The sequence below is a fragment of the Silurus meridionalis genome, chromosome 12, assembly GCF_014805685.1.
Source record: "Silurus meridionalis isolate SWU-2019-XX chromosome 12, ASM1480568v1, whole genome shotgun sequence".
Taxonomy (NCBI): domain Eukaryota; kingdom Metazoa; phylum Chordata; class Actinopteri; order Siluriformes; family Siluridae; genus Silurus; species Silurus meridionalis.
This window is the reverse complement of record NC_060895.1, coordinates 22,211,295-22,283,383: the sequence shown is the minus strand read 5'-3', so window position 1 is coordinate 22,283,383 and position 72,089 is coordinate 22,211,295. Positions and strand designations below refer to the sequence as shown.

Genomic DNA, 72,089 nt, shown 5'->3' with positions numbered 1-72,089 from the left:
CCCCCCTATTATTTATATCAACAGGTCTTTAAATCCCTAACCATCACGTTCATCCATCTATCACACCAGGTTCAACCATGAAGTTAATTCACAATATAGTCTGAATTTAGGAGAACGACTCCATTAAGAGACTATTACCAAGTCTGATCCTTGCGCTTAAATCATTCATCCATATTAAAATTCCAGTCAATATTCAAACAACGATGCCTTTTTATGTGGCTTCAAGCCTCCAGCCTGACCGGTTCCATCTGAGTTCAGATGGAATTTTTATGATCCTAGACGTCCACAAGCAAAACCGTTTTCCAAAGACTAGTCATCCTCTGAGAAGCTTAAAAAACAAAAACAAAAAAAGCAGCTGAATATTAACTTTGGAGCAGGAGTCATTTCCTATTTCAACACAACCTCCTACAACCATTTGTGTTCGGCTCAAAGTTATTTCACTCAACAGCGTGTGGAATCACTCGTAATGATGCATGGAAAACGCTGGACTGATGAATTTCACTGCTACACAAAACATTTTTTTTACTTCTAATGGGATTAATAAACACCCATATTCCTCAAAGCCTTATAGCTGAATAATCTGATCATGGACCAATGGAGAATACACACTAGTCCAGAAAACTTGTTTGACCAGAAGATTAGTAGTTTGACAACATCCAGGAGTGTCGGACAACCAACCATGCGAACTTAGAACAGGGCTGTTTTAAAAGAAAAAAAGCAACTATTAAATAACCAGAACTGTTTATTCATTTGTTAGAACAAAAAACAGAGGAGAGAGAGAACTGACTATTAAAAAAATTAAACTTAGTACAGGGCTGCCAGAGGACCAGTCATAAGAACGTGGAACAAGGCTACCAGAGGACAGACCATTATGTCATTAGAACAAGTCTGTCTAAAAACCTTCATCAGAGAACAGCTGAAAACATCAACACAATAGATGATATAATCTCCTGGTTATGCAATTGCACTTTTTGACTATAGTACACAATTATACAAATAAATTAATTATAAAGGCAATTAACTGGTGTCTAGATGAGGACAGGCTGTCAATCAATTAGAGTAATATCATACTGACTACTGGATGTTCTAATCAAGTTTATTTGTAAGTAAGTAGCAGTAATGCAGTAATGTTTAACATGGCACCTCATGAAGAAGACTCTCTGAGGATTTCAGAATTAGAATTGTTGCTCAGAGGTTTTCCAACACGAGTTCCACTCGGAACAGACCTCGCAAGGGTCGATCAAAGACGACTAAGACTAGGATGAACTTGTTTGGCTCAGATGGTGTTCAGCATATGTGGCGACACCCTGGTGAGAAGTACCAAGAAAATTGTGTCTTGCCTACAGTCAAGCATGGTGGTGGTAGCATAATGGTCTGGGGCTGCATGAGTGCTGCTGGTACTGCGGAGCTGCATGTCATTAAGGGAAACATGGATTCCAACATGTACTGTGACATTAGACTTGATTGTTAATTAGGTAATAAATCGTCCAGTCAATGACACAACCAGCAGCACCCGTTCAAGTGTGAGATTAACATTTCAAGAAATTTCCGACCATCTTGATTATGAAGCTTGGGGCCTGAAGAGCATACAAAACATCTCAAACACTAATAAAAGGAGCATCTGAGGTTAGCAAAACTAGCAATCAGTGGTTTAGCAAAAAAAACTAAGTGTGTGTTCAACAGAACAGACAATGGACCCTCAGCTGAGTATAGAAATAGATTCAGGATTGTGTAACGGGTCAGTCTCGTTCCTGTTGTCGGCGTTAAAGTAGTGTGCGTGATGTTTCTGGGACTGTAAAAGCCCCATGTGGTTTCCTCTGCCCCTCTACCCCGCCCTTCCTGAAACCCCCCACGGCTCTGCGTCCATCTCACCTTTCAGCTCTCTGACCCCAAGTGTTTCCAGATGTCCTCCGACTGTTACCCCCAGCCTTAAACCCCGAGCTCCAACTCAGCAAGGCACAGGATGGACAGATCCATGGATGACAAGCAAGCGCCTCAAACCCATCAGGATGCACATCTGGAACACATTAAGGAGGAAAGGGACAGAAAGAAAATGACAGAGACAGAGCAAAAGAGAAAAAGAAAGACTGAAAAAAGGCAAAAGGCTAAAATTTCTTTGTTATCTGGTCTAAAGCCAAATGATCACTCTCAGTTATTAAAAGCATTTCTCATTATTGCTCTTTCACTGAACTTGTTTGTTTTTAATTTTCCTGACTTTGTTCCTGTTCCACATGTGCTTTACAAACTCAAAACAATGACTCACAACATTATAATCGACACAGCGTACAATGTACGATACGTTGGAAGCCCATCTGGGATGAGCGTATCTCTCCCCCTGTGAGATGCCCCACTTTTGCTAGCAGTCGATGGAGTAAAGTTGTCTCAGTGTGTATTTATTTCTTTTTTACACGGTTTCAAACAGCAATTTAAGTGATAAAAGTATGTCTTCCAAGCACCCATGTATGTCTCCTGCTTGTAGTAAATAAAAAGAAGAGGAAAGCCATCAGTTTAGAGCAGAAAATAAAAATGATAAATCAGCATGAAGCAGGAAAGACTGTCACTGTCATAGTACCATCTTCAATTTACGATATTTTTGACTAACATTGGGGTCGTCGTAACGTTTTTCCACATATCTGGGGTCGTCGTAACGTAACTAGAGGACTACCTGTATTTCAAAGGAATCAAAATCATTACATTTACATTTGCGGCATTTAGCAGACGCCCTTATCCAGAACGACGTACAAAAGTGCTTTGAGTCTCTAGCAATGAATAAATCTACACTGGTACGCAAGATTACAAACTTGATATAAATATAACTCTTGAATTCTACAAAGCAAACTCTGAAAGTGCTAATTTAAGTGTTTCAGGAAGAGGTAAGTCTTCAATCGCCGCTTGAAGATAGTCAGGGACTCCACTGTACGGACATCATTACTAGCATCATTCTGGGAACTAGCGTTATAGTTATCATGCTACACCATGAATTAGCATTAACCACAAATAGCTATTAAAGTTAACTGGATAACTACAAACTACCAATACAGACCAATACAGTACACCCTCTAACTAAAAAGTACCATGAGAGGAAACACACTAACCATAAACACCCATTGCAGAAAACATGCTAATCATAAAATACTGTCACAGAAAACATGCTAATCACAACATACCATCACAGAAAACATGCTAATCACAACATACCCTCTTAGAAAACATGCTAATCAAGAACTACTGTGACACAAAACATGCTCATTATGATATATTGTAACAGAAAACACAGTTATTATGAACGGTCACAGAAAACACACTAATTATGAACTATTGTTTTAGAAAACATACTAATTATGAACAGCTGTTACAGAAACATGCTAGGTATGAAGTACTGTGACAGAAAACAAGTTAAACATGAACCACTTTTACAGAAAGCACAATAATTATGAACCACTGTCACAAAACCATGGTAATTATGATCTATTGTTACTGAAAACACACTAATCATGAACAACAATGACAGAAAACATGCAAATTATAAACTACCGTTACAGAAAACATGCAAATCCTGAACTACTCTCACAGAAACCACATTACTTATGAACAACCCTCAAAGTAAATGTAAGGCACAATAAGTACGCTAATTACAAACTACTGTTACAGAAAGTCGGCTAATTATAAACTACTGTTACAGAAAACATGCTAATTATAAACTACTGTTACAGAAAGTCCGCTAATTATAAACTACTGTTACAGAAAGCATGCTAATTATAAACTACTGTTACAGAAAACATGCTAATTACAAACTACTGTTACAGAAAGTCCGCTAATTATAAACTACTGTTACAGAAAGCATGCTAATTATAAACTACTGTTACAGAAAACACGAAAATCCTGAACTACTCTCACAGAAACCACGCTAATCATGAACAACCATCAACATAAATGTAACTCACAATAAGCACGCCAATTATAAACTACTGTTACAGAAAACATGCAAATTATAAACTACCGTTACAGAAAACACGCAAATCCTGAACTACTCTCACAGAAACCACGCTAATCATTAACAACCATCAAAGTAAATGTAAGTCACAATAAGCACGCCAATTATAAACTACTGTTACAGAAAACATGCTAATTATAAACTACTGTTACAGAAAGCCCACAAATTCTAAACTACTATTACAGAAAACATGCTAAACATAAACTAATGTCACAGAAACCACACTAATCCTGAACAACCATGAAAGTAAATGTAACATGCCCTCTCATGTACAGCTCATAGAGAGCGCTTAAAACTTCACCAACACTTACACATCACACACATTCAGTAACAAACTGAATGCTAAACCTCCTAACACACTTCCTTGGCTCTTTTCCCTGCCTAAACTCTAAAGGAAACAGCTCCACACGAAAGCACCAGGAGAAGGAAAACATGGCCCGAGCAGGAACAGGGCCATGAGAGAGTTTTCCTAACAAAGCAACCATGCTATAAATCCGTAGCACGGTTCTATGGAAAAAAGTTGCGATATTAATGCTCCGGTCCCTGATGTGCAGCACACCCTTCTTTCACTGCTGACTGAAAGTTTACTCATCCAGAGCGAGGGGCCAGGGGGTGTCAGACGTCTTGATTTTATAAAAACAAGGCTATTTTTAATATGTTATTAGAACTTATAGCGAAAGTGCTAGTCACATGTGTAACCTGACGCGATGAGCGGAACATAGCTTACGATGATCACATGACCAGGTTTTTCTTTGCATGTTGTTGTGCTGTTATAAAAAACATAGTTAGAGATACTGTTAGCACCTCCAAGTGTTTTATTTCTCTTACACTTACAAGAACAGAAGAAATGTATATTTGATCCATTTAGAGTTTATGTTGTGGAACATCCATGATACAAATTTGATCATTTTCTCACTCATACTATATGGACAAAAGTTTGTGGACACCTGACCATTTTTATTATCCTATTGCATTTCCATTATATTTATGGCACTTATCCATACAACTGAGCAACTATTTGGTCAAGGGCCTTGCTCAGGGGCCCTAGAGTGGTAGTTTGGTGTGGCTTGGATTTGAACTCACGACCGTTGAATCCAAAGTCCAATGACTTAATATGAGGTGGTATCAAAACTAGCTCTGTTTACAAGAAATTACATTATTTATCCCCTTTAAAATAGTCCCCTTGCACAACAATACAGCTCTCAAGCGTTCCTGCCACTTCTGGAATATGCTCTGGAAGTCTTCTTTTCAAAGCGTGTCAAGCACCTTCTGCGATTCACGCTGGATCTCTGCAGTGGTGTCAAAACAGCGACCTTTGAGCCAGATCTTCATCTTCAGGGAGAGAGCAAAGTCAGCAGGAGCCAAATCTGGCGAGTAGGATGGGTGCAGAAGGGAGATCCTATGGATTGTTCTCCGACGATCATCGTGCACAAGTTGACAAATGGTTAAGACATTTCCAGGGGTTGAGCTCGTTGAGGGTCTTCCTGATCTCTCATCGTCTATCAGTGATGTTCTTCCGCACTTGAAGCACACGTCACTCAAAACACCTCAAACGACTTGTTCTAGCATCGCCATATGTCAAATATATTCCATGTGAAACGTCTCTGTGGAAGATTTGCCATTTGAAGTTTCAGGCAGAATTTCACATTTGCTCTTTGTTCTAACTTGCTGTTCATGATAAAATCACAGACATGGTAATGAAGGTGGTCAGAACAGCTGTCAAGTTTACTTTGTAGAATCCAAGAGTTATATTTATTTTAAGTTTGTAATCTGGCGTACCAGTGTAGATTTTTTCATTGCTAGAGACTCAAAGCATAAGGATAAGGGCTCTGCTAAATGCCGCAAATGTAAATGTAAATGTCTCGAAACTTTTTGATACCACCTTGTTTTACAACAGCAAATTCCACATTTGTTGTTATAATAACCTCCACTCTTCTGAGATGTTCCACTAGATTTTGCTTGTGGAGATTCATTCAGCTACAAGTGCACTAGTAAAGTCAGGTACCAGTGTAGGTGAGCTGAAGAGGCCTGGAGTGCAGTCGGTGTTCTAATTCATCCCAAAGGTGTTCAATAGGGTTGAGGACAGAGCTCTAAGGCAACTAAAAGATCTTAACTCCAGCCCATCTTCATGAACAGGTTTCGGTCTCCTAGTTCAAGAGGGGAAAACATAATGCATACTATACATTCGTGTGCCTCCAACTTTGTCGTAACAGTTCAGGGAAGAACCACATATGGCTGGAAAAGTTTTTTTTCCACAAATGCACTCCAGAAGTCTACACATAAAGGATGCTTTACGATTACCTTCTGAGCAGATTACAGCTGAGAAAAAGTACTGACCTGTCAAACACACATCAGGACATTAAAGACGCTTTTAACGTTCGTCTTAATTCGTTCGGTAAATGGGTTCCACAGATATGAATGTGATTAGCGTGTCTGTCTCGCACCACATCTGCCTTCAATTTCCCACTTTAACAGCCTGCCCTGCATGCGGAAACGCACTCGGCCTGCAGTTTACTTTATCAATTAGCCATTAAGACGCAGAGGAGATCTTTTCACTGATAGCCGGCTCTAACGCATTCTGCACTCAAACTCGAACCAGCGATTCATCATCTGCTGGTTTTGGCACGGTTTCCCAGACCAAGGGATTGGCAAAGAAGAAACGTGACAATCTAATTTGTTCTCATAATTGTTATTAATGCTTTGACTAATCCGGGACGTTGAACCTGTTATAGATTAGATACTTTTCAGGAGCTGTTATTACGATTAGTTGTACAGATCGGGCCTTCGGGGAATAAAAACATTTTACACACTCTGTAGTCGGCAGTCTTTTCAGATTCCTTATGGCTTCAATAAACATCACTGTAACTCCGTTCATTGAAACGAGCAAAGTGAAAACAATTTCTGGGTGTGTACAAGAGAAAACCGAGCCACACACAGGCATGTCACGGTGTTATAGGGGAAATAATCAACAGCAGAGCCACTGTTAGCTCCCTGAAGTGTTTTATTGCTTTTGCTTCACCCCAATTTTCCAATAATTCAATTATTTTACTTATTACTTACTAACCCTAAACTTCACTGTTACATTTAATGTGGCAAAAAAAATCATTTGGCATTTCTATTACAGCAACCATAAACGCTCCCTTTACCGTCTTTCATTTCTCAAGTCAGGAAAACAAAAACGTAACAAAATGTAAAGCTACAGTATTACTTTTAATCTATTATATTTAGCTGGAACTATAAACTATAGTTTGTTGTAAGCAGTAGCTTAGTGGTTAAGGCTTTGGCTTACTTATTGTAAGGTTAGGGGTTCAAGCCCCAGTATCACCAAGTTGCCACTTTTGGGGCCCTTGAGCGAGGACCTTAACCCTCTATCCTCTAGGGCAGTAGTCCCCAACCTTTTTTGCACCACGAACCGGTTTAATGTCTGACAATATTTTTACGGTCCGGCCTTTAAGGTGTGGAGGATAAATACAACAAAATAAAATGATACGACCCGCATAAAAGCCGGTATTTTCTAAATATAATAATAAATGTGAATTTTGCTCCCTTGGGGGTTTGAATTTAGCGGTAATGTATTATGTGTTAGCGGCCGGAGCAGCTCCTTTAAGAAGGTAGAGGATGGAGGTAAGACATGTGACTGAGGCATCATAACATTCATCAAGAGTGAGTCATAGACAGATGTGGTGGAGAGAATCCGGTAATTTTCCAAAATAAAACACCGTTCAGAATCAGATAATAAATAAAACGGAAATAATGTATGTTATGTATTCTTGCTGTGCGGCCCGGTACCAATTGACCCACGGACCGGTGCCGGTCTGCAGCCCAGGGGTTGGGGACCACTGCTCTAGGGTCTCTGCATCATGGCTGACCATGCACTCTGACCCCAGCTTCCTAACATTGCTTGAATATTCAAAGAAAGAATTTCACGGTTCAAATAAATAAAAGAACTTACACAAGTTATACAAATGAAATGATGGTCCAAAAACCTCCAACACAAACTGTGATTAAATGTTTGGGGTTAGTGGATACAAATCTACACCGAGTCACAGAAGGTTGTGAGTTCAAATCCCACACCACCACACAGACCAGACTCCTATCTACACGTGAGTTTAGACGCATTAAAAGTGTCACTGATTCTCATAAGGATAAATTTACACACCGTGTCTCTGATGAGAAATGAGGATTGAGTTCAGAAGGGGAAGAAAGCGTCCTATTAACATGCACATAATTCTTATTTCTAGATCTGAAATACAAATATTACACGCAGAGGCACAAAGTCTGAATAAATGCTGTAATTTTGTTGATCCGGGCTCAGGAGTAAAGTCCCAGGACAAAAGAGAAACATATTTTGAAACATCTGCTTTAAATCTGCATCAGATCTGCTGGCCGGTGTATTGGATAGTATTGTAATGACTCACTCTCTCTCTTTCTCTCTCTCTCTTTCCCTCTCAATCTGGTTCTGATTAAGCCTGATTAAAGGACCTGCCAGCTCACTTCACAAACGCACTGCCAAGTCCTCGGACTGGATTCCCAAGTGCATGTGTGCTTTATTTACGTGCTTTACTGATTTACAAGATTCCCTAATTCGTACCTCAGTCCACCCTAATTAGGGCTAAACCTTTACGCTCTCCAAGCACCGGGAAATCAGAGTCATACTCGCCATGTTGGAGAAAAAAAGGGTTATGAAATATATTCTCGGTGACAGACTGGAGTTCTAAGAGGGAGGTGTACGAACACACACTTACACACGGCTTGGGATGGTTATTAAATCTTCAAATGACTTCTACCTGCAAACCTCCTAAAATAGTGAAGTTATGGAGTCTCTCTTTAATGACAACATTCTAAATTCTGTCAACCACATCAATCAAACAAAAAGACTAAAACCTCAAGTATGAAGCAATAAACTTAAAAAAAAAACACTAAATAACAACACTGTACAATCTGTTCTCTCTCTATAGATCTTTATTGATCACAGATGCCTTAACTTTCTTTCCTATGAAGGTCCAAAAATACATTTACAGCATTTGGCAGATGCCCTTATCCAGAGCAACTTACAATTCTCTCATTCATTTCATACAACTTAACAGTTGTGTGTTAAGGGCCTTGCTCAAGGGCCCTGAACAACGTCTTATCAGGAAGAACATCCTTACCCGCTGAGATTCTTTTTCCCAAATTTGATGTCGGAAAGGGTATTTGAACCCACACATCCATTAGGGCAGTGGTCCTCAACCTTTGGGCCGCAGACCTGCACAGGTCTGTGGATCAATTGGTACCGGACCGCACAGAAAGAATACAAAACGTAACATTATTTCCATTTTATTTATTATCTGATTCTGAATGGTTTTATTTTGGAAAATTACCGGATTCTCTCCACCACATCTGTCTATGATTTACTATTGATGCATGTCAAGTTGCTTGCCTCGGTCACATGTCTTACCCCATCTGCTACCTTCTTAAAGGGGCTGCTTCGCCCGCTAACACATAATACATTACCGCTAAATTCAAACCCCCAAGCGAGCAAAATGAACAAAAATCAACACAGTGGATTCACGTTTATTATTATATTTTGAAAATACCAGTTTTTATGCCGGTCGTATCATTTTATTTTGTTGTATTTATCTGCCACCTCTTAAAGGCCGATCAGTGAAAATATTGTCTGACATTAATCCGGTTCGTGGCACAAAAAAGGTTGGGGACCGCAGCATTAAGGTACCAGAATCCCCGCTTTAACAATGGGGAAGGTCTAAAACTTAAGTCTGGTGCCTTAGACCACTCAGCCATCAGTATGATGTTAATATCAAAGTTGCCCTGGTTTCCCTCATTTATAATTTCATAATATTTATAAATATAATCAAAAATACGAAACTTTGCTTAACCAATGCAGTTTCACATTTAAAGATTTTTCAATTCAATATAACTAAAAATGAAAAGAATCCCATTTATAGTACAAAAGGGTTCAATACCTAATACAGCTGTTCAAGCAAAAAGCAGTACAGCCATACGCTTGTAATATCGTAACCTCTAATGACAGACATGAAGCTGGTGCTTATTTTTCAAAGGTTTTTTTTTCCAAAATTGGGCCGCAGCTGACTGACTTACTGACGAAGTCAGAGTCTGAGAGTCAGTTCATTTGCTTCTCAGTTTATACTTTTTAAGTTCTTCTCAGTGAAAGTTTGCCAGTGGCATTTTTCCATTTCCCCCCCCCTTTACTTATAAATTGCATGGATTGCAAATCAAAGGTCACCCTGGGACCCTAGCATCTCTGTCCTAGATACATTTTGAAAATAAAGACACATTCTGTAGCATGCAGTTCTTGGAAAATAATCAGTTTTGGGAAGAAGTTATATAGTGATCGAGTTACCAAATCAACGATTGGGCTTTTTCTTTACTTCTGTTTTTTATTCTTCCCACAGTACAGCAGTCTTACAATTACTGAAAAGGTCTGAATTCTTGTATCCATTTATTGGTACGTAATAGCTACAACGTCATTTATTTTGTTGAAGAAATCAAGTTAGTTTTTTTTGTATTAAATAACTGATCTGCTGAGCTTGTGTACAGTGCATTTAGAAAGTATTCACAGTGCTTTACTTTTTACACATTTTTATTGCAGCCTTATTCCAAAATGGATTAAATTCAATATTTTTCTCAAAATTCTACAAAAAATACCCCATAATGAAAACACAAAAGAGGTTTGTTTAAAAAATATTGGCAAATTTATTTTCACATGTACATAAGTATTCAGTCTTTTCCACGACACTCAAAATTGAGCTCAGGTGCATCCTGTTTCCACTGATCAAACTTGAGATGAGTCCACCTGTGGTAAATTCAGTTGATTGGACATGATTTGGAAAGGCACACACCTGTTTATATAAGGTCCCACAGTTAACAGTGCATGTCAGAGCACAAACCAAGTCAAAAAAAATGTCTATAGACCTCTGAGACAGGATTGTATCGAGGAACCAATCTGCGGAATGGTACAGAAAAAAGTCTGCAGCATTGAAGGTCCCAATAAGCACAGTGGCCTCCATCATCCATAAATGGAAGTTTGGAACTACCAGGACTCTTCCTAGAGCGGGACACCCCGGCCAAACTGTGCAATTTTAGTCAAGGAGGTGACTAAGAACCTGATGGTCACTCTCCAGCTAGAGCTTCAGCATTTCTCTGTGGACAGAGGAGAACCTTCCAGAAGAACAACTATCTCTGCAGCACTCCACCAATCAGGCCTGTATGGTAGAGTGGCCAGACAGAGACCACTCCTCAGTAAAAGGCACATGACAGCCCACCTGGAGTTTATCAAAAGGAACCTGAAGGACTCTAAGACCATGAGAAACAAAGAATGAACTCTTTGGCCTGAATGCTAAGCGTCATGTCTGGAGGAAACCAGGCATTGCTCATCACCTGGCCAATATCATACCTACAGTGAAACATGGTGGTGGCACCATCATGCTGTGGGGATGTTTTTCAGTGGCAGGAACTAGGTGACAAGTCAGGATTAAGGGAAAGATGAATTCAGCAATGTAGAGAGACATCTTTGATGAAAACCTGCTCCAGAGTGCTCTGGACCTCAGACTGGGGCGACGGTTCATCTTTTAACAAGACAACGGCCCTAAACACACAGCCAAGATAACAAAGGAGTGGCTACGGGACGACTCTGTAAATGTCCTTGAGTGGCCCTGCCAGAGTCCAGATGTGGAAATATTGAGTCCAGAGTCCAGACATATAGAGTCTTTTCCAGAGTCCAGATTGAACATTTCTGGAGAGATCTGAAAATGGCGCTCTGGAGTTTGAGAGGTTCTGCAAAGAAAAATGGAAGCAACTGCCCAAACATATGTGTGCCAAGCTTGTAGTATCATCTTAAAAAAAACCTTGAGGCTGTAATTGGTGCCAAACTGCTTCAACAAAGTATTAAACAAAGGCTGTAAATACTTATGTACATGCAAATTATTATAATTTTTGTTATACATTTACAAAAATTTCAAACACACTTCTTTCACATTGTAATTATGGAGTACTGTTTTTGTATTTTGAGGAAAATTATGAATTTAATAAATTTTGGGATAAGACTGAAACATAACAAAATGTGGAAAAAGTGAAGCACTGTGAATACTTTCCTGATACACTGTAGCTTTTCTTATAATGTTAGCTAATGTAAAAAACTAACAATTTTTCCCAAAATATGGTTTTAATCATTTGGTCAATATGTGTAACTAGCACAATGAAAGAGTTTATCATCTCATTCATTAACTCGTTTGAAATTCCATATAATACAATTGCTTAATACCATCTACTGCCAGTATCTAGTATCAAACAAACTAGAAACAGCTTTTTATTTTTATAATGAATTGATTACCTTGATGGGAAGTACAAATCTTTTCCTCTCTTGCTAGCTACACACTATTAGCTAGCTGATGGCAAATTAACATAATCTTTTTTATGCTAAAGTAAATAGACTATATATATATATATATATATATATATATATATATATATATATATATATATATATATATATATATATATATAATTTGATTTGTTTTTATAAGCACTAGCATTTGTGAGCCTCTCTGTGCCTCCATCTTTTCTTTTTTTTTTTCTTCCACTCATTCACTCATCAGTTGATGAAGTCGAGCTGACTCGCCTCTCTTCTCCTAACCGTGGAAAGAATTTTCTTCTTTCAATCTGGAAACTCTGACGACCACGTCAGGCCCAAATAGCTGAAAGACCACTTATAGGGTGGAGAGCTGGATCTCTTTTTTTTTTTTGGCTTTTCATTATGTTGCACATTCACACAGCATGAGTAAAGAAAAATCCCAGCTCTGTGTCTTCACCGCAGAACAGCAGGGAACATGAGAAGGACGGGGATTGCTTCCCATGCTGGTATACTCGACACAAAAAATACGACGTCCTTCCTGAACCAAACTTCTTAAACAATTTCAAATTGTATATTATTCTATTTAATGCTTGTATACAGGATTTAATATGCTGTAAGTATTGCATGAAACGTAAATATACTAAAATTAAAAACAAATAAAAACTTCTAGCAGCCTATTTCTACCTTTTTTACCTATTACTACCATTTTTGGTCTTGCAGACGGTGAAAATATTGCTAGCTATGCTAGTAATGCATTACTTATGCTAATTAAGGTAAGCTAAGTACTGCTCAAAATGCGGATATCCTCTCTAGCTAGGTGGTAAATCAGAAGCTAATGTTTCCAAACTATAAGTTACTACTTATTGTTCCTTAAAATAATGATGGCTTTAAAAAAATGCTAATTCCAACAAATATAAGCAAAGCAATGCTTAAATTCTGATATCTTTGGTAGCTAGGGTCGAAAATAGGAAGCTAATAATCATAATGCTAGTGCTAGTTACTATAAATGTCACCTTTTATTGGCCAAACAGTAAAACTAGCTCTGGTGAAGCAATAGTCATACACTTTGCTATTTGGATTGTAAATTTAATTCTAAAGGTCAAATATTATAAACCAGCTTTTGATAATTGACACACAATGTCATTGCTAAACAGTAAAACTTAAGCTAAGCTTAGCAATGCACAAGCCGTTTGCTAGCTAGTTAAAAATGCTAATGCTCCAATTTTATGAGCCAGCTGTTGTTAATAAACGTCTATTTGTTATAATTAAAAAAATACAACTTTTCAAAGTATCTTTGGCTAAGCAATGCTCAAACAATGATGCTTGCTAGCTAGTTACTAAAACGAATGCTAATCAAATTCAGGTTTTATAAGCATGGTATTAATTCGCAACCCTCATGTAAGCACTTTATCCTGATTGATGTGAAGTTTCTTCTCATTTAGCGTAAAGGAGGAAATGGTTGAACCCTGAGGAAGCCCATGCAGATGTAGAAAGAAGATGAGGTTAGGCTTTATCTTAGTCACTTGGTAGGTGTCGAAATCGTAGCAAGTTTTTTCCTACTTACGATTTCTATCATATTTCAGGAAAGCAACGCTGCTCATAGGTTGAACACAAAACTAAAGAATCATCCATGCAATAAATCATTGAGGATTGGTGTTTAAGGAAAAAAAACGTGTACTACTGATTTCCAGGGAAACGTTTCAAGTATAAAATCCTGACTTTACAGTATAAATCTCTGTTCCTTTGAGGTTTCTTCTTCTTCTCTTGGAGCATCTTTCCTTTTACATAATAACTCCCGGTCCTCATTCTGGTGCATTTCTTGTCTAATCTATAAAAATGCTCATAAACCCCATAAGTGCCACTCTTTTACTGTACCTAGGCAGAGTGCACCTCACTCCACAGGACTCCACCATCCCTGAGGCAGATGTGGATTTCTTTTTTAGTACTCTTTCGATGCTGTGATGTTTTTGTGCGGCGCCTGCTGCCACGCCGTGCTGAGGAGATCAGCGCTATCACCTTTCACACCAGCCTCTGTGGGGACTCTGAAGGAATTCAGTGCATTTCCCCTTTGGCTTGTCCAAAACTGCAGCCTTCTGCCAGATGAATCCCTCCTCAGTAACCTCTGTAGAGCTGATCTAAGCACCAAAAAAGGCAAACTATTGAGAGCACTTTGACAAGGTGACGTTAGCAAAATATTTTTTACTAAAAGTACACCTAAGTGTTTAGAACATTTGGGATACAAAATAAAAATCTGGGAATATGGGAATGTTTGGGGGAATGTTGAATTTTTTAAGTTCTGATCAATGCCTCACACACACAGCTAATAAGTATCAATCTAATAATTTTAGGTTGGTACCATTTTTTTGGTGTGGCTCACTTTTCCGGACTTTCTATTAGTAAAGAACGATGCATGATCTTGACTGAGAAATGTAATTCAACAAAAACGGACAGACTCTGACTTTTATACTCTATATTTAGAAAGTTCTGGAAGAAATTTTCCTTTCACGTACAGGCCTCTGGATTTACAAAGCCCAGTCTCATCCCTGTTCTGCTGTTCTACAGATGTTTTGAGTTGCTTGAACTGAATTGAACCTTTAAGTCTTGCAATATCTCAGTGATTTACGACTTCAGACATCGGAGACTTTAATATTACGCTGAAAATTAAAGATGCTGTCACTGAGACCTGTTTACTTCCTGTGCCATGCTGGGGCTTTTTTTGCCCACCAAAACAGATCTGAGAAGTGAGTAATGTACTCACAGGAGAATCTGGATGGATAAGTGGACTGACAGATGGATGAGTAAATAAATAGGTTGATGGATGGATGGATGGACAGACGGATGGCTAAATGGGTAACTAGATGAAAGTTTAAATGGATAGATGGATGACTAGAAAGATAGAGATGGTACTAGATAAATGGATGGTTGGATGGATAGCTAACTAAATGGATTGATATTGGGATATACTGATTGATGGATGGATGAATAGGTGGATTGCTAGACACACTGACATGTAAAAACGTGGCTGGATGGCTAGAAAGACCAGGGGAACTGGATTGATGGATTGCAGGGTGTATAGTAACTAAATGAATCAAATGCTAGTGAGATACAGAGTTTAAAAAAATGAATGGATCGGGGAGGTGTTTGAATGAATAGATGGCTGAATAGCTAAACAAGTACAGTCATATTATGGGATGGATGGGTGGATGGATGGATGGATGGATGGATCATTGGATGGATGGATGGATGGATGGATGGATGGATGGATGGATGGATAGATAGTTGAGTCTATAATTTGGTGTCTGGATAGTACAACTTATAAATAGATGGACAGCTGGATGGAAGCTAGAGTACAGGTAACTAGATAGAGGAATGGGTGAATTGATGGATTAACATACTGATGGAGGCTGGACAGATTATTGGTTAATAATGGTTAATTAGATAGGCATATATTTGAATGGATAAATGGATTGTTTGATATGCAGGTAACAAGAAGGGTAACTTTTGGGCAATGTGTTTTCTTAAAAGTGCTGAACAAATAAACAGACATTGTGTTAATGATGGATAGTGGATTAAGTTGAGAGCTAAATAATATGACGTATATAGATGGAGAGATCGATGGATTCTATAGTACAAGTAACTAGATGGACAATATATATGGAGGGATGGTTGGATAGACAGACAGGTAACTTGATAGGAAGATTTATACCTAGCAACATATAAATGAGAATGGAAAATGTATGAGATGTGAGGAAACAATGTTAACATTCTTCTCAGAAATTCAATCTGTCCTGTCTTGCAAATAAATAAACCTGTCTTCAAAATAAACCTGCTTAAAATTGCACAGAGTGCTAAATATTTAAGAAACACAGTTCTGCTTAAGCCCATTTGTGGACATGTTTATGAGAACATCTTTATAAAAAGTGATTTAAGGCTCTGCAGAGTCTATGGTGTAGCGCGTGGAAGCCGGTGATTTGAGGAGCAGCTGTCTAAACACAGCAGTAAGTGAGATTGACTTTAAGTTACAGTGTTCTTACTGCCCCACATCAGCAGGTGCAGCCAATCCTCACTCGTACACGCGGGATACATCATGCTGTCGCTGACTTTAAATTTACTTTTGCTGCTTTGTTTCTAACAATGCAAGCTGATCTGGTTTTAATAATATTTCAAATATGTCATTACCTATTACTGATACAATCAGATATACAGTTAGACGAGTGCAGTCACTCTGTCAGTGTCAGGTGTTAATCAAGAAAATGTGGGTGGAGAGATAGATACATAGATACATAGATGAATGGAGGTGATGTGGATGGATGGATGGATGGATGGATGGATGGATGGATGGATGGATGGATGGATGCCTAAGTGGGTGAAAAAGGCAGGTGGTGGTCAGATATACAAACAGAGACAGGGGATGTAGGTTGGAAATGGATTAAGAATGGAATAGTAGGATGGAATTGGCAATAGATAAAGGTGGAAATTTATGGATGATGCATGGATGGATGGATGGATGGATGGATGGATGGATGGATGTGTGAGAACTAAATGTGATTTAGGTGATACACACAAAGATGTGATATGGGAATGGATTAATAGTATAAAACAGTCAATGTATAAAGAAAAAAAGAAAAGCAGAACGTGGTCAGATAGACAGATGTGGCTTGGTAATGAATAAGTAGGCTGGATGGGTCAATGGATAGGGGTTTAGAAGGATACATATATAGGTGGAGTAAATTAGAAATGCAGATGATGGTCATACAGAGCACCACCTTTCCAGCATAGAGAGCAGATGGAGAAGCAATAAAATCCACCTGTGTTGGTTAGAAATGCAGGTGATGGACAGATAATCGATGGATTTGGAGAAGGATATATAGATGAGTGGGTGCCTGAGTGACCGAGAAATGTAGGTAATAGTCAGAAAAACAAATGAATGGATTAATGAAAAGAGAAATGGAAGAACTGACAGAAGGGTACATGGTACAGGTGGACTGTAATAAAAGAATACAGGAGTGGCTGGATGATGAGGTGATTTTCAAAAGTGATGGGCGGAGGTATAAATAGGGGTGGAGACAGGAACAAGGATGAATAAATGGATGAAATCGGTGGAGAAGGATTGAAGGAGAAATGGAGTGAAGAAGCAATATGTGGAAGAAAAGAATATACATTTCAGGGAAGGATTGATAAGGGATGTAAGAAGGCTGATTGATTGAAGGATAGAGAGAGAGAGAGAGAGAGAGAGAGAGATCAAATAAATGGACAGAGAGTAAATAGTGGTGGGCAGAGAGAGGAAAATGGATGGATAGATGGATAATTTATGCTATACAGTGCTATAAGTGCTTGATCTTATCAACCATTCTTCCAACATTGCACAGACTGAAAGATCTTCAGGAAATGAGGATGTGGTAAAAAATGGTTCATAAGCTCTGATTTTATTGCTTCTCCATCTGCCCTCTATGTTGTAGTGTGAGTGGTCGCTGCCCTCCATCCCCACAGACCTCTATCAAAGCCCATACACAGCACCTCTCTGAAATTCCCAATTCGTTCTGAACTCTGGCTTTGAAGAGCGATTGAGCAGCAGAACATACACTTCGCTCTTCCTCTCCTTAACCATATGGCACCAACATGGGCTCGGTTTCTTTGTGCTCCGTATTGGAAATATGACCAGCAATGCCCAAGGCCTCCATCCAGACAAAGGTTCAAGTGGATCCCTTTGAGGTTAACACTCAAGATATGTGCGAGCGGAAGCTGCCTCTTCTCATCATGGCACGTCACTGAAAATGTGCAGGGCATAAAAAAACAGATTGTCTTTGTTAAAGACGGTGTGATAGCAAGCGAATAGGAAGGATGGAAAAAAACAGCTGGCCCGCTCCGAAACAACACGAATGCTCATTTTAATCACTACATCTGGTAACGTTTCCATTGGGACGCCACCGAAGCTGCACACGACTGTGATGCCAGTGTTATGATCTTAATTATGATTGTTTCTGGATGTTTTTGCTTATAGTGTTTATGTATTTATAGTTACAAGTAATGTAAAAACCCTTTCGAATGAGCCGTCATCATAGAAATAGTAAAGAACTTAGAACGGCTTGCTGTTTTAGAATAAATTAACTAACAAAGAGAGAGGAGTATTACACGTGAGCCATGTCTTTAATAATGAAGCTGTTGGAGTTAACTCCTGGTGCTGTTTTTCATTATACTTCTCATTTAAACATTTTTTTCTTCAGTACATCAAAATCATCCTGTGCCATCTTTCATTTAATTAAAATCATCGTATTCATTCCATAAACTCAACCACATACAAAGACGTCCACACTAAACCGGATCGTTTTGAAAATGGCCTTTTTCGTCAAAAAAAACGCTCTGCGTACACACTGATATTTTAAATTGTTCTCAAATAGTTGCTCATCCATACTGAAACGTCTGAAAATTCTTATGTCCCTGTACTTCGCATGAGCAAAACGTACGGCACTTCAACCCGCGTCATGACGTTTATTTGCTTTTCGGCTCTTTGAAACGCCTCAAAAATGTCAAACAAATGTTTTCAAAAGCCTCCGTTTTCACTGAAAACCGCATTTTAATCTTTATCGGCTTCGGAGAGCATTTTCAAAAAGCTCGGTTCTTTTTAGTTGAAAACACCATCTCAGTGTGGAGGGAAGGACAAAACGGAGAGAAAAATATACGTTTTCAAACAAAAACGTATTAGTGTGGACATAGCTAAAGATCCTCAATGTGTATGTAAGCGGTCTTGCTCTATATGGACCTGGAACTGTATGTTGCTATGGTTACGGTAGTTTGTATTCATGTATTAAAGCTAATTACATTGCATGCGTGTTCAATGCTCCGAAATGACACCTGAGCTTCCAGCCAATCACAAGCCAGTATTTATACTGACCCTGCGATAATGTAGCCTGCAGTGGGTTTTCATTTAAAAATCTGCTAGTCTTCAGGAGGAAAATTTCAGGACTGATGGTGGAGAATGAAACATTACACTTTCCTCACTTATTTCTGAGATATCTTATACTTCTCCATAGTGCTGAAAATCTCAAGATATCACACCCCCTCCTCTCTGCCCCCCTCCGTAAGGTTACAGAATGCATGCTGCTGTTAAACTTGGTTAGGGATGAGCTCTGAGACCTGTGCTGACTCCGACTCCTTCTGTTTGTAATCATGTGTAATGAGTTTCTGCTGTGAACTTTAAAAAGCTGCGAGATGTTCGACTGCTGCCAGTGTGGCTCTGATTCTGCCCTTTGGGATCGCCACATAAAAACCACAGCATCATTATCATCTCACGGAGCTTTCGCCCACCTCCTCCCGGAGGAGTTCTCCTCTTCCCCTTTCCCACTCATGCACTGCAACCCGATCTCACGCAAAAGCCATGAGAATTTGTAAAGAGTTTGTAGGGTTTCACAGGAACACACTTCTGATTAGAGACACAGAACGCAATGCCAAATGTTAACCATCATCTACGGACAGCTACAATGTAGAGAACAAAGTAAATCGAGTCCATAGCCTCCAGTTTAGCAAATAAAAAGAAGAATCCTCTATGAATATCAATCTCACCACATGATCCTCATCAGCTTCCAAGATTTCTTTTCAAAATAAAGTCTAAGGGATGTCTATTTTGACGTAACGATTTTCTACATTACCCATAAAGCCGCTTGACTGCTGACCACACTGTTCACTTATCTACCATAAAAGATAGTTGCTATCAGATAGCTATTCTTTTTGTCTGTCTATCGCTTTTACATCTTTATCATCTGTACCCACTTCTCAGACACTTTCATGCTAACATCATATAAATTGCTGACTAGCCGCATTGTAGGTGTATCGCTGTATATCATTCTGGGACGCTGAGACCAATATTTGTATCAACAGCTTCACTACATCATTCCAGGAGCTGTATTACTTATGTTTGAAATCATTTCACCCCCGTATTAAATTTACAATCGTAGCTGTGTTAGCAATCTGTGAGCTCACAGTAACGTCGAAAATGACATTACACATTAGCATCAAAACCATCAAGTGCAAAAATATCTGAAATATTCCAATATAAATTTATTTCATGTCTTTCACAGTCGAGTTTTCATTCAAATGGAGAATGCTTTGGGACAAAATCTTACTTGAAGTTAGACTATCATAGATGGAAAGTTTAAACAGTTAACGTCAAGAACCTTTGAACAAATACATTGAAATTAAGTCATATAATAATAGTCTTGTGCCTGATGTTATGGGTCAGGAAGCAGGATTAGCTTTTTATACTTGGGATTTTATAGAATTAAATTTACAATTAAACTCACATTACTGAGATTTGAACCAATTCTTTATCATGTGTGATTTTTACCCGTCAATCTGTCTAACCACTTATCCATGTATCTGTCCATCTTGACATGTGAGTGACTTAATGTACTTCTAACAAACTGCTGTAATTTTCATTTTCAACACTACAACAGAAAACATACAGAAAGCACACCATGATGATGACGATGATGATGATGATAAGAACCAGAAGTTCTGCTGCCTCCTTCTGGTCTCTCTGAGAATGTTTTACAGGAAGTATATGGCATAAGGAGGCAGACCTGTATGGTAAAGAGGTTACATATACAGTATATGTAAACAATTCAAGTAACTTAAAATACATTAACTAATTTAATTTACATTCATCATATAATTTAATGTATCATTTAAATGTGCATCAGCTGCTACCACTCACTATATAATCATAAACAAAAATCATCTCAGAAACATGCTGTTTGGCATCATTTATAATCATATTGATATATCATTATTATAATTTTCAACACGTCTTTTCACATTGTGAACTTTTGTTGGTTCGATTTCAAAGCTAAAAGTCTCCTAAACCACTCATTCCAACCAAAATGCTAACTCTCTTTAGCCAGCCAAAAGTGTTAGCTAGCTAGCAACCTTTTTTTTTTTTAGATGTTATGAAAAAGATAAAAAACTGATCTAGCTAGCAATTTAGCGATGTGTCAGAATATGATTAGCTTGCTAACCAGAAATATTTAGTCTGTCACAAATGGAGGAAAGGGCTGTAGCAAGTCAAAATAATAACTCTATGTTAGCAAATCAAAGCAAAGTGTCTCACACAGCTAGCTGGATTATTGATTATGAAATAAACAGTGTTACTGATCATAAACAAGTGCTAGCTAGCAATCTGCCATTTTTCCTTGGTAGAAGTACATTTATATGTACGGTATGTAGCAGAGGCCCTTATCCAGAGCAATGTACAAACGTGCTTTAAAGTCTTATCAATTAAAACATCAACTCTGGTTAGTTTTATAGCAACATTATATTTACAAGCAAGCTATTTTTTACTAGGTAAGAAAGGAGATAACTGTGTTTACCAAGTTAGTCGTTTGTGTTTAAAGACCCCCCTCAAAAGATGAATTGTTTAGATAGAAAGAGAAAAAAAGCTCAGAAAGATTTTTACAATGTTTATGATCAACGTTTATCATGTGGCAGTGCTAAGCTGACAGAGTAATGGTGTTTAAACGACTAAAAAACAACCCAAACAACAACAACAACAACAACAACAACAAAAAACGCATATCGCTAACTCCAACTACAGCAGACAAAAAGCGCTGGCTGCAAAACATTTAACTATTATTTAATGAAGAGAATCACAGGGTTCGTTAGAGGTTTACTGGAAAATACGAGCCAGTATTAATTCACTGAGCACGTTATAAATCCAGCGGCTGACCTCCAGCTCTATATGCAAATAAAGAAAAGCGGAATAAAATCCTGACACTCGTTTGCTACACGCCGTCCTCGTTAGGAAGAGATGTAATGAGGAGCGGGCTTACGCTCCGACCTGCTGCTAAATAAAACACGGCTCTGTTACTGTTCTACTAGCATGAAAATCCGGCCTTCAAAACCAAGAAATTCCTGATCACTGTTGCTTGGTTGAGACTAGTGCTTAACTAGAGGGGGGGCTCTGGGGATCCAGGACACCCCATAAGGCATTAGGGACCACCATGAAGTAAAAAATAGACTTAGGGGGGTCCCTAAGATTATTTAAGTAAAAAATATATGAATTACACAACAACTGGGGACCCCCCCAATAAGATTTGACTTAATTCGAGCACTGGTTGAGACGGCAGTTAACATTTGGAGTATCATTTGGAGGCATAATGTGAGAATCCACAACTAGATGTGAGAACTTACATGTTTTTAATGCTCTCTGCTTCACCGTGGGCCGTTCTTTACCTCCATGTCATGCATTAAAATCCTGTAACACTCACCTAGCCCTGGATTGTCACTTACTAATTCACTCCAAATGTCAAGTAAGGACTAATAACACCAAATTAATTTCTGCCTTCCTTTGCCCTGACATCCTTTCCTTCTATTTCCTTTCAGGAATCTGACTCACTTTTTAAGCGCATGCACTTATAATTTAAATATATCATTTGATTGTGACAAAAAAAAAACCTGAAAATAAAGCATCCATAATGAAATGAATGTAGCAACTATATTTATTTCAATCGAATGAATAAAATATGAAATAATGAATAAAATCATTTTTATAATAGTCATGACCTCATTCTGAAAGACTTTTTGTTTTTTAATGAATTCCAGTCCACAAAAAAAGAAAATCAAAGAAGGCTTTCAAAAGGCTGTGCGATCAAATCAAATTCCAGGATTTCCTGGAAGCCCCTGATGAGTTCACAACATGGAGATGCTAAAACCCAGGACCTTGGAACGAAAGTGGCTGATTTCGTAAGGGGGACAAGAAATCAGCCAAAATTTCGCCTTGTGATGTGAATAGGACTGGTGTTGAGTGCACCAGTATCTGGTGAAAAGCGGAAATCCGTTTGTTTTACGCTGGATTCTGCAGGATTGCGCTAAAATTTCAGAGCAGTAAAAACAAACCCTTTTGTTGAATCGAGTAAACAGAAAAATGAAGCCATGATTAGGAGAAAACAAAAATAATAAAGGCAATGCTGTGGATTTCAGTAAGTCAGAAAAGACTGCTTTGTCTGGGGTACACTGGTGTTTCAGTCCATTTCTTTCCGCAAAGAAAATCAAAGGCCATTCATTAAACACACTGTACTCCATACAAAGTATTTGCTATGAAGCTCCAAAACCACTCTCCTCCATACCATATATTTTAAGACTACAAAACTGTTTTGTTTTCCTGAAAACATGTGGTCCGTCTTTTACGTCAACTCTCGATCCTCGAGCCTCCTGTTGTCGAGCAACGATCTTCATACAACTTTACACTAAACCACTGGAGAACCAGCACTGCAACAACATCTAAATCGCAGTTATACATCAGTACATCTGATGTCTGTCATATTATTAAATGATACTTTTTTACTTTCTCTCTTGAGCTTTATATACTGCTGAGATACCAGTGATAGTGTCCTCTTCTGCTCTCTGGATCTGTCTGATCCATTCTGCTTCTGAGGATGTTCTTCACATAAACAGCCTGAAGATACTTGAGATAACTGTGCATGGTTACACTTAGACACCGAATCTGTGTTCTGTTCTTAACAACTGTAGTCCATTGTAGCAAACCTGCTTCATGGTTTCAATCAGTGTACAGGTGATAAATTAAATGATGATAAAACTATAAGAAAGGAATATTATAGGGAGTTTTTCCATTAACACCATCACCTCTGGTTTGTTCATTAGGGTTAACATAATAGGGACTAATGTCTTCTTCTTCTTTTGGCTGCTCCCATTAGGGGTCGCCACAGGGGATCATCCGTCTCCATACCACCCTGTCCTCTACATCTGCCTCTTTTCACACCAACTACCTGCATGTCTTCCCTCACCACATCCATGAACCTCCTCTTATTTGTGATCCGCATATTTGATTTGGCACATGTTTTACGCTGGATGCCCTTACTAACGCAACCCTTCCCATTTATCCGGGCTTGGGACCGGCACTAAGAGTGCACTGACTTGTGCCTCCCTAATGGCTGGGTTATAATAGGGACTGATGTATTGATTGAAAAATTGTGTGGCAATAATTATTGTAAAAGTAGAATACAAATAATATTAAATTTGATTACGCAGAATGAAATTAAACAATTGTAATAAAAACAATCTTGAAAGATGATGCTACATATAAAACAGAGTGCAACTGGCAATTCGAAAAGAAAGAAAAGAAAAAGAATGACATTTTCAGTGATTGTACTGTATGTTTGTGTAAAGTGACAGTGAATTGAACTGTATTATGGAAGAATCAAGCTACTTCTAATGTATCTAAGTGGTTCTATACTAATTATTAGGTCGATTTGTTGGAAATATATTCGTTTGATATTTCTTCACAGACTCTCCATTGTCAGCATTTTGTACCAGACAAAGGTACAACTCGACATCTTTGGGAATCAGGATTTTACACTTCTTTGGCATAAAACATGACAAGCTGCTTTCCGCACTTCAAATCCTGGCCGATCAGAGGGAAAATCCAAAAGCGCTGAGGTAAGATCATCATAATTTAGCTTCATTGGCATGTAGGGAACATTTCATACCGATCCAGTGGTAATTGTATTAGTCACAATCAGTCAGGAAAATACAATACGCAGTAAAGCATTTCATCAGGATTTCACAACGTGTTAGAGAAGCTGTAATGAGCTGTTGCATCGTGGGAAATGATGAGCGTGTTTCTCATAAAACAGAGTCCAGTTCGTCTGTGTCGTCTACATTACAGCGGTCCTCTCTCTGCTGCGTTGTGCTGAATCAGATCTGGAAGAGCTGACGGTGTTTTTTTTCCGCAAACGCTGTTCCAATTAGCAGTAACTGGTCTGTAATCGGACGCAGGTGGTCGTGTGTTTTCCATTTGGATTCTTTAAGCTTTAAAACAAAGGTGTTATTAATAAGTGTTTGGGTTCCCCCCCTCCCGCTAGCGATGTTCTACACGACACACAGACGGACGAGAAAGACGAATATGTTTCGAATAAACTACTGAGTCTCTTCCAGCTCAGTGTAAATACACAGAGGACAGGAGGCCATTAGCTCATTAGCTCATGGAGAGATGGAACTGAGAACAAATCCCAGTATTCAGTACTTTATTTTTTAAAAAGGACAACATTTGATAATTATGAGCAACACTGTGGAAGAATTGCAGTGCCTCTATAATAAAATACACTACCTCTAGATTAATTTGATATATAATCTACTACAATGTCTTCATCACTTTGGATCATTGAGGAAGTATCTTAGTGGATAGGACTTGAAAGGTCGAGTTCAAATCCCAGTACCACCAAAATGCCACTGCTGGGCCCTTGAGCAAGGCCCTTAAACCTCACCAGCTCAGTTGTAAGTCGCAGTGGATAAAGGCGTCTGCCAAATGCTATAAATGGAAATGGATCATTGCTGTTCCTGATTTTCTCCCCTGCATTGTAATTGGCTTGAAGTTCAAGTTTGAGTTCAGATTGTTTAGCGCACAGGTAGTGTGAGGTTTAAACAATGGTAACCATAGTAACGGTGTTTTTTACTTGTCACACGTACTGTAAAATTCGTTCTTTGCATATCCCAGCAATGTTAGGAAGCTGGGGTCAGACCACATGGTCAGCCATGTTTTAGCACTCCTGGAGCACAGAGGCTTGGTTACCTTGCTCATACTCCCAACAGTGGCAGCTTAGTGATGCTGGGGTATGAACCCCTGACCTTCTGATCAGTAAACCAGAGGCTTAACCACTGAGTTAACACTTTTCCCTGATACAGAAGCATTTCCTAATGATCTTACTGAGCTACTGGTAATGTACTTACTGAGATGTTTGTGTGGAAGTAATCTTACATGGTGAATACTGTGACTTTGATAAATGGGTTTTAAATAAAATGGGAGAAGAAAACGTTCAAACGAGAAACGAAAATGGCACCAGGAGCTCCTTCCAACAGCTTTATTATTATTATTGGTAGAGACATGGCACAAACTTCTCTCACTCTCTCACTATAATAACTGTTTATGGAAAACTCATCCAAATAAATTAAACATTGTTCTCACACTTTCATGAAGACCAGATTCAAGCACTTTCAAGGACTTTATCAAGCACATATCAAACCTATCTAAAATACCCAGCATATATAGCGTCATGCAAGACCGCTCACAGTACTTCAGTACAGTAGATTTCTATAATCTACGCCGTTTAGAGCAGTCGTGTTTGAAGGAATTTACTTAAATAAACTGCAGTCAATGAGTTTATACTCGTAATATTCAAATGAGTGCAATTTTCTCCTGTAGGAAACAGTTATAAAAAAAAGCTTAGTGTGACTTTAATACGTTGAAATTATAAGTAAAAATTCAGTACACATTATATACAGTCACACAGAATATTACGTTCAGATTTCGGTCTCTTCTGCTTGACTGTTTATTCTTATTCTTCTTCCTTTTGGAGACAGCAAGTCTCACAACTCAAATGTCCAACCCAATAGTCCAACATTATATTAGTATAATACATTTTGTGTGGTATCGTTTGAAGTGTGTGCAAATTACATGTATAAAATCTTAAAATAATGCAAATGTAATCAATCATAATCTGTTTTAATAATTAACAAATAAAATGATTCTGATATCTATATTAAAATACAGTTATTTAGTTATTACTGTACAAAGACTGAAGTTCTCATCATACCTTTGGTTTGTTATTAATTATATATAAAGCCTAAATTTAGATGATCATATTTCATTTTTTTTTTATTTGTAAAAATGTTCTGTTTAATAATAAAAAAAAAACACAAAACGTTGACAATGATCTTCTAATATTCAAAACGTCTGAATTATTGCCTTTATTCTGTAAAAGTGAAGTTGCTGTATTGTGTTATATTGTGGCTGTTATCTAATGTGGTCGTTTAAAAAAAAAAAAAAAACTGCTTGTGGATTGATTGTTGTGGGGAAGTGGGAGCTTAGTGGTTAAGATGTTTGACTTCTGACTGAAAGGTTATGAGTTCAAATCCCAGCGCCTCTAAGGTGCCACTGCTAGGCCCTTGAGCAAGACCCTTAACTATAAACTGCTCAGTTTTATAAAATAAAGAAAACTTTTGGTACTATGGATAAGGGCATCTGACAACTGGGGGAAAGGGAATGAAAACACCTTCTATCGTTCTTTCTCTCCCTCAATTGAAACGTGATTCAGCCCCTTTCTTCTTTCCAGACTACCTGACACCCTACCTCTGGATGGAGTTCTCTTCAACTGGAGATCCATGGAGCAACCCAAGAACTTTGAGGATGGATTTGAACTGGAAATAATATCATCAGTCTGCTACAATGGCATAAAAAGATTTAAAATTAAAGCGCCCATCAGTGAACGGTTTGCTGAACAGTACACCTCAACAATGATAAAACTGTAATGAATGGACAAAAAAAGAAAGGACAAGTTCCCTTTTGAGTCCTGGTTCCTCTCAATGTTTCGTCATTATACCATCTCAGGGAGTTTTTCCTGGTCACTTTCACCACTGTCTCTAGAGTATCTGGAGTAATGTTAAATTAAAAATATATATTACTGACCTAATTATAGAAGCTGCTTTGGGACAATGTTCATTGTTAAAGTCTCTATACAAATAAAAAAATTATAACAATATACAAATAAAAGTGAATTCAATAGGGAAAGAAATGAAGAAAAAAAAAGAGTAATGGAAAGGAAAAGAGAAAAATGAAATGTACAGTACATTTAAAGTGAAGTACATGAATAATACAAGATATTTCTACCCACATCATTCAAGTAAGGAAAAAGAAAGAAAGCGTTAAAAGGTACGCTACACTCTTTCATCCTGATGGTTTCTACTGCCACCTTGTGGATGAATAGAGTAAAAACATGATGTGTAAAATGTGGAGGTATTGTGTACAATACAGCGGGATTATATGTCCCAAATCTCAAGCAGAAGCACTGCATTAAATACTAAAGTGAATGAAAGTAAATAAAACAAAACCGTATACATTTACTACTACTACTATTCCTAAAATGCCATTACTACTAACATTTAACTTTCACACAATTACTGCTAATCATTCAGTGTTTTATATGCACAGTGCATTGTTATTGTTTGCCATCTCACAGTCTTGTGTCATTTTGGACGAGACGTTTCACACGTGCACTTTATGGAATGTCATCTTCAGTTCATATTATATAGCTGTTTTACAAGTAATTATGTTTTTTTTTTTTTTTTTTTTTGGATTACGTAAATCATCAGGACACCAAACGAAACTTTTTCTATGTTTCCACACGGACGCTTAATGAGGTGATACCGGAGAAACTCCACATCTGCAAACTTTCATAAAGATTATATACTGAGAGAAAATTTTGTAAATTGATACTTGAAAGTAGACAAGCTTTCTATTTATATATTTATTATATCTGTGAGGCAGGTATTTATTGAGATTCAGACAGTTTTATTTGTGTGTAAAGTGAGATGACAGACGACAGAGAGCGCCCCCTGTCTGTTTTCTTTATTTTACAAAAGCGTAGTGTTTTTTTGTTGTTATTATGAGTGTACAGGAATTAAAGCAGACCCTTTACAAATTCAAATGAGGTATTGCTTTTATCTATAAGATCAAAAAAGTAATTTAAGTTAGTTTCGGCGTTATGAGGAAAAAAAATGCCACAAAACGCGCCGATGCGTTTGTCGACCCCTATAGGTTGATTGCAGACCCCTGAAGGCTGGTTGCCGGATGTGTCCATCATGGCGGATTTTGGTGCTGATTTAAGACCTGGCACATCAGTAAAAATAAATGTTTATTTTGTTTTATATCGGAGTAAAGAATGTCATGAAAAAACATTGTCACAAAAATTATTAATCACGCGTTCATACAATTAGTGCCATTCAAATTAATTTGCATTAACGTGTTAATTTTGGGCCCTAATTCATATAAATACTAAATAATTTATAATTTAAATAGAACACAAGCAGAGAAAAGTTGATGTTCATGTGATCAGGAATGTCTCAGTTATGTTTACATCACTGACTCCTTCTGTCACCACATTAACCCCAGACTTCTTACTGCCTTCTGCCTGCTCACTGTGAGCTTCGTAAAACTAAACTAGTGGCGTGAGAAAGTCAGGAAATGATACACCAGTGGTAGATTAAAAAACAGCGCAATAACAGGAAACATGTCGATTAGTGCAATGAGAAGGGGGAAAAAAAGTCACTAAGCAGATTAAAACTAAAGAAACGAGGCTGTTTTGGAAATGTAAAAAGTACAGATATTTAAGTAAAAAAATCTAAAGTGAAAGTAAAAAATATTGGTTAAGTAGCGATACCAGAAAAATCTGATTAAATACATTAACGAAATATTTGTACTTCGTTACTTCCCACCTCTGATCTGCACTTCTAATAACCTCCATAGTTCTGGAAAGATGTTCTGCTAGATTTTGGTTTGCTTGTGGATATTGGTATGAGATTCCTTCAGCCACAGGGGTGTTAGTACTGATCAGTCAGGTATTAATGTAGGTGAGGACAGGAGGCCTGGGGTGCAGTCAGAAGTCCAATTCATCCCAAAGGTGTTCAATTTGGTTAAGAGTAAACCTCAATAGCAGGAGATATTTCACTCCAACCCATGTAAAGCATATCTTTATAGAGCTGGCTTTGTGCAAGGTCATGCTAGAACATGTTTGAGTCTCCTAATGAAGAGTAAATTTAATACAACAGTATCCAAAGATGTCCATTACAATTATGTGCCTTCAACTTTGTGGGAACAATTTGGGGAAGAACCAAAGAACCAAAGTCAGGTGTCCCAATATAACATTGAAGTAACATTTGCACATTCCATCTCCTTCATCCTGCTCAAAAATCTTAGTGGGTCTGGATTGTGGACATCTCATCACCTGATATCAGCCATTAACTCACTCAATAAACAAATCCAAGACAGAATAGTGCTTTTTATTTTTTATAATATAATTTGATTAAAAAAAATTCGTAACATACAGACAATATAAAAAAAAATGTAAAAAAAAAAAATTTAAAGCATTAAAACACTTTCAGGTAGATTCACAGCAGATCATGTCCCTGATCACACTTATCCAATACACATAATACATTTCCATTTATTTCCTTATGTCCCTGTAAAAAGACCTGCTTGAATCAGACCTAATCAAATCCATTATTTATTACAATCCCTTCCCCAAATTCTCTGTAAAAAAAAAAAAAGCTCTAAAGTCTAATAATAGAGCCTTATCATAAAAGTGCAATTTATTTATACAAAGTGTTTCATCCTCACCATCCTCATCATCATCATCATCATCACAGTGTGCAACAAAAACATGTGTAATGAGTTTGGAAATTGAATTAATTCTATTTTGCTTTATAGTCATAAATCAATGTTTAGTAAAATGTTCAGAAAATGAGTGTTCGCTACACCTGATCATTTATTTAACTATACACACAATGGAAAAGTTTAGTGGAGATAAATTTAGTAATACAGTATTTTAAACAAGGAATTAGTAGTAGAAATGGCACCAATGAGACCTGGGGATCTGCCTATAATACACCCCTAAAATCTTCTCTTTTATTTAACTATTAGTATTATTATTTTTTACATTTATTTATAATATAATTATTTAAATTTGCATTACAAGTTACATTTTTGTAAGTTACTAAACCAAAAATTTGGTCTTTTTTCATATTTTACAGAAAAAAAAAAATAAAAATAAATGTTACTAATTACAGTGAAAGTTATACAATATTATAAAGCATTATAAACAAAGTGTAACTTCAGTGTTGTGGTTGTTCCCTGTAAACAACTATAACAGATGTACATGTTATTTTCCTTTTAGTGTAAATGTGCATGTATTCCCTTGTTATTCCAAATTCTAAGAGGACATGCACTAGGATATTTTTTTCTTTCTGGTGGTCTCGACATGAATTGTTTTATCGTTATCACGACGATTTGCTCATGATCGACATTCATTTTATTCTTTTTTTTTTGCATTTATATCAGCGTGTATGCCTTGTGTGAATTTCCCATTGGGATAAATAATCTCTATCTATCTATCTATCTATCTATCTATCTATCAATGTTTTTCTCTTTATCACGACTAAATTTTCTTGCGATCTCGACCAACATCGATTCCTCGATCAGTACTTTTCTGTGTGATCGGCATAAGAGTACCTTCTCGAAGCGGCATCATGGATGATCGCGAGGGTCACGCTGAAATAGCTCTTCACACTTGAGAAGGAGGCGCTCATCAGGTCTGCAACATCTGCATGGCTACCGAATGACGCATAAAAAATGCCGTTTGAATGGTTTTAGGCTGATCAGAGCAATGGTCAGAGAGATAACATCTGTCATGTCGAGATCACAAGAAAATGAAGTCATGATAACAAGGAAACAGAAAAGAAAGAAATATAATGCATGGCCTCTTAGGACTTTCGTATTATACAATTTAACTTCATGAAAACATTTAGTTAAAGACTGATAAACGAGGTCCAGAGTTTGTGGCAGAAATGGCATCTGTACACAGCTGGATACACGAGTAGAAATCGGTGAAAAACGGAAGCGATAGTCTAATTTTGTTCTTCTAATGTATAAAAGATACATTATTACATGTGTGTGTGTGTGTGTGTGTGTGTACACATTATAACAGACAATAACAAATATATAATGCTGGTCCCTTTGTCAATAGTGTTTGAATGGCTTTAAAATAGATTTGATAAATCCCTTCATATACTGAATCAGTATATATGTGCGCTCAATCACAATCTCTCAATATCACTCTCGCACGCAAACACATGGTAAAATATGCTTTAGTGTTTCTATGCTTATGTTCTGGTCTGTATCCTTTAGTGCAGCACAGATGCAGAATAAAAACACCTATAGGATTCATTCATAAATAAGTGGATAAACAGGACTGGAATGGCAGCACTCTGGACCACATACTGTAGCAGTTCAGTTTGTGCAGATTTACACACTCACAACTCAGGACCATTCAGTTAACCAGAGTCGGCTCGCTGCTTTCTGAATCTGTTCCGTCTGAAAGCAGACCGGGCATAACACGGAGACCTGAGGAAACACACACACACACGGTCAGAGCTGCCTGAAAACACCAATTCACCCCAGCTGGAGTTCGATTCAGAACGTGTAGATTTACATTGTGGATAATAATCAGGTTTATTTAATAATCAGGTGAGTTTTTGCAGGTTTCACCAAGTCAAATGTTATGACTTTTTAAGCCCTTTTTAAGACCAATGAGAATGAAATTTAAGATCTATAGAACATCACACACAAATATGTTTTTAGCAGCTGGTTTTAAGCAAGCCCTAAATTAATTATTTTGAAGCCAAATATAAACGTGCACTTCACCATAGCTAAAAAATAAAAGCAGTTCACGTCTGTAGTACTGTTACGTTCCTACAGACACGTAACTGATACAATCAGAAAGAGATTCGTGCCAATAACTAAAAGCTGATTGCATGTTGGTCTTGTAGGTGTAATACTTATTATATTTATATAATAATTTTATACAATATACAAAATATTTATATTATATAATAATTATATACTTACAGTGGAACCCTGCTGTAGGAACGTTTTGTTATACGAACAAAAAGATTCATGAAATTCTTTGTTAAACGTATGAAGCTTTGTTATAAACATCACGTTGGTTCTTTGCGCACGCTTCCTAACACAGCCAAGAAGTTTCATCAGATCGATTTTTAGTCAAAGTTGAGAAGTAGCGAGTCAAAAACTGAAAGTGATTTGAAAAAAAAAACTAGACAGTAAGATAGTAAAAGCCTTCCCGACATCATAATGGAAGGAGATTCCCGTACTTCCCAGCAGTAATCCTTATCCTCCACTCCGCCTCGTCTCCCTCACGCCAGCACCGACTCTCCTTCAATGTAAACATTGTTTTTCGTTTACTTTTATTTGATTGTTACAATATACAGTAATACAACAAATATCACTTATAAATGCATCATACTGTATTACTGTATATTTTAACATATTTTTAAAGATATATTTTCTAGGGTTTTTTAACGCATTTTTCAAATTTACATTATTTCTTATAGGGAAATTTACTTTGTAATACGCATCATTTGGTGCGAGAATACTTGTCTGGAACGAATTACATTCGCAAACCGAGAGTCCACTGTATAATTATATTTTGACGCCACAAAAACTTACACTTATATACAGGTCACATAATGACCATTTACAGCTGCTATAATGCAAGTGATATCAGGAATTCGCTTTTAATGGAAGCTGAACCATAAATGCAACAATAAAAGGGAAAAGCATTCAATCGATAGACATTGGTAGAGTAAAATGAAAACAAAGCATTTCTGTATCTACAATTTTTGAGGAAAATCAACACCTGTGTGGTAAAATTAAGTGTTTTTGATTTCTATGAATGTGAGCGAACCGTGATGTTTCTGTGGATGGTACTCATGCAGTGCACTGTAGGATTTTTGATTGCTCATCATTTATATCCATGTGTTTTCAGGACAGGGGTGCTTAAGTGAGATCAAAAAGAGAGTGCAAAAGAGTGGAACAAAACTCTCACCCTTAGGGGGGCTGTTTGCAGACCCATTTACCTGCTGCTCCACTGCCACTGTAATACACAACAGCCACCTCGTATACTCGTGTCTTTATCTACATGTGCTTTCATCTGCTGGATCACGACTACTGCAACCACTTCATTACCAGCATTATAATGAATAATAACTTTCATATTATTACTGCAAAAAAAGTACATTTAATTTGTGACACACAAATACGTATACATTATACCATGCGGTGAAATGCTTTAGACGTTGTGACAATCAACGCATCTATCCATCGTATCTATCTACTGTATCTGTCAACCTATACATCCATCTATCATTTCTCCTTCTTTCACACTTTCTTCATTCTTGTCCCTTGGTCTTTCACAATTTTTAATCTCTTTTACTTCCTTCAACTTCCTACTTTCTAATTCCTTCAACTCTTCACTCTCTTTCTTTCCGTCTTTTATTCTCCCTCACTTTCTTTCGGTCAGTCTTTCTTTTGCATCGTTCACTTTCTTTTTTGCCTGCGTGTCTTTTTTTTCAGCTCTGTCGATTTTCATTTCACACTCTCTCCTACTTTCTTTCACCATTTTTGTTTCTTTCTTTCATTCCTTCACACTTTCTTTGTTCACTTTCTTTCACACTTTTTCACAATTTCACTCTTTGCTTTACTCTCACTTTTTTAACTTTATTAAAATATTTTAAATATAAAAAAATATTGCATTTAATGTATAATAATGTTTACATATCTTTTGCCATTAGATTTAACAGGATTCTCACACACACACACACACACACACACACACACACACACACACACACACACACACACACACACACACACACACACACACGATCGGAGTCACATGACTTCCTGTAAGACTTGTCTAACTTCAGGTGAATCCCGAATTACTTGCACTTTCAAAATATATTGATGTAGAACATTTGATATGGTGGAGAAACGACCGTTTCATTGTCTGCATCCAACTGTGATGCGTGAAGGAATGAAGTAAAAGCAAGTCATAGGGGTGAGATATGAATTATTAAATAATAACTATGAGCTATGGAGTAAACGGAGATGCCGGAAGCCCCGCCTCCTTTCCTAAATCTCAAATGAATAATATAAAGTGCCTCCTGCTTCATGTGGCTTCATACAGGAGGTTAAGATTAAAAATATTAAGTAAAGAAACCAATATCATCGTCGTCATGGCTCAGTGTGTATGTGTGGAGAAAAACAGCATATGATTAAAAGTAGACTTACAATGCCGGATCCTGATTGGCCAGATGAGAATGGTGCAGAGACTGAGAGCTGCTACGACGGCGACTCCGCCCGTAACGATCACCATCACATAGTGATAATACCACACACATGCAGGACAACAACCCTGAGTGCTGCAGAAGAAGAGCATACACAGTATGTAAATAAGACACATTTGATAATGACAATATCTAATATCAAATGTCTTAAATATACATAATATGTAATGATTATTCCCATTAGATGTTAATAGAGGTGACTTACTGACACGGGTGCAGTGTCTGGATGATTATGACTCCCACGCCATTTGCAACTTTGTCAGTGAAGCTCATGGCTCCGTAAACGAACGCTCCACTTTGCTGTAAGGACGAATTTTAGAAAATCGAAATTATGCAGGTGTTAAAATATGGAAAAAACTGGACACCAATAGGGATTAGGGATGTGCAATTCGCATTTTGATGCATAGACAACGATACATTAAAGAGATACATATGAAGCAGCTACCGATTCGATGCGATACGATTCACCCCATTACGATGCAGTGAGATCCGATTCGGATTTGATTTAACAAAATGCGATTCAATGAAAAAAATCATGTTGATAGTTCGCTTTTATTTCTTTGGTTCAGACCGACAATTTTTACTTAAGTCCCTTCTGACTTCTAGCGCAGGTCCCTTTCACAAGAAAAAAATAAAAGCAGACGTTCTTTTTCTGTTGTGTGTGCAGGAAGTTACAGCTCTACCTCTGCCATGTTAATCTGTATTCTATGCGACTCTCAGGACACGCCCCGGTCTACGTAGTGTTGTGATGCGTCATATTCACGTAGCAGCAGCGGCGCTGAGAGAACGTACTCGAGAAACAGTTTAGCGACGGGAAATAAATCTACATATCTAATAATGGTCCCAAATTATTGGTCACTTTTTGAATAACATGTAATGCATCTACAAATAATTATATATAAACAAATTATTATTAATTTTTTTTGTTTTCTTACCAATGCAAATATGTTATAAACGACGCATCGAGATACAAATGGCACCTGATGGAATTTTTTTTTTTTTTATCTTTTTTTTTTATCTTTTTTGCCGACGCACATGCGAATCTGTGAATTTTACCATCCCTAGGGACCATTAGGCATCAAGTAAATTATTTACATTTTTTACACAATGGTTTATTTGGTTTGAAAAGGATTTAATGATGCAGGTAAACAGTTTGTAGATTATAAGTTCTAGCACAGGTTTTCAAGAAGTCCCTGTAGCAGAGGTCTTGAAGAAGACCCCCCCCCACACAACGAATCAGCTGATTAACAGCTCTTCATCAGTAGAAGGTGGTGTTAGAGCAGAGAAAAGACTAAAATGTATAGGACAAAGGGTTTTCTAGGAACTGTAGCCTATACAAATGGTTGTAAATCACAACTAAAGAAACTATAGCGAAAAGAAAAACAGTCTGAAATATTTTACTAAAATAAATGGAAATTAAATCCACCTACAGAACTACATGATCTGTGGAACAAGCATGGATGTGTGTGAACAGGACGGTACGTACAGTTTGATCTGCGATGAGATCGGCAGTCATGGACAGAGACATGACGAGAATGGTGGCTGATCCCGCGCCCAGCAGCACTGCAGCTCCATACACACCCTCTCCCATATGGGTGTCCACCAGAGCCCAGTATGAGAAGATCAGGATCAGAATCAGACCCATGAAGTACACCATCTACACACAAATTATAATATAATATCATTTAATTTCATACAGAGCACTGTATAAAGGGAGGTTTAAATGGTAACAGACAGAAATCTGAAAACTCACACTTTTCCCTATCAGCTTGTTGAAGGGTTTCATGATGAAAGACGCGACAAATCCGCTGAGGTACATTACTAAGGGGATTGTGGCGATGTACTTCTGCAATCAGAGAAAGAGGTAAAACACACACACCCATATCAATATCATCAAATCGAGAGAATGTGGCGAAGCAATCAATTCATCAAACTACAGCTATAAAGGTGTGTGTGTGTGTGTGTGTGTGTGTGTGTGTGTGTGTGTGTGTGTGTGTGTGTGTGTGTGTGTGTATATACGCGTTACCTTTGGCAGGAGCAGTGTGTTGGTGAGGTACATGGAAATGTAGGTCTGTGACAGGTTCACTATCAGCCTTGTGCACATGTAGAGAACTGCAACCTGAGAATCAACACAAAAAAAATCTAAAGTCTTTCTTCCCTCAATTTCTTTCTTTATTCCGATATTATTTATTATTCCTATTATTCTTTTTCTTCATTCCGATGTGTCTTTCCTTCACATCTCTTTTCTTTCTACCAATTTCCTCCTCTCTTCTGTATTCTTTTCTTGTCCCTTTCTGTTGACGCCATTGTCCATTTCTTCCCTACTTTTGTCCCTTCTTTCTTTGTTCTTCCATTCTTTTTTCTTGCTTTCTCTCCTTTCTATCTCGTTTATTTTATCTCGTATTTGTTAACCGGCCCCACCTTTCCTTTCCTTCCTTTCATCATTCTTTCTCCTACCTTACAATTTCCTCTCTCCTTTTTCCCTTACCGCCTGTAAAATCTTTGTTTTGTGCAGTACTTTCCCAGAAGCATTTATAAGTCATTTATGTAAAAGTGAAGATGGAGAGATGACAGGCTGCACCGTGTCGTGTCTCTGCACACTCTGCAACATGTTAATCATTGCACGTTTCCTGGACGTGACCCAGTTAAAGCCTGATCGGACTGTAAAAGTCGCATGACCTTCCAGACATATATGCACAGACTCGCGCTTCAGTCACGAGCTGCAACGACAGAAACTGCCAATAATCTTACTAAACATGTTCCTGCAGTGCTAATCTATAACTGCTGCAGAAAGCTGGATGCTGATTGGCTGACTGTGTTCTAAAAACTTGATAAAAAAGCTGGCTGCTGATTGGCTGATGGGTTGTAGCTACCTGGTAGAAGGACCACTCTTTCAGCCAGTGTCTCCACTGCAGAGCCACAGAAGGAGAATTCGGTGCAGATCGGGTGAGGAGAGGTGTCCGCTCTCCATTATCTTCTCCTTCCTCCTCATTCTGATTACCTTTGGCCTTCGACTCCTGCGTGCCCAGGTGGAAGAGCAAAGAGAACAAGATTCCGATCGCCCACACGATCAGACTCAGGTTCTTTAATTCAAAAAATAAATAAATAGAAAAAAGAAAAAGAACAGTAATGAGATTTAAGATGAAAGAACTTTTACAGCATTTTGCAATTTAAACGCAGAATAAAATATTTGAATATATTTAAGAGAAAATTTTAAAAAGTACATCATGGTAGTAAATATTATAATACAACGTGTGTGTGTGTATATATATATATATATATATATAATTAAATAAAGAGACCATAATAACAAGCATTGAGATATATTTTTGTTTTGATAAAAAAATTAAAAAAAAAATAAAAATCCATGGAAAAGCCTGAAGATTTTTTTTTTTAGGAATATACAAAAAAAAAAAAAGAAAAAAGTTAAATGAAATTAAATTGTAATATAAATACAATATAAATTGTTATATAAATATTATTAATTATTTAATTTGGAAACACTTTACAATTATTAAAACATTCATATACAACTTTTTTTATTTTATTTATTAATTAATTTAACGTATTCCAGAGACAATTGTCTGGTGAGAGTTTATTACTGCAAATTTTGCATTATAAATGATTATTTTGATCTGTATCAGAAAAATAAAAGTAAGCTTAAAAATCCCACAAAGAAAAGCCAAGTAAAAATGTGAACAGAAAAAGAAAGATACGCCTCGACTCAACCCGAAACAAAGAACCGACTCTGCGGCAGGTCACGTTCTTGCAGGGTTTGGTTTAACGGCGTGTGTGCGTTTTCTCACTCTGAAAACAGGGACGTCGACGGGGCCGAGGTTATCGATGCTGGATGGATCTTCGTTAGACTGGAAATGAAAAAGAATCCATGCCACGGCATACACTGTGATGTTGGCGATCACGGTAAAAGCATATCTGCGTAAGCACAGGGAAAGAGAGATGGACAGAAAGACAAAGGGAGACAAAGACAAACAATAAGATGTAGAGAGAGAAACAGAGCAAGAGACAGCAGGAGAGATAGACAGATAGTCAAAAAGAGTGATGGACAGACAGACCAAGAAAAACTGAGAATATTTAAATAATGTTCAAGTTTGTAGCTGTGATTGTTTTTTCTCCCAGTTTAATTCTGGTGCATAACAGATCTCCACCACAGATCTCAGCACCTTCAACATCTTTAATTCCCCCCATCTTTAAATCCCTCATTTAGAATTCCTCATTTTATTTACTCAGCGTTTCCGCTCAGGTACATCAGCACGTGGCACCGAGAGAAGGATAAATAGTCACCTGACATACCCCAATCAGGCATAACATTAACACATTATGAGCTGTAAAACGAAGAACACTGATTATCTCTTAATCATGGCACCTGTTAGTGGGTGGGAAATATTACGCAGCAAGTGAACATTTTGTCCTCAAAGTTTATGCGTGAGAAGCAGGAAAAATGGACGAGCGTAAGGATTCGAGCGAGTATGACTAATTGTGACGTCTAGACGACTGGGTCAGAGCATCTCCAAAACTGCAGCTCTTGTGGCTGTTCCTGGGCTGCAGTGATCACAAATCTATTAAAAGGGTCAAGACAATATTATGCAGCTGGTCATAATGTTATGCTTGACTGATGTACAGTTCAAACCAAAGATAAACATCTAATAAGAGAGACAGAGAGACAAAAACATGCAGGTGAAGACAGGCAAAGAAACAGACAGACTAAAAAAGAAACTGAAACATGCACACAGTCAGAGAGAAAGAGAGAGAGAGAGAGAGAGAGAGAGAGAGAGAGAGACACGAAAACATCACACAAAGACAAACTGAGAAACCGACATGCAGAGTAATAGATAGAAAGACAGACAGGTGAACAGAAAGACAGAAAAACAGACAGACTAAAAGAGAAACTGAAACATTCACACAAGACAGACAGAGAGCCAGAAAAACAGAGCCAGACAGACGGGAAAAAAGAAACAAACATGTACACAAAGACAAACTGAGAAACCGACATACAGAGTAACAGAGATAGACAGAGAGACACTAAAAGAGAAACTGAATGCACACAGACAAAGAGACAGACGTACAAAACAAAAAAAAAAAAAAAAAAACGGCACACAGGCTGAGAAAGAGACATGCAGACAGCTAAAAAGACAAATAGTTAAAGATTGAGAAACGCAGACAAATATAATGAACTGCAGTAATACTGTATTGCAGAGACAGACAGGCGGAGACAAAGACACACACACACACACACACACATCACTATTGAATCACGTGTAGGTGTAAAAGCACCGAATACAGGAAGCAGATAACAAAAATACCCTAAGAGCACACAGAAGCCTAGAAATGAGCACAACATTTGCAGGGCGAAGAAAAAAAAAAAACTTTTCCTTCCTTCTTTCATTTCTGCATGAGCCACCATATTTAGACCCGGTGTGTGAGCCAGGGTTTCACTTCACCAATCAGCTCGCTCCCAACGCTGCAGGGTATCAAAAAGTGTGTACTGTATATAAGGATGTAGACGCGAGTGATCTGGTATTACCAGTGTGAGCTCGTTAATATCTCGCCGTACCTGTACGCTGTGAGCTCCACTTTGGCTGACTCGGAAGTGACCAGCTCGGGGATGAGGGACAGGTGGGAGATTTGGGTCGCAGCCCAGCCGAACTGGAAGATGATGATGAAGGGGATAAAGTAGATGAGCCTGGCCCATTGTGGAGTGTATTCACTACAGCCTATACACTGATTAAAGATGAAGGGAAAAGAGATCACCACACTGATCGTCCCTGGAGTACAGGAAGAAGAGGAGAAAAAATAAATTAAAAAACAGAGAAATTAGACATTTAGGATTCTGATTGGCTGGAGGCATCATGGATTATTTTCCAGTTAGAAAGATGGAGAGGCTTTTCATGAATACATTACAGCACAGTGAATTTTTTTTCTTTGCATATCCAAGAGATGTTAGGAATCTGGGGGTCAGCCTTGATACGGTGCCCCTAAAGTATTTCTCAAGCGTCCAACAGAGGCATCTTGGTGAAACTGAGGCTTTACCCCCACCCCCAAATTTCTGATCAGTAACCCTGAGCTCTAACCACTGAGCAACTACTTCCCCAGCAAGTCATTTTTCATATTTTATTAAACAATGTATATAATGACATGATGTCTACATACTGAGAACAAGATCTGACACCAATGAGGACACCAAGGAGTCACCAATCATTCCTCAATATGAGCTCATGGGGGACTTTTTTGTGAATCGAATGGGTCGGGTCTTACTGGGTTTCTGAACTGATCGAGCTCTTTTGTTGGTGAGCTGAACCATTTGGATGCCAAAAAAGCGAAAAGTTAACAGCGAAATGAGAGGGCAGAACAATTAGATACTCTTAACCGTGACAACCTAAATGCATGTTGAAAAAGGAGACTCTTGCTGAGAGTTAAAAAAAAAAATTAACTCATTGTTTAGTGGAGCTGATTGTTTGGCAATCTTTTTTTCAGTTGTTTTAGTTTTAGCTGATCAGTTGAACTGGCAAAATAAAAAAAGAGCTCATTTATTGATCTGCAAAAGAATCGACTCTTACTATTAAAGTAAGCTGATCAATTGCCAAAAAAGTCGACTTAGTGATCGACGGAGCTGATTGTCGAAAAAGTCAACTCATTGATTAGTTAAACTAATTGATCTGCAAAAGAGTTGACTCATTGATCTGCAAAAGAATCGACTCTTACTATTCAAGTAAGCTGATCAATTGCCAAAAGAGTTGACTTAGTGATCAGCAAATGAGTCGACATAACTGATCGACAGAGCTGATTGTTGAAAGAGTCGACTCATTGATTAGTTGAGCTGATTGATCTGCAAAAGTGTTGACTCACTGATCAGCAAAATAGTAGACTTTTTTTTTATCAGTTGAGTTGATCGATTGGCAAGAGTCAGCTCTTATTGGTGACATTAGTCGAATGGGCGTTGGAAAAGATGGCTCTTGCTGGGAGTTGTAAAGAGTCGGCTCTTATTAAATCAGCTAAAATAATCGATCGACCGAGTCGACTCTTGTTAATCAGCTGAGCTGACTGATCAGCAAAAAAAAGAGTCGACTCGAGCTCTTGGTCGAAAGAGTCGACTCGTTCGAGGAGTCTAAAAAGCCGACTCTTCTTGGTAACATGAATCGAATGCGCATTGGAAAAATAAACTCTTGCTGAGGAGTCATACTGAGGAGCAAATTGTGTTCAAAGAGTCGACTCGTATCAGAAGTCGAAAGATGACAATACAATCGACACACTGGCGAGGTGAGTCGGTTCATCCGACTCGTAATCGCCATCCCCAGGAGACTCCTACAGGAAAGAAACGTCACCCAGACATTTAATTCTCCTTCATGAAGATACACACTTACCGACCATATGCCAGGTTTTCCTCTTGCCATAATTGCGGCATCCTGCGGTCCGGTCCGATTCGTATCCGATCAGAGGCGTGCACACTCCGTCCGCTATCTGCCCCACGAGCAATAATACACCTGCATAAGAGTTCTGAAAGCCCAGAACCGAGTGATAATACACCAGCAGGTAGGTGAACCACATGGAGGCGCACAGATCGTTTAAGAAATGTCCGACTGCATAACTGAACCGCTGGAGCAGCCTCAGAGAGTCCGCCATGACCGACACAGCAGTAGGGTAGGATTAACTCACGGGACAGGGATTTATTACACTCGCTATACTCCGTAACATCTTCTTCATCCACCGTGTGACTTCATCTGGAGCAAATGAAATCCCGAGTCTTTCCGCCCGGCTTCTTATGAAGTCACATGAGTCACAAGTCAGCTGACTCGCACTACAGTGACGAAACCACAACAGCCTTAAAAAAAAAATCTATTAATATTTAATAATATATATTTCCATATTAAAAAAATCATTTCAGCGCTTTTAAACGTTCACAATTTATAATCTTGTGATTTATTTAATCTCCATTTCCGGGTTTCCTTGTTTATATATGTGATTTCGGAGTTCGCGTCCCAAATAGAGCATTTATCTAGTGCACTACACTCCACTTTAAAAAAAAAACGGTTGTTCTGCGCCCTGCGTAGTGCACGATTCTAGGGAGCGGTGTGTAATTTGGGCGCGACGTAGGCAGACCGAAGCAGGGCTTTTGTGTTTTATTTATGTTTATTTACTGTCAGCGTGTAATGACGTATTAAATTATAATTTTAAATTAAATAATAAATAAAATATATATATAAAAAATATTAGAAATGTGAACAAAATAACGAAATATTTTAATTTAAAAAAGTTTGAAAGACAGAATAAAAAAACAGACAGACAGACAGACAGACAGATAGATAGATAGAACTTTATTAATCCCAAAAGAGAAATTGTGATGTTACAGCAACCAGTTCACAGACATACAACAAAATATAAGCAACATATAGAAGAATATTCAGGCTCGGTTAAAAAAGATCCTAATGAAAAAGAAAGAAACTGATTATTTAAATAAAAGAATAAACTATAATACATTGTTTACAGTAGTGCAGTCAGGCAGAAATCTGAGAAAAGCTTGCCTTCTTGATGAGCTTGCTGATTTTTCTTATGTCACTGCTTCAGATTCTCCTGCCCCCAGCAGATAGCAGAAAACAACATTACACTTGCAAAAGCAGACTGATAAAAGGTTTGCAACATTTTGCTGCAGACATCAGATGTCCTGAGTTTTATACATAATTATTAACGTTAGAATTATTTTATTTATATCATGACAAGAATCTGACCACAAAATTTTGTTATACTGTGTACACAATAAAGGCAAAAGTATGTGGTCACACCGACCTGTTGAACACCTTGTTTCAAAACAATGGGGTTTCATTTTGAAGTCTTTCCAACTGATTTTAAGGGGCGTGGCTAAGTGGCAATGGTTTTCATTCATTCTGATCAAGAGCATTAATGAGACCAGACACTGATTTTTTGGGATATTGAGAAGTTCCAGTTTATCTGTTCATTGTGGTTGAGAAGGTTTGAGGAGGGTTTTGTGCAGGACACACTCGAGCTCCACCATTCTAACCTTCACACGCTTTGTACACAGGAACATGGTCATCCTGGAGTTCCAGTGCAGGGAAATTGGTCATAACATTATGAGCAGTGAAGTGAATAACACTGTTTATCTCTTCATCTTGGCACCTGTTAATAGGTGGGATATATTAGGCAGCAAGTAATCTTTTTGTTCTCAAAGTTGATGAAGCAGGAAAAACTAAGTTAGTGTGAGAGTTGTCTGAGAGCAGTGTGAGATCCACTCAACACCTTGTGATTGATTAATCATCAACAGCATTCAGAAGTGTCGCTCATGCATGACGGTGCAAAACTCCACTGTATGTGCAGTGAGGGGACATCTGGGATTCAGCGTTATATTCTAGCAAATATTTCTTTACAGAGATAGACCGGAGAAATGTAGGATTTAAAAGAATGCGAGTGTTGTGCATTACATGTAATACATTCAAATTTCATATTTTCCTAATCCTCATTTAACAGTGTTCATAATATTGAGCACTTTTATCTTAGATATTTCTAGATTGAAAATATGAACTTAATTAATACAGCTCATCTGGTACACTCAATAAAAATTAAACCTACTCTATGTGACCATCACACTCACAAAGTTTTTCCCAAACTGATTCCACAAAGTTGGAAGCAGAAGATTGTATAGAACAGACACCGCACAGGCAAAACATTATGACCACCTGCCTAATATTGTGTTGGTCCACTTTTGCTGCAAAAACAGTCCTGACCCATCAAACATTAACAGCATGAACATCTTCAGCAATTTAAGCTACAGGAGCTCATCTGTTGGATCGGACCACATGGACCAGCCTTCACTCCCCACGTGCATCAATGACCCTCGGCCGCCCACAACCCTGTCGCTGATTCACTACTGTACCTTGCTTAGACCACTTTTGATAGACACTGACCCCTGCAGACCAGGGACACCCCGCAAGAGCTGCCATTTTGGAGATGCTCTGACCCAGTCGTTTAGACATCACAATTGAGCCCTTTTTAAACTGGCTCAAATCATTACGCTTTCCCATTCTCATGCATTTCTGAGTAAAGAAGGAGAAACGCTGGTGTGAAACAGTTTTATGATTGGACCTCAATATTTGGGCAAATTCACAACCTTGTCATAATAGCGATTCCAACATGACCACAATACAACTCCATGATTTTGACTACCTAAAGCCGCACAGCAATCAATCCATCCAATTAGTTCATTAATTTATCATCACATTTATCCATTAATCAATCCATTTATTAATCCACCCATCCAATTAATCCATCAATCAATCAATCCATTAATTCAATTAATTTTTATTTGTATAGCGCTTTAACAATGGACATTGTCTCAAAACAGCTTTACACATTTAATGCAGCAACGAAGAATGAATAAGATGTTCTATATAAGTGTAAGTTTGTCCCTAATGAGCGAGCCGGTGGCGACTGTGGCAAGGAAAAACTCCCTGAGATGGCGTAAGGAAGAAACCTTGAGACTCTGCCAAGACTCGCTCTGGCAGCATAACTAAAAGGGAGAGCCAGAAGGTAACAAAGACATGAGGGATCTCTGGGATAAGAGACGACCCACCACACCACCGTTAACAAACCTGAGTGAATGCATGAGAGTGAGGGGACGACAGCATACAAATAGCCCCAGATTACCGAACACTCTATATCCATGATCCCTCCAGATCTGCTCCTTTACTTAAGAAAAATCTACTTATAAAAGGCTTGACTAACTAAATATATTTACAGCCTCACCTTCAACACTGAGACTGTGTCTGAGTCCCGAGACCTTTAAGTGCTTTATACATAAGTAGTAGTATTTTATAATCAATGCAATATTTGATTGGAAGCCAGTGTAGACTGATAAAAACAGGGGTGATGTGCTCATATTTTCTAGAGCTAGTGAGAACACTTGCTGATGCATTCTGAACTAACTATTATTCACGTAAGCCTCAAAGAAGAGACTAGGGTCAATAATCACACCAAGGTCTTTGACTGCTGTACACACAGACAGAAACACCATCCAAAGATGCTGCATAATCCGAAAGTTTACTGCTAGCTGCATGTGGTCCTAGTAAAAGTACTTCTATCTTAACTTCCTTCTGATTAACTCGGATATCAATCATCTACTGTCTAATGTCCTTTACACACTCCACAACAATGTTAAACTGTTTTCTCTCATCTGGCTTTGCTGAAACATACAACTGTGTATCATCAGCATAGCAATGGAAGCGAATAGCATGTTTATGTATAATTTCCCCCAGAGGCAGCATATATAAAGAGAAAAGCAGTGGGCCTAAGACAGATCCTTGCGGAACACCAAACTTTACCTCAGAGAGTGTGGAGAACTCACCATTTACATCAACAAACTGATAACAATCAGTCAAATAAGACCGAAGCCAGGAGAGTGTTCCATTTATTCCAACAACATTCTGTAGTCTAGCAGGCAGGATATTATGATCAATGGTGTTAAAAGCTGCACAAAGGTCGTGCAAAACAAGCAAGAAGACCCTGATCAGAGGCCAATAGCAGGTAATTTACCACTTTAACCAGTGCTGTCTCTGTGCTATGATGAGGCCGAAATCCTGACTGATACATTTAAAAAATATTATGTAAATGTTCCCAAGTAGGTGTGAGCAGAACTGCTGTGCTACAACCTTTTCTAGAATTTCAGAGATAAACGGAAGATTTGATATTGGCCTGTAGTCGGACATCTGACAAGGGTCAAGGTCAGGTTTCTTAATTAGGATGTTAATATCTGCCAGTTCAAAGGATTTAGGAACATAACCGGTGCTGATTGAAGAATATTATTTTTAGAACAGGTTCAATTACTTCTGGAATTATCTGTTTGAAGAAACTTGTAGGCAAGGGATCGAGAATACAAGTTGACTGTTTTGATGACGAAATAAATGAAATTACTGTAAGTCATTCTCTTGAATAGGAGTAAAACTTTATAATTGATTATCTGTTATAATTATAGCGCTATCTACAGGGTTATTTATAAAATAGTTTGGACTTATACAGTAATCCCCCGTTTATCGCGGTGGTTACGTTCCTGTATACAGTACTGTATTAACAATTTACTTCATTTTATAATTAATAATTATATTTTTATTACTAAATTTCAACATAAAACTACATAAAAACAATTCCAAAGTTTTTTGGTCTATCGTGCTATCCGCGAGAGACCGGAAAATCAGCCAAACAAATTAGTTATGTGGTAAATGCAATTCCGCAATAAACCATGGGGGGTGCTAATTCTCTCGACTCTGGATACGCTCCTCTAATGCTAGGATCTTCTCAGTCAAAGAGCTAACTAACTTACACTTCTCACAAATAAAATTATCACTAGCGACAGAGAAAAACTTATTCATACAAAAAGAAAAACGCAGCCGACAGAAAGTAGAGCATACAGGAAATGCAAAGGATAGTTCAAGATTATTTGAGTGAAGAGAGATAGAAAACTAAAATTTAGACACCAACACAAACGATCCATCCGTCCATCTGCACCCGTATCTATTGCTCATTCCATCCTACTAATCCATCCCAAACCCACATCCCCATCTCTGGCTGATTGATCCATTCATTCATGAAACAGAACTAGACAGAGATAATTTGAAAGAGCTTGTTAAACCCAGAAAATGCAATAAATTACAAATAAAACCTAAATGACAAATGATGAGAAGGCAGTAGACAAAGTGTACAATCCTAATAAAAAACAGTACAAGATAAAGCTATATTATAAAAGTCTTTATTTATGAGGCATTTAGTATCACAGAATAAACCAAACAAATGCTTTTCATCCGAACCCCTCCATGACTAAAATATGACTATAAAACCCATTACTCTTCTTCAAAGGATCTTGCTTCTGCTTCCACCAATCAGGAGCGATCGTGGTGATCATGTATATGCTGAGTACTATGCAGCTGGACAATGTGAGTTTTTAGGATGTGTTAAGACTCTAAGTAAAAACAAACAAACAAACAAACAACAACAAAAAACGTTTAGTGATGCTCGGGCAGTTTTCGAATAGAGCAGACAAATAAATAGGGAAAAAAAGAAAATACAGGTTACCGTGGCAACACTTAGAACCTTGGAGGGGGCAGGGCATATAAGGATTAATAATTAATTATTGTTATGATTAGGATTAACATTAGCCATATGGAATTCAAGCCAGACATTAAAATGCAGCAACACAAAGCAAAAACTATTAGATTGGAAAAAAACTAAAAAGGTTCAGCCCTGTGATTTGAGCGAATATTGATCATTTGTTGGTTGTCAATATGAACCTGAGCAACGCTGAAATAAATATCCAATCCTGAATAAATATTGTTTAAGATGGAGAGAGAGAAAAAATACATAATGTAAACCATCATACATTCTCACTGTTCCACTTTAAAAACACCAAACCACCTGGAACGAGAGCGATTATTTGAGATCTCCAAAATGTTTCCACACTTCACTTACAAAGGCACAAACTATTTCCAAAATATCTTTCAATGAAAAAAAAATATATAAACATCTGGCGTGACTTCACTCCGTCTTTTCCCTGCAAAACCGTGAGTCTGGTTGAGTCTGGTGTAGAAACAATCCTGTATCCAGGTTTTATTTCTTATCATTTGTGGTGATTAAATACTTTCCCCCTTTAAAAGTGCAATTTACAAGAAGAGAAATCTCATAGCCTGCTTCAATACTGTTTCCAACACACTGCCTTGTCTTGCTGTATTGTGGAGATGTATAGTAAAAACAACACAGGAGCAATAAAATATCGGGCAAACGATGATTTACAAAACTGTGAGACTTCAACCAATAATCAGTCTTCATTTGGCTATGCTAGCGAAAGTTCACGATAAAGCAGTAGCTATTTATCCTTCTGTAACTTTGTATGTGAAATGATTTGTATTTTCTCGAACATGATTGAGAACGGATATGATATGAAATATGATTGAAATCAGAATTTCATGTAACTTCTGATGCTGGCACGCAAAAAATGGATGTAATTGTATGCAGTCTGTACGAAACAAAAACACAGCTTTCTCAAAAAATTTAAATAAATGCAAACGTATGCAATACGACACTATATTAAATATACAAAATTATGCATTAGTAGTATTTTATTGTTGTCTTTATAACGTCAAAAAAGGGGGGGGAGATCCTTAGCAACATGCTAGCTAGCAAAATACAATATTTTAGCTAATTAATGCTAGTTAAGAGAACTTCCTTAGCTTCACCTCATTTTGCTGTGCCAACAAAATTTAATCAAATTACAACAGTTCTGTATCCAGCAGTAGACCAACACTATATGGACAAAAGTATTTGGACAGTTGACCCCCCAAGTTTTTCTTTCCAAAACAAAGTTCGAGGCCCACAGCCTTATAGTATATCCTTGGATGTGTTGAAATTAAATTCTTCCTTCACATGAAATAGGAGACCCAAACCTTTTACAGCATGACAAATTTCACAAAGCCAGCTCCTAAATAAACAGTTGACATGGGTGCGTGTGCAAGATCTCAATTCTGACTTCAACCCATGGCTCTTCACCTCGCCTGACTTTACTAAACACCCTCTTAGCCGAATGTGTCACACAAATCTCCACAAGCGCACACAAAGATCTAGTGCGGCATCTTCACAGAAGACTGGAGCTAATTATAACAGCGACTGGGAAATAATTGTGGAAATTAGATGTTTAAACAGCACACAAAACTTATGGTCAAGTGTCCACAAACCTTTGTCTATAGAGTGTGTTAACCAGAGGTAGTGATTTTACAGAGTTCTGAGCAAATAATGTCATTTTAAAATATAATCTCCCACCCCACAAGTCTGACGACAGCTTGTACAAAAATCCAACAAAAATCTTAAAAAAATCCTAGTTTGCATTAAGAATGTATGCTAACTCACATGCTAACATTCATTTGATAGCTAGCTTTTTAGCTTTACCTAGCAAGAGCATGGGATTAGTGTTATTATTAGTGTATATGTATTAAATATACATTATATTGATTATACTAATAAATGTTTCATTACATTTGCACAAAGTATAACGTTAGCTAGGTTGACACTATTTAGCTTTATGCATCTATTTAATTTTAGCTGGATAAAGTTAGTTAGCTGGATTACATTAGCCAGAAAGGGATCCTTTAAATTTGTGTATAAACTTGTTTGTAGTAGTAAGGTAATGAGAAACGGGCGGCTGGATTAAGTTATTTAGACAGCAAGATAGCTGGGTGAAGGCTGGATAATCCTATATCTAGATAAAGTTATGAGGATGACGTTATTTGGCTGTAAATGGCTTTAAAAAGTACGCACCTATTCAAGTTATATATGTAGGACAAACTAGTGAGATACTGCTTCTAAGGAAGCTATAGATAATGTAAGGTCAACAAGCCTAGCTAGATAGTATTAGTTGGTAAATAAAGTGGAAAAGGTGAGCTGGATAAACTAAACATAGTAAGCCAGGTAAAGTTATTTGGATAAGCCAAATAAGGTGAGCTGGATAAAGTAAGCAGAATAAGGAGAAGTTGGATTAAAAGAAGCAAGATAAGGTTAGCCTGATGAATTAGGACAAGGTGAGCAGGATAAAGTGAGCTGGATAATTTGAGCAGGATAAGGTTAGTGGGATAAGGTGAGCTGGATGAGGAGAACTGGATCAAGTAAGCTGGATAAGGTGAGCAAGATAAAGTAAGCAGTATCAAGTAGTGTGATCAGGTGAGCTGGATCAAGAAACTGGATAAATTAGGCAGGATACAGTGAGCTGGATAAGGAGAACTGGATCAAGTAAGCTGGATAAATGAAGAAGGATAAAGTAAGTGGGAAAAAGTGAGCTGGATAAAGTGAGGAGTTTAGGGTGATCTGAAAAACATGAACGGGACAACTTTTGATGTCTCTCAAGTTACAGAACAGAAAAAACTCTCTCATTGGACTTTCGCTAGCACATCATGAAACAAACATGACCGTATAGGTGCGTGTTTATTTCAAACAAAACTGTACACCTTTTAAGGAAACTCATTCCAGCCATGTTGTACTTCATGTTGAGAAAACTTGAGTTTTGTTCCTGTTGAACAATTAAAGCAAGGTTTGACGGAAGTGAGTTAGAAAATCTGTGCGTGTGTGTGTGTGTGTGTGTGTGTGTGTGTGTGTGTGTTACAAAACAGCATTGAGATGCAAGGCATTGCTTTCTCTCCGTCTTCCACTGTACCTGAGTCCAGCCACTGTGCTACATCCATGTTGACAGGAAAAATAAATATAGGACATAGAAAGCTTAAATAATAAAACGAAAAGAAAAAGTGTGTGTGTGTGTGTGAGTGAGAGCGAGAGAGCGAAAATCTGTATGAATAAAAGAGCTAAACTCAGGGATAGCAGAGATCAAAAACAATATTTTAAATTACATAAAAAAAAAAAACAACAACAAACAATTTACAGAAGCAGAGCGATTCTGGTTTGCATTCTCGGAAGTTTCCAAAGATTTGGAGCATCACAGTCTGTAGTCTCCTTCCCACCCCCGCCCCCAGTTCTTACTTTGTTCCCATAAAATTAAACACTCATCGTTTAAACATTTGCTTTAAGTCCTCTGATAATGTGATCTAAAATACAGGATTAAACTGTCCATCTGTGTTCATGTTCATCTCACACACGCACACACGCAGACTCTCTGCATCTCTTGGATGTTTATACAAACGTACATAACTCCTCCTCCAACACATGTAACTCCTCCTCCTCTATATGCAATTCCTCCTCAAACAGACATAACTCCTCCTCCATACACTTCTTTCCTTATAAAGTAGGTGGCAGTTCAAACTCTGCATCTGACGAGCTTCTCTCTCACACACACACACACACACACACACACACACACAGTCTCTCTCACACACACACACACACACACACACACACAAGATAGTGGAGCGCTCTACACTCCAGTCCTCTCTTCCTCTCCCTTCTCTATTTCTATCTCTCCACCCTTCAGTTCTTCACTTGTGCCGCTGCAGGCCTTTCCTCTTCCTCCGTTTAAAAAAGCAACAGCACCTGAAGGGGAAATCAGAAGAGGTTGATTAATTTCCTATAACAACAAATTAATGCACTTGTTATAACAACAACAATAACAATAATATAATTACTATAGCAACTGCTCATTGACAGAGACTTGTATGGAAGGAGTCTCCAATGTCAGTCAAATGGTAATGTAGGATCAGGCAGTGTGATTAGGAACAGGTGGGAGGTGATGTATAAGTGTGTGTGTGTGTGTGTGTGTGTGTGTGTGTGTGTGTGTGTGTGTGTGTGTGTGTATGGGGGTTTACAGTCACAGGAGTGATAGGATGGAGGAGTGGATGAGGTGGTCTAAGAGTGGATGGGGTGACGGACGGGAGTGACAGGTTTGAAGAGTAGATGGGGTGACGTGACGGGCGTGACAGGTTTGAGGAGCGGATGGGGTGACGTAGGAGTAAATAGGCTGATGAAGTGGATGAGATCACCTAGGAGCAGATGATAGAATGATAGATGGGGTTACGCAGTGGGGGTGTGTGTGTTTATTGCTTACTTTGTTTCGTCTGCAACCTCGACCTCAGCAGGAGCAGTGATTGGCGCGTTGGAGTGACCTGCTGTGGGATCGTCTGTGTTCACCTCGCCGTTGGTAGAACTCATGACCTGAGCATTGGAAAGTAAAAAAAAAACAGAAGTTGACACAGTGAGCCTTTATAGACACGTGTTCACTTCATTTTCAGAATTTCCAGAAACTTGTACCAGACAAAACAATATAGAATAAATCCTCCCATTTATAGTTGCCTGCACTTTTTAAACCCGAGTTTTTGGCGCCACCTGCTGGTGTGAATTAACAAAGCAATTGTCCTGTAGAACAAGGAATAACCTCAATCCTTCTGTTCGGCTTAGACGAAAAAATATAACTCCATCTTAACCAATTTGTATCATTGTACTTTATCATTTCTGGAAACCTCAACCTCACTACATTTTAGTGTCACACGTATTCGACACCTGACTTTTCTAGCCAAATTTACATTTTATTCGTCACATTATTATATTTGGTTCTCTTTGCTGCTGGCGTGAGTAAAAGTGTATTTTACTTGCAAAGAATTGAAGGAGAGTAGAGAGAAAAAACAGCAGTCCAAAAAAAAACAAAAAAGAAAAAAAGAAAACACTACACAAATACGCCAACACACACAAACAACACAGAAAAAGGGAAGCAGAAAGAGGAAGAGGGAAATGTGTTTGTTTGTGTGCTCGAGTATAAAGTACAGTTTCCATCCGAGCATGTGCTTTTATTATATTTATACTCCAGTCTAGGTGTGGATTCTGCAATTAAAACAAACTCGCTCTCAGAATGAGCATAAAACCTTGTGTGTCTATCAGTGTGTGTGTGTGTGTGTGTGTGTGTGTGTATCCAGAATCACACTAGAATTTCTGAATATGTTGCAATATACAGTCAGCGACACCGCAAACCAAGCAGAAGTGGGTTTTTTTGTTTGTTGAAAAGAAAATGTGACAATCAGTGCATCCTTCATCTCATATTTACAAAAAAGGACACACTTTCCTAAAAAGGTCGATCTGTCACTCGTTGTTACACTTCATAAGTGCCTGACTTCATAAACAGCATCTCACATAAATCTCCAAAAGCACACTCCAAAATCTCACAAAAGCTCATTATAACAGCAAATGGGTGTGGAAATATTCCTTATTCCCTATTTGCTGTTATAATGAGCTTCATAGCTCCATAATTTGCGGTAATAATGATCTCCACAAGTTTTTCATCTGGAAAGGCCTGCCGCCATTACAAGAGCGACCTCTAGGGGTGAATCACAGACACCACGTGCTATTTGTTTTTACACGCAAGACTTCGCGCTGTACGGAGAGCGCAGAGAGATATTTATATTTAATATATATTGTTTATTAATTATAATTATTAATGTATTCATATTGTTATAAAATTCAGTAATATTTTACATGGAGTGACTTTTTCTTTTTCCCCAGTATCAAAATACGATCCAACCTAGCAATTTTTTTTTTTTTACTTTTCATCGATTCTTAGCTCGAGTAAGAGTGCAATTGTAATTTCTGTGCAAGGACAAGTGCATGAGCACAAATATTTTTAATATATATTATAATACTTCGTTTTAGACAGAAACCGACTCTATAAGAGCCATTAAAGAGCAGCAACATTCAGGGGGAAAAGTGAAAGAGATGCTTAGCAAAGCAGAGCTCACATACAGCGACAAAGACATATATATATATATATATATATATATACACATATATATATATATATATATATATATATACACATATATACACATATATATACACACACACATACGGTACACACACCCTTCCCAGTACCTGCACAGAGCCCCCCAGCCTATCAGCGGTGAGATGCGAGCCCAGGATCTCCCTGTTGGTCACAGGAGTCGGCTGGGTTTCACTTCCTTTTGGTTCGGGAGACTTGGGGAGGAGGAATGGGGGAAGGTTTGGGTACATGTGGCCGGTGATGCAAGGGTGTTAAAAAAATAAAAGTAAAACAAATAAAAAACCCAGAAAGAGGAACATTTCCCATGCAGAAGCAAAACGCTCTAGCGAACAGAGGATAGAGAAAGTAGGCAGAGGAGAGGAAAAGAAAAGAGTTCGACATGCAGAGAGGTGTGCGGTGACCTGATAAGACGCTCCGGAAAGTATGAGAACTTGTAGTGGGAAGATCAATATTTTTCCTCCCTCTTTCTCATCAGGGCTAGTTTAGTCAGGTGACCAATCAAAACAAAAAGAAAGTGCGTTGGGAGTCATGTTCTAATGCAAATCGGAAAAGAAACTTCATAGTTAAATTAAAGGTGAAAAAAAATACTTTGGGTTGTATAACGAGAAACCTGAGATATGTGAGAGGCATATTTTCTCTCGCCTATCAATCAAAGACACACCAGCCAATCACAGGTGTCTGTTTTGTAAGAAAGAAAATATGCCTCTCACATCTTAGGTTTTAGAGTATAAACTGCACTCTGTACCATTAAAATGTACTTATTTATATATATATATATATATTTGAAACTTTGTACACCAGCACTTTTTAAATTATTTTCTATATAAAATAAAGTTTAAAGTGCTAATAAATTTTTGAATAAAAGCTCAGTTAACAATCACATGACGCTGACACCTGCTGGAGGTTTCAATCACAGACATGTTTTCAAATGTTCATCAGGCAACACTGAGGAAAAACATCTGGGGTGATGGCTAGCTAGCAGCTCCTTTATGCCCTTGTTATAGCGAGGAGTCACAAATCTGAATCTTATTCACTTTTCTGGCCAGATCTAAACATATATACACTGCCACACATACATAACATACACACCTGCATAATCGTGCAGCTATCTAATCAGCTAATCATGTAGCAGCAGCGCAATGCATAAGCCATGTAGATACACAAACAGCTTCAGGAAATGTTCAGAAGATCTCTGTGACTTTAACCATGGCATGGCTGTTACTCAATCCAGAGAATCCGTTACTTTTTCCTGCTGTGATTTTATTTCCCCCGTTTTATGACTTGCTTTAATTTCTTATTTAATTTTTTTTTTAAATAGAAATGTGTGCTGTAATTCCTCCCAACAGAGTATTAGGTGGATGGTATCCTAAGTTTCCAACCTAGTGAACTAGTTTCAATTTATTCATTGATTGATACTTTAAATCAGTTTTGCATGTCGCTCTGTATATGAACGTCTGCTAAATGGCCCAAGTAAAAAATTTACGTTTTTTGATTACACAGGATGGTGTATAAAACAAAAAAAAATTTGAGGTCGACAGATTCATCGGTTTTGCCGATGAATGGGCACCAATAGTCTGCAAAAATCCATACCGATAGTTTTTCCGGGTTGCTGGAGCATCTGAGATTTGCTGTTATTATATAGTACAATGGTGCCCTCTAGAGGTGAATGACAGATGCCACATGCTGTTTGTTAAAGTGTCTCATTTATTTGGGATGTAACTTTTTATTTATTTTGTTACTTTTTGTTTCAGTTTGTGTGCATGTCTTGTTTCACTCAATATTTATTAATACAATTAATATACTCATTTTATTTAGCACATTATCATGATTCAATATTTTTTTTTTGTAAAAGTTTAGTACTATTTTACATTAAGTGTCAATTATTTATTTTTTTAAATCCAGTATATGCTGATTCATCGGTTATCGCTAAGTACAATCCAACCTAGCTAACTGTGAGTTTAGGGTCTACAAGCTCCAAAATTCCAAACTCTAAAACAACCCACATAAGCAAAAGACCACATCAGGTTCTACTCTTGTTAGTTAAGAACAGGAATAAGAGGGTATCATGGGCACAGAGCCTAACTGGACATTAACTGAAGCTCTTGACATGCATCTGTGGTATTTCATACACTGTATGCATACATAAGCAGAAGTGCAGGTGTTCCTAATATTGTGGACAGTGATTACATAACTTAGTTTGAGCACAAAAGGCACATCAAGAAGAGAACGTTTTCAGATTTGCACCGTCTTTTTTGTTTTTTCCCCAAAAATATGTTTTCATTGCCATTTTATGTAAATGTTTCTTGGACAGGGTCCAAAAAAATAAAATAAAATAAAAGGTAATGGTTAAGTATTATATGGTTTCGTAATGTTAGGCCCTCATTAAGCAAGAATATTTTTGACTGGTCACCTCACTGATCCTACTGTGAACCTTTATGTTTGGAAAAATTTTTAAGAATTAATTAAGGACCCAGCTTAATTAAAATAATTAAAAAGATAATTAAAAACACAGCTTGCAAATAGTTGGCACTTTTGCTTAAAAAATTAAATAAATAAATCAATATATATATAATGGTATAAAGGTGGATCTAAAATAAAATAATGTATATAATTTTTTTCAAAAATCTGCATAAGGATATGCAAAATTATATATATATATATATATATATATATATATATATATATATATATATATATATAAAAATAAATGAATAATCAAGTCTCTAAACCGGCCAATAAGATGCGAGAATACAAAGAATTCTCTGATTTGTGAAATTTCAGTTTATGGTTAGGTATGAACTTTTAGAGAGAGAATTATGAATTTATATTTTGTATTTATGGTCTATTTATTTTAGAGGGTGTAAAAAAAAAAAAAAAAAAAAAAAAAAGGACATATCAATAATGGGCACACTGCCCATAGAGACAATCTTGAGCAGTAGTTGTGTGTGTGTGTGTGTGTGTGTGTGTGTGTGTGTGTGTGTGTGTGTTCTCACCTGATTTTTGGTCTGCTGCTGTGCTTTCTCTCTGCTGCTGGACTGATGTGGTGCATCAGTGGGAATGGGTCCTATTGGAGTCGGCTGAACGAACATGACGGGGAAAGAAAAGCACAGTATTTCAATATTTCAATATTAATTTTAAATACAATATACATCGCAAAGGCGTATATGCTTGGTACATAAACAGACTGCCTATCAAATCACCTAGTCTTTCAGTCTGAAACACATGCATATGACTTTTTATGGTTTCTATGCAACAAACTTGGTAAAATGCAAAAATACACAAGAATTGAACAGTAAATGAGTGGAAGAGGGGTGTGACATGTTGTGTCTCTAACAGAAGAACTTGTGTAAGATGGAGAACAGGAGAGAAGATGTGATCAAACTGCCTCACCCCCACAATCAAACATGGAGGTGGAGGCTTAATGTTTTGGGGTTGTTTTGGAGCAGGGAATGTTGAAGACTTATTCCGGTTGAAAGGAAAACTGAAACAACATTGCTCCCATTCCATACTTTAACACCACACAACTCCATCTGGACTGTAGCTCATAGGAACCGACTTCACCGTACAACAAGACGATGACGATGAGAACTCCTCTGGAGTATTGTCCATAATGGAATGGCCTGCCCAGTCACCGCACCCAAATCCTATTGAACTGCTCTGGGATGAACCAGATCGCTAGTGAAGAACATCTTAGCAAGTTTTACATGCGGCACAGCAAAGTTTATCAGCTGAATGTTTGGAGAAATTAACTGTCCAGATGCCATGTGTGTAAAGCTGTTATTCATGGGAAAATCTTTTAATGAAAAATAAAGATAATTTATACATTTATAGACTTATTTGGTCAAAGTAAATCTTCATACAGTTACATTACCAAGCATTGAAACAAAATGACAGGCATGTGCCTCACAAAAACTATCAAAGACCAGGTGTTTACAGACTTTTCACAGGCTTTTTAGCCAACAGTGGACGGAGTCAACTGACCCAAATGTAATTACGTGTATCGTTTGTTCTGGAAATCAGTTCTGATTGGCTGCCTGTTGGTTCACTAAGACCCTTTCAACACACTACGTTATGGTGTAATGTATTTAAATACCGTTATTTCCGGACTATTAAGCCGCACCCACTGAATTTTACAAAGATTTTTATTTTGAACATATATAAGCCGCACTAAATGAAACTAATGAACTTTACACAGGCTTTAATGAAAGACAGTGTCTGTTACATGGCTTGTATCTAAACAGTAGCTACCAAGAAAGTCATTGTTCACTGTCTTCCTCCTTCCTTTAACAACTATTTCTCTCGAGAGTTTATCTTTTGGCATCGTCGTGCGTTTAAAAATCACCATCGGTGAATCTTTTCTCCCGATGCCGTGCAGCTCAGAACACAGGTGAAGTGTGTTTTTCATGCCCGGTTGTTTTCAGCGTGACGAATGATTCGCATTTCCTGTAGACAGTCCGAGTGAGCGGCAGGTCAAACGTCAGAGGAACATCATCCATATTTATGATGTGGTGCGGCCCGATTCAGTGGGAGCGCATCTGATTTAATATAAAGAGTTTCATTGGTTCACCTGAACCCGTTCCATAATTTCATTGGTCTAATGTTATGGGGCTCAGTTTTTTGTCTTGAAGTTTGTGAAACCGGGAAAAACCCAGGAAAAATCCATAAATTAGCCGCTTCGTTGTTTAAGCCGCGAGGTTGAAGCGTGGGGAAAAAGTAGCGGCTTATAGTCCGGATAATACGGTACACGCTTTCTCTATTAGTGGGTTTTTGGTGTTTGCCAAAAAACACAATTGTACAGGATGTCCTTGGATGCAGTAGCATGAAATTTTCCCTCCACAATGTAAACACATTATTTAATAAGTTATGGGAAATAGATATATATTTATATTATAAACGTAATATCGTCATACCAGAGTTTTCCCGACCCAGTCATACTCGTAGTCGAAGACGTATCCGTTTCTGTCGAAGAGGTCCGTGAAGAGTTTGAGTAAGTAGTCATAATCCGGTTTCTCGAAGAAGTCCAGTCTCCTGACATAGCGCAGGTACGTGGCCATTTCTTCTGTAAGACACAGCATTATTAATGAATTGTAAATGTACAAATGTATTGTGAATGGAACAGTAAATACATTTCTGGATTTTTCAAAGAATCCATAATAACTATTGTTCTTAATGCGTTCCCAGGGCTACAGCTCATTTGTAGGAACATGTAAGAACGCTACACGTATACTCTACAAACAAAAAAAAGTGATTTTTTTTATGGCAGCTGTTTTTAGCTGCTGAAAATCATCTTTAATAGTCATCTGATCTGTGGTTGACTGGACAAACCTGGGAAGCTCTCACAGAGCACTTCAATAGGAGTCGCTCTTTTGGTGTCTCCTATCTTCTGGTAGCGCTCTTTCAGCGTGTCAGCCTAAAAAAAGGCAAAGATGAACTGTATTTAAATTTAACAATGCATGATCAGTTCTGCATTTAAGCACCCATTACTGAACACCTCAACAATAATGAAACTGTAATGAATGGACATTCGGTGATGAGGATGAGGATGAGGATGGGTTCCCTTTTGAGTTTGGTTCTTCTCAGGGTTTCTTCCTCATACTATCTCAGGGAGTTTTTCCCCTCGTCAACGTCACGACTAGCTCATTCATTAGGGATTAATTTATAAGGAAGAACTTATCAGCATTAAACTTATACACTCCAAATTTATAATTTTATTATCTTTTTGAAGTTGCTTTTGGGACAATGTCCATTATTAAGAAACAATATTATTATTATTATTATTATTATTATTATTATTAATAAAAAAATTAAACTGAATTTAATTGAATGAAGATGAGTGAAAGAAAGTGAGATAACCAGACTGTCAAATGTCACACTTTTTATATTTGACTTAAAAAGATAAAGCTATAAATAAGTAATTGCAAAAAGTGACAAAAAAAGTTTGATTTTTATTTATTTATTTTTTTACAAGGTCAGCAGACACCCTTGTTTCACAAAACACAGATTTAAAAAAGGTTTTTTAATATATATGAGAAATATATTATGATTTTATTACAATCTTTTTGCCAATAAAAAGTCCCAATACTTTTGTCTATATAATATATAGCATAATGCATAAAAACACAAAAATGTTCAGTCTATTCATTTACTTAGAGATATCACAGTACCTTTAGGCCTTGCCAGGGCAGACTGCCCCTGAGGAAATACATGAACATGTGCCCAAGTGCCTCCAAGTCGTCCCGTCTGCTCTGTTCTGCAAGAGAAAACATCGAGACACGTACAACGAAATAAGTCATTTAATAAAAGCACGTGTGGACATCAGAGCTAAAATACCTGCGCTGATGATCGCCATTTAGCTGGCTCAGTACCTTTGCCCAGATGTGTGTTGATGCTCATGTAGCGCGCCGTGCCCGTCAGGCTCTTGTGTTCCCGATACGGGATGTGTTTTTTGGTCTCGGGGTCGATGTACTCTTTGGCCAGGCCGAAGTCGATGATGTGAATGGTGTGCTGCCGTTTGCTGCCCGGCCGGCCCACGAGGAAGTTCTCGGGCTTCACGTCCCTGTAGATCAGACTGCGGGTGTGAACGAACTCCATCCGTGTTATCTTGAAGAGAAACAGATGTTAGAAAACAAAAACAAAAAGCAAACTCTTTAATATGCGCATGACCTGATATAAGTGGCGTGTTGATGACCCTTTGGGCGCACTGCGCATGATGTCACTGATGATAGGTGGGTGTGTGTGTGTGTGTGTGTGTTTGTGTGTATGTGGATGCATGGTGCACACTCACCAGCTGAATGGCGATCATAAGCACAGTCTTGAGGGAGAAGGTTCTGTCGCACAGGTCGAACAGATCCTCTAGGCTCGGGCCCAGCAGCTCCAGCACCATGGCATTGTATTTCCCACATGGACCAAAATAGTACACCTGAGGTACACCTCTGTAAACACACACACACACACACACACACACACACAGCAACAGAGTGAAGACACAGCAGCCAAGTGAAACTAAGATGATGTGTATAGACAGGATATACTACAAATTAATTATACCAAGTTCTTACTTTACACTTACATTGTAAAAAAACTAATTTCGCATTAAACCCTAAAAGAAAAAAAAAAAGAAAAGACATTGCCATGCCAAAAGCTGACCACGTTACAGTGTATTAAAAAATAATAATAATGATTAAAATAAATCTGAGCCTGAGAGTTAATAAAAACCCAGCATCTGTGTTACGGTGTAAAAAACCCAGCATCTATGTTACGGCGTAAAAAACCCAGACCCCGGGTTACGGCGTAAAAAACCCAGACCCCGGGTTACGGCGTAAAAAACCCAGACCCCGGGTTACGGCGTGAAAAAACCCAGACCCCGGGTTACGGCGTAAAAAACCCAGACCCCGGGTTACGGCGTAAAAAACCCAGACCCCGGGTTACGGTGTAAAACACAGATCCTGGGTTACAGCGTAAAAACCCAGACCCCGGGTTACGGTGTAAAAACACAGATCCTGGGTTACGGCGTAAAAAACAGTGTCTCGGAAAAATAAAAATAAAAACACTGACAGCGTAAAAAACACTGCGTTACTGCGAGTTATGGCGTCACCTTTTTGACTATCGATCGTAATTCATCGCTGTAATCAGAACATCTGTGGAACATCATGATGATTATTTTGGCCTTGTTCTTACATGCCCGGTCTACAGAAAGATCGCTTTGTGTTTGTTTCGTTCCAATCTGATTAGAAACCCCACACATTTCCGTCCAGGCGGGAGCTGTAATCTGTCTCCGCGCTTATCACACCGAGCGTAGGATGAACACAGCAGGTACAACACACGAGAAGCGATCACTGATTAACACATCGCTCAGACAACGAGGAGGTGGAGAACAAGCCTATGGAACACAACAGCCCCGAATCTCTCTTCTACATCAACACAATAATTGAGAGAGAGAGAGAGAATGAGAGAGAGGAAGATTCATTCTTTTTGTTCTATTACTGCAGTTGATGTGAATAAGCAGAACTCGAGAAAACTAGAAACTAGCAAAGGATCAGAGTAAATATGAATGAAGTAATAAAAAATTTACTAAATAAATGTTTGACAAAAATACCAGAAAAAAAAAGATAATTAATTCTGGAAAAGGACACGTTAAGAGATGATGAGATGAAAAGAAGAGATGAAGAGAGATGTAAAGGGGAGTTGAGAGGAGAAGAGGGGAGAAAGAATAAGGAGATAAGAACATGAAGAGAGTATGATATGTAAGGAGGAGATGAGAGGAGGAGAGCAGAGGAGGAAGTGAGGTGATGAAGAAGAGAGGATAGGAGGAGGTGAAGCGAGAATGAGAGGAAGAGATGATGTGAGGATGAGAGAAGAGGCAATGAAAACAAAAGAGGACATGGGGAAATTAGCACATGAAGAGAGGTGATATAGGGAAGAAATGAGGAGATGAAAAGAGGAGATCAAGTGAGAAGATGGGGAGATGAGTTGAGGAGATGAAGTGATGGAGAGAGATGAAGAGTAATTCACCTGAGCTCCCGAGCTGTTTGTAGAAACGGTACTCCAGGTGGAGCTGAGGCGCTCGCGATTTGATCGGCTCCTGTTTAGGGCGAGGAAAAGAGCCTTCAAAATCGGGGCGGGGCTAAAGCACAACTGCACTGAGAGCTTTCTACAATACGTGGCGTTTCATGGCGTATTATTTAGCTAAAACCAAAACCCTAAAACTGTTCCAACATGACAATGCTCCTGTGCACAAAGCCTGTTCCATAAGGATGTGCTTCAGATGGGCTGGAGTGGAAGATCTCCTGCTATAGAGCTCTGACCTCAACTCTATTGAACTCCTTTGAGATGAATGTGAGCTCTAACTGCACCCCAGACCTCCTCACCTCACCTACATACAGATTTATACTAATACTTACTGCTAATTTTATAATCAATATTTATTATTTGTTTAAAATATAGTAGCTGGTTTCAGTATCGCTGAGTAGTGAAAAACGTCGTAGCGCAATATTAAAACATTTCTTACCAGTTTTATGGCTACGTATTCGTTGGTGTAAAGATTCTTCCCGAGCCGAAGTTCGCCGAAATTCCCACAGCCGATCTTCTTCCCGACGCGGAAGTTTGGTCCGACCATGAGCACGCCTGAATTGGGCGCCGAAGTGCGACCGGTGTGACCGGATCTGCTCCCTCCGGTCTTAGACATCTTCTTCCCTTCTTCCGTGTCCCCTTTCCTCCACCACCACCACCACCTCCACCTCCCCCTCCTCTCTTATCAAAATCCATAAGCTTGTGATACCCCGGCCTCTCCACGATTACTCCACTGCCATACAAACACCCAAAACGTTAATCACAACAAGGGCAAGGGGGGAGGGAGGAGGAGGAGGAGGAGGATAGACTATGAAAAGAAAACTTTTTAAGCTTCAAGCGTATTATAAGCGTCTATATGTGTTCAGTCACCAAAATATCATCCAGTTAAAAAAGAAAAAAAAAAAAAAGAAAAAAAAAAAAAATTAGGATATTCCAAGTTTCAAAGCAGCATCCTTGTCCCCCCTCTGATCCAGGATTTGGTCCTAGCTACTGGATTTGAGACGCGACCTTGTCCAGGATTCCATTCTCGTCGCCCCCTCCTGGTGATTGGGTGAAACTGTGTCGCTCATTCCTCAGGGGACCTTTACGAGCATCTGGAGTAGAAAATAAAACAGATTTCAACAGATGTTTTTTTTTGTTGTTGTTTACTTTTCTTTCAAAATCTACTGGCCAATCAGATTAAAGCTCTCAAAGAACCGCAAGACAAGAACAAACATCGGAGAAAAAAAACAAAGCAAAATATAACAAAAAAACGAAATAAAAACGTTGAAGGTGAAAAATGATCAAAAAATTTTTATAAACCTGATGGGAAACCTTTGATTGGTTTGTTCAACAAAAGTACAGGGACTTCTCCAGCCATATGTGGTTCCTCCTCAAACCGTTACCACAAAGTTGAAGGCACACAATTGTACAGGTTGTAAATTTTCCCTTCACTTGAACTAGGAGACCCAAACCTGTGCCAGCATGACAATACTCCTGTGCACAAAGCCGGCTCCATTAAGATATGCTTTACATGGGTTGGAGTGGAAGATCTCCTTCTATAGATTATAGATTCTATTGAAACATTCATAAGAACCACAAGGCAACATTCGTTACCTCATAAAATACAATGAAACATCACAATGAAGTTTTAAGTCTGTATCACCCCGTCCCTGTATCAGACAATTCAGAGTTTATCCCTCCATTAGATTTAGGTAATATCATATTGTCCCTGATATACACTATATAGACAAAGGTATGGAGATTTGTCCAGCTATATATGTGCTTCTTTCTCAACAATCAACCATGCATCGAGCTGGGACCCTAAACTTAGTGCTTTGTTCCCCTTATACAACAATTTCCCAATAAATATCTTTTTGGAATCCCTACAACCCCTACCTAGCAGAAACACAAGCCTTTCTCTGCAGGAGCAAAGAATTTCATGTCAGGTAACATGCAATTATCATCAGTAGGTGTCTTAAATCCCATTTGTGTTGATTATTTCGTCAGTCAGGCCTTAAAGTGGATCTATAAAGTGGACACGGCTTCAAATCCCCAAATATGAAAATATAAGCTGCTGCAGATCCGGAGATCTTCTATCACCTCGATTTATTCCATTACTTGTTACATAAATCATATTAAAAGCTTGGACGGATGGACGGACAGATGGATGGATGGATGCATGAATGGATGGATAGTAAGATGGCTGGATAGATGACTTGAAAAAAGGATTCTAGAAAGGATGGATGAATGGATAGTAAGATGGATGGATAAATGGATGGAAAGTAAGATGGATGGGTTGTAGGATGGATGGATAGACAGATTGAAAGATGGATTGTAGAAAGGATGGACAGACGGATGGATGGGTTGTAGGATGGATGGATAGACAAATTGAAATATGGATTGTAGAAAGGATGGACAGATGGATGGATAGATAGTAAGATAGATGGATGGTAAGATTGATGGATTGTAGGATGGATGGACAGATTGAAAGAATGATTGTAGAAAGGATGGACAGATGGATGGATAGATAGTAAGATAGATAGATAGTAAGATGGATGGATTGTAGGATGGATAGACAGATTGAAAAATGGATTGTAGAAAGGATGGACAGATGGATGGATAGATAGTAAGAGATGGATGGTAAGATGAATGGATGTAAGATAGATGGATGGTAAGATTGATGGATTGTAGGATGGATGGATAGACAGATTGAAAGATGGATTGTAGAAAGGATGGACAGATGGATGGATGGACAGTAAGACAGATGGATTGATGCACCAAAAAAAGTCAACATGTCCAGACATGTATGAAGGAGAAAAAGTTCCAAATGCTTGATAAATATCCCACAGATTTCTTGTTTAAGGTTAATTATGAGGTGTTATTTGTTTATTTGGTGATATTCATTAATATTTTCATTTCAAAAAAAGAAAATTGAACGAGGTAACTTATATAACAGGTTTGACTAAAAGGCCGGTTAGCAACACACTCACACACACACACACGCCAATTAATTTTGCCTCTATTTTATGTTACAGCAATCTAAACTGCTTATTTAAAAAATAAAATAAATGTTAACACCAAAACACATCAAACAATTTAATAAATCCAACTCACTCCAAGCTGTTGGTCTCAGACTTACCAGCTAAGCACCTAGCATAACAATTCCAGCCTTCTAAAGTTAAATAAATAAAATATTAGCGACATTTCCAATTAAAGTACATATATCGATTAAAAAAAAACTATAATTTTTTCCATAATTTGTTTTTAAACATAAAACAGAGTGTTAACATTATCTGAACTCACTTTGCATTCATATGTGGCCCACGGATTTGATAAACTAGCAAAGTTCAGACTAGCATCATTTATTTACATGCCATCCGTTTTCAACAAAACCCGCCTCCTAGAACGGGATTGGTTAATACGTCGGGTATAAAAATATACTACCCAATCAGAAAACAGAGCGGCGATAATATATCCAATCGTATACTGGAAGGCGGAGTTTTCCTGAATACGGATAGGGAAAAGAGAAAGCTTTGCTAATCAATAAAGAGAAAGCAAAAAATGGCAACTAGGTATTTTTGGAAACCGAATAAAGATGTTACAAATAAAAATTAACTCCTTCGTAGTATTGTAAATTATAGATAACGTAATAGAGACCTATAAGGTCAAATAGCCTTTAGTACCGGGCAACTCCTTAAATACATTATATGCAAAAAAAAAATAAAAAGATCACGATATGAAAATTTCGAATCGGTCAGCTGTACACATGACCGAACAGATTAGATCGTTTCTTACCTATAATCGCGCGTTATACGTTTATAACAAGTCCCATCCGCGTCGTTTTTAATGCCCAATGTCTTGAAGCCTTTTCCATTTTCTCCAGCATTGGCCACCCGTCACCGCTCGGCTGCAGGCGCCAGGTTTCTTACGCAGCCTCCGGCTCCTGTGCCGGGCCTTACGCTGGAGAAGCGCCGCAGAGCGTCTCTGTGAATAGCAGATCCACTCCGGGGAAAAATCTACGTGAAAATCCCTATAGGGAACTTAAATTCGATCAGAAATTAAAATTAAAATATGAAACAAATCAAGTAATAATAATCAAGTAATAATTATATATATATATATATATATATATATATATATATATATATATATATATATATATATATATAGTTCCTCACATTTCAGCATCCATAGTGTATTTTTTTTTAAGTAACAATACAATAGAAATGAAACTTGGGTATATTTTAGCCTATCAATGTGCAGCTTGTATAGCAGTACAGATTTACTGTCCTCTGAAAATAACTCAATATACATTATTGTCAAAATAAGTGGCAACTCAGGTAAATGGGGCCTCGAGTTTTAATGTCTAATTTACAATATGATCTTTTGCCCCTTTCTTCTCCAAACTTCTCATAACTTTGTTTCAGTCAAAGAATTCAATTTTTAACTGTACAGACCACAGCAAAATGTAGAGGTGGCAAGTAGTGTTTCCTTCTGGTGATTCTTCCATCTTGCATACTTCAGCAGTTTCTCTAAAAAAACAGTGCAGTTTCTTAATTATATTTTAGACAGTGACGATTGGACTCCTTCACCCATTCTTCTCTATCCTCCATTACTTTACCCCTCTTGCCTCCATCCTCTATTCTTTTATCTCTCTCTCGCCTCTATTCTCCAATCTACAAGGACATGTCAAGATTAGCAGGAGGATAAATGGATTCAAGTACGAGGACATTTAGAAAGAAACTGATCAAATTGGTAAAACATTTAAAATTGGGCAGAAATTCACACTACAAATAGAAAGAGACCCCAAACACAACGCTAACACAGGGTGTAAGGTGGATGTTCTGGAGAGGTCTAATTAAAGCCTGGCCAAAATACAATATAACATTTATGGAATTACTTTCAGTAGTACTACAATAATGAAAGAAACATGGAGTCTCCAAGTATACTGTATACACACTACTGCATTTCTTTACATATACTGTACATAATAAAAGCTACTTCAGCTTTCATTCATCTCCCCCATCCATTTATCTCCATTCTCTTTCCTACATATGTATCTCCTGTATCGCTGAATCCTGCATTTTCTCCATCTCGTCTTGTCCATCCATTTTCCTTCATGTTCTATACTGCACATCTCCCCTTTATTCCATTTATCTTAGCTCCAATTATCTATTCCTTCACCCCTCTCCTCGATCCTCCATCCTCCACCCCGATCGTCTCCATCCTCCATTCCCCATCCTCCACTCAATTCTTGTCAATCCTCAATTCCTCCATCTCTCTCTCTGTCCTTCTCCAATTCTTCACCCCTCTCTTCTCCATCCCTCACCCAGTTCTCCTCCATCCTCCATTCATTCACACTTTTTTTTCTCCATTCTCCATTCCTTTACCCCTATCTCCTCCATTCTCCATTCCTTTACCCAGTTCTCCTCCATCCTCCATTCCTTTACCCAGTTCTCCTCGATTCTCTATTTATTCACCCCTCTCTCCTCCATCCTCCATTCCCTTACCCAGTTCTCATCCATCCTTAATTCATTTACCCCTCTCTCCTCCACCCTCAATTCCTTCATCTCTTTCTCCTCCATCCTCAATCCCTTTCCCCTTTCTCCTCTATCCTCTATTCCTTCACCCCATGAGATAGTGAATTAGTGGGTTTTTGTTAAGCCAAAATCATCACAATTAAAAGAACCAAAGACTTGAACTACTTCAGTCTGTGTGCATTGAATTAATTCACAATAAACTTTTCCACAACATTCTAATTTATTGAGATGCACCTGTAAATTATCATCACACTGTCTGGTGGGCTCATTTCCCAAAGTTGCTCTTTCTTATATACTGGATTAAACAATAAAAAAAAAGCACACGTATGAAATGAGTTTAAGCAGGAAAATTACTTTTTTTCCCCCTTTATCTCTTTGTTAAATCAGCTGATAAACACACAAAGCCTCCACTGGTCACATCCTGTGTCTGTACTCTGTCAGTTCTATCAAAGTCATTTCTTTGCTATTATATTAAAGTTTGAACAAATTCCAAAAAATCCAATCATGTGGATTTTCATGGTTGTTTTTCTAATCCCGTTTCCCTGCAATGCCAAAGGTGAGTCTCAATTGGATGAGTTTAATTTTTCTTTCTTTGCATTTGAGTAAAAAAACGAAAAAAACAAGCTTGATGGTAATTCCAGACTTTTATTCAGACATTGAAATCTAGATTTTTTAGTTTATGCTTTTACTGTAATTCACCAGTTCACATTTACAGCGAAATTAAATCCTAATTTATTATGGTGTGTTTTGAATTCAGATTTACATACACTTTTCTAATTTGGTCGTAGATCCTAAATGAACAGTTTGAGGGTTGGAATAGATCAATTACCCAATTATGTTTAAAATGTATCTCCCAATTTAGACTTTATTTAAAACTGAGTGTTAAATCATAATTTACTGCTTAAACTTATGCTTAAACCTAATGCTGGGGTTTGGTTTCAACCTAAATCCTAAATTACAAGTTATCCTAATTTATAATTAATTTCTAATTTAGATTATAATTAACAGACCTGTTTAATTTTAGATACTTATTCACAGCATAAGCCTTAATTACAGGTTCAGTTGAAATGTATTATAAAAGTATAACAAATTTAGATGTTGTATTTACACCCAGATCAGAATATACAAGTTTAGTGTAAACAAAGACCCCACAGATTAAATGTAAATCTAGATCAGAGGAGCCAAAACATTTTTCTATGAAAACTTGATTAAGAGCCATGGGCTGGAAATAAATGTTGCATTGTACTAAACATATTGCAATTAAAGTAGTAAAGAAAAGCTTCTCTCATTTATGATTTCTTAACATTTAAACATAAATAAGTAAATAATAACTCTGTAATCTGCTTAATCAATACATTTTATTTTCAAAACAAATTTCCAGTTCAGTAAAACTTACAATACAAACAGAAACAATCCAATTTATTGTACAATAAAGTTCAATGGCTGATACGGCTAATAAATTACTTCTAGTGAACGACATGAAGCTGGACTTTCATTTTTCAATGGTTTTTCGAATGTCATTGTCTCATATATGGCCCTAGTATGGGCATCTCTTATCAAGACTTTAATTAATTAGTTAATTTATTTAATTAAACTAAATCATTCCGATCTACGATAGTGTAATTATTACAAAACAGATTATATATTTCCCATTTTCTTTGTTGACTCATGAAGGTGTTTATAGGGTAGAAATTCTTCAAATATACATAATACTGTATGTGAGGAGTCCAAAAGGAAACAATGAGATGCACTTTTATGGTCTTTAATGGTTTTTGAGCAACATGTGAATGTTTCTTTTATTTTTATGCAACAAACTAGGTCATTTAAGAGTTTGAAGATGGTAATTGCATGGTGTTTAAATATGAAATGGAAGCCATGTTGAGACGGTTTTCCTTCACCCGGATTAAGTCTCCAACCTTCCCTGATCCAAAACAACCCCAAACCATTAAACTTCCACCTCCATGTTTGACTGTGGGTGTGAGGCGGTCTGCGAACACCTACTCTCTCGTTTCCTACGTTTTTTGACAAAATTGTTGAATTTGGACTCATCTGTCCACAGAACCTTCTTCCAGTCATTCACAGTTGCAATTCAGTTTGTTGCATAGAAACACAAGGAACATACATGTGTCTCAGAAACCATAAGCGAATCGAAGTTTCCACACTTTTGACACGCACTATAATTGGTATTATATTTATTGATATAATAGAATTTAATATTTTACCTCTATTCATGACTATTATAATTTATATTGTAATGTCTTTAATTTTCATCTCTCATTTAAATTGCATTAGTATAGATTAAACTCTCTGTTCTTTCCTTCTGGGATGTATAATGTGACTATCCATCCATCCATCCATCCATCCATCCATCCATCTTTTATTATAATACAGAAATATATCACCACTGTAATTTTATGACTATGCTAAGTCATTTAATTCTCAATAACTATGATGAATTATGTTATCAGAATGATGTAGGGGAAAACTACAGGGTAGAAATAATTTCCTGTTATTGACTTCATAAATAATTACTCTTGTAAGGAAAATAAAAAAATTTTTGCTGCATGTTATCACTGCACTCCTCTTCAATACTCTTGTGTTTAATGCTGATCATTCCAGACGAGTGTCCACGCTCAGTCTCTATGTCCCAGAACGGGTTTGTGAACGTGATGTTTGGGCAGCGCTTCAACATAACCTGTAATTTCACCTGCCTCACTACAAGTCACCGAGTCCAGCTGCTGAAAAACGAGGAGCTGCTGAGCGAGTTGAGTTTGTCCAGAGATTGTCCAGCATCCAAACACACCATCGTTCTGTTCCTGATCTTTCCTGCAGTCCAACACGACAACTCGGGACATTACAAGTGCCAGAGCATGCCTCTTGATGTCATTTCCTCTATACATATTAATGTTGGTGAGTAATTTTATTTCAGAGCACACGCATTATAATGTGACAAATAAAACTTGAGAAGTCTATGAAAAAAAATACTCTGGTTCAAATTGTCCCCAGTTGCTGGTATAATAATCTTTACTCCAGGAAAATGAACCTGATTAAGACACAAGGGTGTTAGTAAAGTCAGGTACTGATGTAGGTGAGGTGAGGACACCTGGGGTGCAGTCAGTGTCCCAAAGGTGTTCCATAGGGTTAAGGGAAGTTGTCGGCTGTATCTTTCTTTTATAAATCTGATAAAACTAAAGACCCTTTTGGAGATATGATGCAATACTACAATAGAAATTAGGTTTATTAGCAACAGATAAGTTACATGACTGGGCACTAAAGTGTATCATAGTTTCTCAGAAGATGGGCAGAGGTTCATCATTTGGCAGAAAACTGCATCTACAGTACAAATTGTGAAAGTTTCAGCATAAATGTTCCTTAAAATCATACATTTTCTCAGTTTCACAGTCTCCATGATCTATTGTGAATTGATTGTGGGTTAATGAGATTCCCAAATTAATGCATCCTCTTTGATTTTTACATTTTACACAGCAACCTTTTTTTAATTGAGGTTGTATGAATATGCAAATCAGAAACACTTCCTATTACCCTGCTATGCAAAATAAAGGCTAAATCACTAAAAGTGCTAAAAGTGTGTGTTGTTCACATTTC

At 37.8% G+C, this 72,089-nt stretch overlaps 2 protein-coding genes across 3 annotated transcripts; both read right to left on the bottom strand.

The window, feature by feature from the left end:
- Positions 1-32,053: 32,053 nt before the first annotated feature.
- Positions 32,054-42,934, bottom strand: LOC124395003 (major facilitator superfamily domain-containing protein 12-like). 2 transcript variants are annotated; one of them, XM_046863546.1, is made up of 11 exons: positions 42,506-42,934; positions 40,699-40,909; positions 38,933-39,059; positions 38,000-38,209; positions 37,153-37,245; positions 36,880-36,972; positions 36,613-36,783; positions 35,332-35,426; positions 35,071-35,201; positions 33,827-33,874; positions 32,054-32,325 (listed from the first exon to the last, which is right to left on the bottom strand). In XM_046863546.1, the coding sequence occupies exons 1-11, from the start codon at positions 42,762-42,764 to the stop codon at positions 32,252-32,254; spliced, it is 1,512 nt and encodes a 503-aa protein (XP_046719502.1). In that variant the 5' UTR covers positions 42,765-42,934; the 3' UTR covers positions 32,054-32,251. The 2 variants fall into 2 exon arrangements, with proteins under 2 accessions (XP_046719502.1, XP_046719503.1); XM_046863547.1 differs by lacking the exon at positions 33,827-33,874 and having other exon boundaries at positions 42,506-42,929.
- Positions 42,935-47,875: 4,941 nt separating this feature from the next.
- On the bottom strand, positions 47,876-66,894 carry LOC124394643 (casein kinase I-like). The gene is given in 13 exon segments (XM_046863009.1): positions 47,876-52,163; positions 52,675-52,781; positions 54,486-54,587; positions 57,387-57,470; positions 59,304-59,452; positions 59,719-59,803; positions 60,558-60,643; positions 60,759-60,993; positions 61,178-61,323; positions 62,905-62,974; positions 63,401-63,603; positions 63,606-64,055; positions 66,739-66,894. Coding segments are annotated over 12 exon segments (1,374 nt in total). The 5' UTR covers positions 63,658-64,055; positions 66,739-66,894; the 3' UTR covers positions 47,876-52,108.
- Positions 66,895-72,089: the final 5,195 nt, after the last annotated feature.

Coding starts and splice junctions, on each gene's coding strand:
- LOC124395003 (XM_046863546.1), bottom strand. CDS start 42,764: ATGGCGGACTCTCTGAGGCTGCTCCAGCGGTTCAGTTATGCAGTCGGA. Junction 39,060..40,698: donor GTGGAGCTCACAGCGTACAG/GTACGGCGAGAT, acceptor GTGCTTACGCAG/ATATGCTTTTACCGTGATCG. Junction 38,210..38,932: donor TCGACGTCCCTGTTTTCAGA/GTGAGAAAACGC, acceptor TTTGAATTAAAG/AACCTGAGTCTGATCGTGTG.